Source organism: Mus caroli, unplaced genomic scaffold, assembly GCF_978045245.1.
Source record: "Mus caroli unplaced genomic scaffold, Mus_caroli_1 scaffold_6, whole genome shotgun sequence".
In the NCBI taxonomy this organism is placed as follows: Eukaryota; Metazoa; Chordata; class Mammalia; order Rodentia; family Muridae; genus Mus; species Mus caroli.
The window spans coordinates 138,506,300-138,577,641 of record NW_028227261.1 but is presented as its reverse complement, the minus strand read 5'-3'; the positions used below and the strand labels follow the sequence as shown (position 1 = coordinate 138,577,641).

Sequence of the window (71,342 nt, the reverse complement as noted above, 5' to 3'; positions counted from 1 at the left end):
CCTTTGAACACGAAATAATAAATCTATTTTAAAATTTTAAACACTTTGAAAAAATAGGAGAAAGTGTTCATTTTAGCTCACAACTCCAGGTCCGTCATGACGGGTAGTCGAGAGAGCAGGAGCTTGAAAATGTGCTCACACTGTGTTGGAAGACAGGCAGAAGCCATGAATGTATCTGCCAGTAATCAGGTCTCTTCTCCACCTTGTACAGTCCAGGATCTCCAGCCTGGGAAATAGTCCTGTCCAAAATGAAGATGGGTCTTTCTACATCAGTTAACACAATCAAGATAACTGCCAGGCCTCAAAGGCCAGTCTGTTATATGATTCTTTCAAGCTCACAGTTAAAAACAATCCGTGCAGCTCTGCTACTTATCAGCCTGACACCCAACCTCATTATTTTTAGGCAATAAATGTCCACCTTTGCCCAAAAGGCTCATAACCATGTCATAACGTGAAATGTATTCAGTCTAGCTTTGAAAGTCCCCATTGTCTTTAATGACTATAGCACTTTAAAATTCCAAAGACTTAGGTCATAAACAAGTTACATACTCCCAACACAGAATAAGAAATCCTATTCAAAAATGGAAGAACCAGGATATAATACTGAATGAAATGGAGACATGACCACTCCTGGGTGTAATTGAGAAGAAGGTTTTTATTGCAGATATGAGAAAGAGAACAACCCAGAGGCATCTGGAAGAGTCCAGACTGAACATGGCCAGCAGAATAGACAGGACCATGAAAGGAGCTGGGGTAGAGAGAGAGGGAGGAAGAGGGAGGGGCAAGAGAGAGACCAGGATGGGTAGAATTAACCCATGTTCTTGACCAAAAATACCAAATGAATGTCCCTTCTCCAGTTCCTTACAGAGTCACTGCTCACCTCTGAAGTCTCATAAGCTGGTCCCCACTAGCCACACTCCTCTCAGCGTTCTTGTCGTCCAAGATCCCATCAGAATGGTCAGCATTCAAGGCTTCTTCTAACTGCAAGGTGCAAGTTCTTTCACATTCCAGCCACAAAATATGCTAAGAGCCACATAGTCAGGTGCATCTCAATGACTCACTTCTGTTACCAATTGCTGTCTTAGCTTTTATTCCCCATTTCTGAAGAAAACACTCTCGTGGATCAAAAGATAACAATGGTAAGAAGACCACTATGCAGACATACATTTTCAGGCAGGCTATATGCTACTCTCTAAAGGCTCTAAAACAGCTTTCAGGGAGGAGAGCAGCTCTGACCAGGTAATTGACAGCCCCATTTAGAGTAATTCTTAAGAGAAAAGACACTTTTTATTTTCACAGAGTTTAACCAGAAACTCTCCGTTAGATGATAGTATCTTTATCTTCTGGGAAGTTTAGAACATTAGTCCTCACCCACCAGAATATCAGAATGTGCAGGTTTAAGATGGAGAGATAGCTCAGGAGTTAAGATCCTGTGCTACTCTTACAAAGGGCAGAGTTTGGTTCACAGTAGCCCTGCTGGCCTATAACCACCTGTACCTCCGGCTCCAAGGAGTTCACCACCCTCTGTAGTATTCATGTGTGCATACCCATACAGAAATATATGTACATACATAATTTAAAATGCTTTATCAGAAAGAAGCTGCTTTCCCCCAAGGGACTTCAACAAAACCCCCTGCCTTCACTTTCTCTCTTTCCTATCAGATTTTAAATTCTAATGAGTCAATTACGATAAAAAAGAAATTAATGTACTAGAGACCAGCAAGAAGATTGAGCAGGTAGAAGTAGTTAGCACAAAGGCATAAGAGTCCCTCAGACACATACAAAAAGTTGGATCTAAGGCATGCATCTTTATTCCAAGCATGTTTGTGGTGAGGGGAGAAACAACAAAGAAAGGACAGTCACCTGGAAGCTTAGGGACAGCTAGCCTGGAGTATGAATGGGACAGAGAAAAGAAACTCTGCCTCTGCTCCGCCTCTGCTCCAACCTCCTCATGGTTACCTTGTGAAACTTTGGTGGGTATATTAACAGACAGCCTACCTCCACCAACCTCAAAGCTAAGACTGTTATCAAATAGCATCTAACACCCACAGCAGCAGGCATCTTCCTGTTTTGCTATTACCCACGCCTGATATTTCTGCCACTGCACTTGAAAAATGCCTTGGTTTTGTACCATTCTTTTCTTCTGGGAGTATGAGAATTTCATGACATGTGACTATTGAAGGCTGGACTGATCTTAGAGACCCTGATGTATGGATAAGTAGCACAGCATTTTCAAAACCAGGAACGTGCTTGGCAGAGCCTTTGTCTGAGGCCCTGATGTATAGAGAAACAAAACAAAAACAAACAAGCAAAAACAACAAAAAATACCAGCTCCTTCTCTAAAACCAGGAATGTGCTTCACAGAGCCAGTAATAGCCTGGGACCAGGGCCCTTGGGGAATGTATGGCTTCAGATCCTGACAGCCCAACTCTTCTGTGCTAAAGGGTTGTTATCAGTAGCAAGGCCATTGTATGCTCAATCTGCACTGATCTGTGTTCCACTTGTGCAAGATTGCTTGATTAGCCTCCTGCTGATTTTGTCCCATTGTATGACAGAGTCTGCTGGCTTTGCCACATTTCTCCCCTGGAAATAGTATAAGATGCTGTACTTCTTAATAAACTTGCTTGGCATAAGATGTAGCTTCTGCAAGACCTCCAAGTCCCCCCTCCCCCTTTAAAAATCTTCTCTACTATCCTCTTTATCTTTGGATCTCCTGATCTTCCTTCTAAGGACTCTGACAATGGAAAAGGAGCTGCTGAATCAGGTCCTGTGCCCATGTTGGAACACCGCATGTTTTGGAGTAACCTGAATCTATTGTAAGATTGCTGAACCTGAATACAAAGCTTGTAGCCTACAATGTCAGACAGCTTTCCTGAGCTTGGTGCAAAATGGAGGACTCCCTTTTCTTAGTGGGACTTCCTCTTCACTCCCTGATCTGGGGAGTCTGACCCCCTCATCTTCTACCTGAGGGATGTCACATACAAAATTACAGGTTCAACTTCCTCTCTCCAGATAAGAACCTCGCCATGCAGATGAGACATTCCCAGTACTTTAAGGTCTAGCCAATGATTTACATCCACCATGAATGAATCCATCCTTCCTATTCTCCAAGCTTCACATAGCCCTTGTTTACCCTGAATAAAGTATTTGTGCACAAGCCGTTTCACCAAATATCATCTAAGAGCGCTGTAACACCGAAATCCTCAGAGAAACTGTCTCCCTTAGGACTCGCTGGTCTCTGCGGGCATGGGATCCTACTGAACCACCCATTCGGTGGCGCCTGAACATCTCCCCAAGGGACGATTCGGAAGTGGAACCTCATTGGTCACTAATATTCCCTTGGTGTCCTATTTTGTTCTCTGTTGCTGTAGTAAGCACATGCAACATGTAGAGGGAGGGGTTTATCTGGCTTACAGGTGGCCATCCATCGTGGAGGAAGCCAAGTCAGGGACTCAAGGCAGGAACACAGACCATGTAAGAACACTTCTCACTGGCTTACTTTCTGTGGCTTACTTTTCAGCCACGACCTGCCCAACTGGTACCTTACCCAGTGAGTGGGCTGTCCCACATCAGTCAGCCATAATGCCTTACAGACATGCACATAGTCCAATCTGATGGAGACAACACCTCAGTTAGATTCCTATTTCCCAGATATGTGTTAGTTTGTGTTAGGATGACAAGAACTATGATACTTTGAGATGAAAGCTGCTATTTTGAGTGAACAGACCATTGCTAATTCTCATCTGATATTATCCTGTGATAAACACTGTCTTCTACATTGTCTATTCTGTCTCCTCTGAATTGATTTGACCAAGAATCTAAGCAGTAGGGTTTAACTTCAATATCTGAGCATATATTTCTCTTGAAAGCTAACATTTATCAATGTTGTTTTGAGTGTGTGTGTGTGTGTGTGTGTGTGTGTGAGAGAGAGAGAGAGAGAGAGAGAGAGAGAGAGAGAGAGAGAGAGAGAGAGAGAGTCAGTCCAGGGTCAGCACTCTTTATATACACAACCCTAATCCTCACAAGCACCTACAAAGTATATGGGATAGCTTTGCATCACTATAAGAAAATACCTAAGCTAAACAGGTTGGGGTTGGGAAGACTTCTGCAAGTGTCAGCATGGTGACATCAGGCTGTTCTGTACTCTGTAGGCATAACGCTTTTGTGTGTTGTGTAAAGATTATCCTTGAATTATTCAAATGCTGACTTCTCTGCCCCCACGTCTCAGACATGGCATTGGAACGCTTATTCTAAGAATCTCCTGTCTCAAGTTTGTGTAAACATTGTTCCCTGTTTATTCTTATTTGGGTTTTGGTTTGTTTGTTTGTTTGTTTGTTTGAGACAGAGTTTCTCTGTGTAGCCGTGGGTGTCCTGGAACTTACTATGTAGACCAGGCTGGCCTCGAACTCAGAAATCCACCTGCCTCTGCCTCTGCCTCTGCCTCTGCCTCTGCCTCTGCCTCTGCCTCTGCCTCTGCCTCTGCCTCTGCCTCTGCCTCTGCCTCTGCCTCTGCCTCTGCCTCTGCCTCTGCCTCTGCCTCTGCCTCTGCCTCTGCCTCTGCCTCTGCCTCTGCCTCTGCCTCTGCCTCTGCCTCTGCCTCTGCCTCTGCCTCTGCCTCTGCCTCTGCCTCTGCCTCTGCCTCTGCCTCTGCCTCTGCCTCTGCCTCTGCCTCTGCCTCTGCCTCTGCCTCTGCCTCTGCCTCTGCCTCTGCCTCTGCCTCTGCCTCTGCCTCTGCCTCTGCCGGGATCAAAGGCGTGCACCACCACTGCCGGGCTATTCTTATTTGTTAATAAAAGCTCATCAGCCAATGGCTGAGCAGGGCTGGACTTACGACTTGATCGGGGTGGGGAGGGGGCAGATTCATCATGTGGGAAGGGTCCCAGGGACACCCATAGGAAAAACCTGAAGGACAAAAGTCCAGATCGATGCTAAAATTCAAGAATCTGAAAGATTTTGACTGTGAGGTAGCCAGATTAGTTTAGAGGATTAGAAAAGATTAATAACTACTCAGACATTGTCAGTAGCGCTTACCAAATAAACCCCATAGTCTCTGTCTCATTCATTTGGAAGCTAGCCAGGATGAAGAAGCAACTGGTACTTAAAAATTGAAATAACACTACTCTATTTTTCTACACTGTGTGAAAGAGTGGTTTTTCAGAATGTTCCATGTCCTGAGAGTTTCCATTTTGGGGGCAGAATTTGACCTGGTTTTGAGTGCAAACAGGGAGTAGGATGACTACATTTGTTCTGGCACTACCCCCAAGGCACATACTGAGAAGTAACTTATTCATAAAAGTAAAGAGGGTACCAACCTACAGACTTGTCAAAGTAAATTGGGACCATATGGTCACATCGGCATATTAAAATCACACTGAGGAAACCATGCCCAAGAACTTTCCAAGTCAGCAGACTCAGGAGTGTGTGCAACACCCTGGCTATAAACCCCACAGAAGAGAACACCTGACAGTTTGAAGTTGAGAGCCTCACCAAACTGTCATCGGACCACCTTGAGTATATGTCAAGGGACTGGCAGGAAAGAATTCTCAACTCTGTGTGTGTATGTGTACACATATTGTGTATATGTGCCTGTGTTGTGTGTGTGTACATATTGTACATATGTGCATGTGTTGTGTGTGTATATACTATACATATGTGCATGTGTTGTGTGTATGTGTACACGTGTTGTGTTTATGTGTGAATGTGTTGTATGGATGTGTACACGTGTAGATCGTGAATCAGGAAGAAACACGTTTAATCTGAGCCACGCCATCTTCTGGAAGCTTATATAAGGAAATGGAAGAAGGAAGCACTTGCCCTTTGCCTGCTTGCCTCACCTTCACTGGCATGAGAGCTCATTTCAAGATTCCCGCATTGACTAAAGACCATCCAACTTTGTGGGCTGAGCAACTTTTGGATTCTTGGACTTTCTGTTCATAGCCAATGTTGCATTTAGTTGGACTGCAGTCTGCGAGTGATTCTAATAAATCCCCTTCATGTATGCATATATATATATATATATATATATATATATATATATATATATTCATTCTATAAGTTCTGCTACTCGAAAGAACCATGACTAGTGCAGAGTTAGTGTGAGGTCATCACAGTTGGAAGCAGACAGGCGTGACAATAGAGCAGTAGCTGAGAGCTTTATATCCTGATCTTGTTGGGGTCTGGGAATTGCCACACAAACCACTCAGACACCGATCCCAGTCAAACAGGGATGGTTTATTGAACACCACAACCTAAGACTAATCAGGCTCAGGAGCTGAACCATGGCCCTGAGTTAAGGTCCTACCGGGCTTTTTAAGCCTGAGAGCTACAAACATCTGTCCAAAGTTACTCTACCAATTAGGATTTCGGAATAGGAAGTCTCCTTAGGAACATATGTTGTACATTTATCCTGTTACCATTGGTTGGAAAATCCAGCTGTGGCAGGGGATTTTTCCTTGTCCAACATTCATGTCTTAACTTGCCAACCAGGATGTCAGCTACCCACATACACGTCTCTTTCTGCCATGTAGGATGTCAGTTCCCAGGGAGGCCTTGGGAACTTAAACTTTACTTGACCACTACTCAAAATGAAAGTCTTATATTAAATAGTTTCTTATATTTCTTATATTGAGGTCCATCCCAGGGGCAGCTTATAAAATCAAATACCATAAAACCTTATACATGGGTGCAGGAAGAGCTGCTGGTTGGGTGATTCAGGTCCAAGTTTATTGTGGTAACTATACAAAGCAGTGCTACTGACTTCTATCATGACTAGTTTCTGATGGCACAAAACATAACAGAATATGTAGTCAGCTTGCATTAGAAAGTTTCCTAGTAACAGCAGAACATATGAGAAGGTTTCCTTATAATGGCAGGCTAGCCAAGTAATAGTTACCTAAGCCTTAACATTTTGCCTAGGCCTTAGCATTCCATCTAGGGCTTAATATTTTACCTAGGCCTTAACAATCTACAGTTGTCAAGCAGAGAGAGAGAGAGAGAGAGAGAGAGAGAGAGAGAGAGAGAGAGACTTTAAAGCCCACTGCCAGCAGCACACTTCCTCCAACAAGGACATACCAACTCTAACAAGACTACACCTCCTAATTCTTCCCCAAAGATTCATCAATTGAGGACTAAGCATGCAAATACACGAGCCTGGAGGCCATTCTCATGTAAACCACAATGGAGGGCAAAAGATATGAAGGGATACACACACACACACACACACACACACACACAAAACAAATAAATGGGAAAAGATTTTCTTTCTTTCTTTCTTTCTTTCTTTCTTTCTTTCTTTCTTTCTTTCTTTCTTTCTTTCTCTTTCTTTCTTTCTTTCTTTCTTTCTTTCTTTCTTTCTTTCTTTCTTTCTTTCTTTCTTTCTTTCTTTCTTCCTTCCTTCCTTCCTTCCTTCCTTCCTTCCTTCCTTCCTTCCTTTCTTTCTTTCTTTCTTTCTTTCTTTCTTTCTTTCTTTCTTTCTTTCTAGACAGCGTCTACAATGTAGTCCTAGTTGTCCTGGAATTCACTGTGTAGACCAGCTAGCCTTGAACTCACAGAGATCTGCTTGCCTCTGTATCCTGAGTGCTGGGATTAAAGAAGTGTACCAACACACCCAGCTGGGAAGAAAGTTTCTTAGTGGCCTTTTAGATGTAGCTGAAGATCATATACATGATACAATCATGCCATGATCACCCTAGGACACTTCAGAGGTGCAATCCTTTTCTCAGAAACGCACACCCATGCTTTTGGATATGTCCTATCCTTTCCCTGAGTACCTCTATGTTAACTCCTACATTTAAATCTGTTTAAACATTTCTCTCAAACAAACTCCAAATCTGCTTTATGAAATTCTTTTCTGCAGTGGAGTTAAGGATCCAGCTTGGTCTGAATGGCAGAACCTAAAGGATAAGGCAGCCCACAGGCTGCTGACCCCAGATCTGGGCTGCTTCATTCTGCTCCTCTGCTGACAGGGTAACTGATTAAAACTCTGTGATTTCCAAGAGTTGAAATGTTATAAATCCAAAGTCAAATTATCTTAGGCTACCTTTAATGCCCTTAATAGCCACTTAGTGCACCCACTTCTGTGTCTGACTCGACAGCTTTGTACCAGTTAAATCCTTTTAACATGTATTAACAGACAACTAGCTTCCAGCAACAGAAGAGCTACAATGTATTGCTCTGACCTGCAGGGATAATCAGAGGCAATCCAGGGCAAAGGGAGTGAGAGAGTCGGAGGGAAAGAGACAGCAGGAAGAATTAAAAGAATTAAAGCAAGTCAATCATACTGATCAAGTTCTGAAAAACTTTATTCAGGAGTGGCAATATAAGCATAAGCAAGAGGAGTCTCTAAGGGGGCTCCCTGGAGGTCAGGTGGCCATTTTCAGCTCCTGGAACCAACGGTCACAGAGTCCTCTTTACTCACAAACATTCTTACTGTTAGGACCACGACTGTTCTCTCAGGATTGTTTATGTAAGCTAGAAAATTTCCACAAGGCCAAGGCTCCTGGCAATGTATTACACCTTTCTCTCTCTCCTTTGCTGTAACCTGCTTACCTGGTATTTTCACCAAGGAATATTGATTTAGGACTCTCTTCTGTTCTGTAATTATAAAAGGTTCAGGAAACTATGTCTGTGTTGGAACGGGGTACAACCTGTGTGTATATGTTGAGGTGATGATCACTCATATTTGACTTAAGAATATAGTATCTTTTGTTCTTTGTGAAGTGAGAACATCTATGTCAGTTACCTGCCTCCTCAGAGTAGAACTCACCTCAAGTTTGCTCTACCTCCCAATAAGTTTAAAGCACTTAGAACATGCCGTGGCCTAGAAATAGACAGGAAATGCTCACCGTTATCCTGCCTGTGGAGGATGGTTGCTAGGCCAGAATGACGTGACAGGAACTGACAGTGAGGTTGTAATATCATGTCTTTTTTTTCATGGTCTCCCATGTTGTAATCCACTAGTAAGTTGAAGAGGAAAGTAAACAACCGACCTTAGGTTTTTGTTGTGTGGTTCTTTTTGTTTGCTTTGGAGCAGAGTTGAAATGGAACTTCAACTGTCCTGATTGAGTGTTGTTTAGAAGTTCCTGAAGGACTGGTTAATTCCGTGTCAGCTTTATAAAACCCATATGCAGTACCTGTGCACATTTGTGATTAGCATTAAATCAAGGCTCAAATCTTCTGGGGTGAGGAAAGCGTTTCAAAGCAGTTGTCAGTGCCTCACAGCATTGCAGTATAGGCACAATTAAGAATAAGAAGCTTAGCAACTGAGCTGGGCCTGGTGGCACACACCTTTAATCCTAGTGCTTGGGAGGCAGAGGCAGAGGCAGGCACATCTCTATTAGTTCAAGGGCAGCCTGGTCTACATAGTTCCAGGCAAACCACGGCTACATAATGAGACTCTCCCAACAAAACAAAACAAAACAAAAGAACAGCAAGCTTAATTTTCAAGCTCAGTTCTCTATGTTGCATATAAAGGAAGAGGTCCCTTAGTGTAAACGGTTGATTGTCCACTAAGTGTTAGATTCTATGGGTTTCCAGATTCTTACAAACACAGACCAAAAATACTATTTTAAAAAGTATTTCTGCAGAACATGTATAGATTATTTTTCTTTAAACAATAGAACCAGACAACTGTTTAAATATCACTTACATTTTCCTATATATCACATGTAATCTAACAGTCAATTACAACTATGTGGGAAGATTTCTGTGCTGACAATCAAAACCAATGATGCATGCATGCTCTGTAAGAGCTCATCTACTCTGCTTGTAGCTGTTTCAGCTCCATACTTTAGCTTCCCAGATCCTTTGATGTCTCTTGCTGTGTTTCTGTAACTCCATTGCAGCCATTCTTTTTTTTTTTTGGATAGGATTTCTCTGTGTAGAAAAGGGTGGCCTTGAACTCACAGAGACTCACCTGCTCTGCCTTCCGAATGCTGGAATTAAAGGTGTGCATCACCACACCCAGCAGTTGAAGTCATTCTTTAATGGACACACACCCTTAATGTATGATTTATTAATATTACAACTGGATTAAAAAACCCATTTGCCGGTGCTGGAGAGATGGCTCAGTGGTGAAAATTAACTGCTCTTCTAAAGGTCATGAGTTCAATTCCCAGCAACCACATGGTGGCTCACAACCATCTGTAATGGGATCCGATGCCCTCTTCTGGTGTGACTGAAGACAGCTACAGTGTACTCATATACATAAAATAAATACATAATTAAAAGTGGGGGGAGATGGATGGCTCAGCGGTTAAGAGCACTGACAGCTCTTCCAGAGATCATGAGATCAAATCACAGCAACCACATGGTGGCTCACAACCAACCATCTGTTATGAGATCTGATGCCCTCTTCTTAAGTGTCTGAAGACAGCTACAGTGTACTTACATGTAATAAAAAATAAATCTTAAAAAAAAAAACTGTTTGCCAGTGATCAACTATTAAGGGAAATTGGGACTACTTGGCAAAAAGCTTGTGGATTTATTGTTATTCAGTAAATTCTGACATTGTATAAAGATGTAAACATGGTTCTGGTATAATACACTCAGGACACAGTGGAGAAGATTAAACATATTTTGACATGAAATCTTCATCTTGACTGATACTACAAATGATGTAACTTTTGAAAATACAGAAAATAATACACTCAACAGCACTTTGATACATTTAATTTAAAATCCACATTACTTCCGAGATTTTTAAACATCACAGTTCGTTGATTAAAGCGTCCGAGTTCAGTCCATCACATTCCTACCAGGACGCTTTCCGCGCTGCACTGCTGCATCTTCAGCACTAGGTGGCGCCCCCATCGGCGGCGCGCTCTGGCCGGTTCCCGCCTTTCCGAAGAACTTGTCAGAGTCCTGGGAACGCGCACGTCCGGGAGCCCGCGCCGGTGCAGCCGGGTGACCGCGCAGGCTGGGCAGCTGCGGTTGGCGTCGCATGTCGCGGGGTTCTGAGACGCCGGCCCCATGTGGAAGCTGCTCCCGGCCGCCGGTGCGGCTCCAGGTAGGCGCGTTAAGGAGGCGGCGGGGAATTCTTTCGCGGGAGCGGCCGCGGGGCGGTGGGGGCAGGGAAGCAGTAGAGCGCGCCTGCGCTTCCGGTCCGTCCTTCTCGCCTTCCGGCGGACGCCTAGGCGGCCGGAGCTGACTGGACACGGAAGCTGGGTGGTGGGAACCGGGATGGCAGCCCACCGTACTTCGGACGGTGGGGTGTGCGCGCCCAGGTTAGACCGGCTCCAGCTAGGCTGCGAACCGAGGGGAAGAACCACGCGGAGTTACCCAGGCGCCCAGCCAAGGCTGGGGACACACGCAGACCAGAGCGTAGTTAGGAGAAACCACGTGACACCAGGGGATCGCTTTAAGTTTTCAGAATTTCCCCTCAGGGAAAAGTCCTCCGCCCACACATTTTTACGCAGTTAAAAAGTTATCACGTGTTAAGTGGTTGTCCCCTTAAGTCACTGGTGATGGGAGATTATGTACTTGCCTGCGACTCTATCTTGTTTGCGGGGAACTTAAAGAAGATGCAGTTTACTAACAGTATAAGGGGAAGGATAAAGTCTGAAAGATTATCTATGTGGGTTGGGGTACTGCAAGGGTAGAACGCGACTTTGTGTTAAGGAGTGTGGAGGACTCTGAATAATTAGCCTTGAGCCTAGCTAACTCTATGAGTTTCTGTAAAATAGAAAATTTCTAGAGGTGGTGGCGCAGGCATATAATCCCAGCACTTGGGAGGTGGAGGAAGGAGGGTTAAAAGTTATCAACTACCTACGTTTGAAGCCTGCGAGCTACATGAGAGCCTGTCTCTCATGTGCTTTTAGGCTGTAGTTCAGTACTCACCTGGGTAGCACTTTATTAACATGCTAGCAGAATAAATATGCTTCTAGAACCAATATCACAGATGCATTTCGGAATCAGACGCTAAGGGATTAGTTTTTAAGTAAGGTGGTTACAGTAGAAACTCACAGAATATTTATTTATCTTCCTTGAAACCGTCCAAGTTCCTCTCTGCTAAACTGAGGGTGATAGTTCCTGCCTGTAATCCCAGCTCCTGAGAAGCCGAGGCTGGTGGATGTTGAGTTTGAGGACAGCTTAGTTAGTGAGACTTCCTCTCAAAAATGAAATAAAGCAAACAGAATTCTCATTGACAGTACTTAACTCAAACGGTTCAGAAGGATGCCAGGGATCTGCTGGACTCTTCCTGTTTGTCTAATTGTGATAATTACTCTTCCAAGTGTAATAGAAGCCCATGCCTCCAAATTCCACAGGTCACCAACATGTCTGCTATTACTCTGCCGGTTGCTGATTTACAACTTATTTTAGCGTTTTATTGATCTTTGGAAATTTCATATCATGCACTTCAACAGCTCATCTCCTCATCCTTCCATATCCACCCTCCACCCTCTGCCCTTGCAACCTTCCCCTCACAAAAGAAAACAAAACAAAATCTCACCCTGAAAACTTCACTGTGTCATGTAGTATACCCTTTTGGCCAAACAGCTTTCCTTGCAAATGTTCATTGCTATGAGTTGGTCTGGTTTGAGTCCTCTGTCTCCTGCTATACTATCAATACTGGATCTTCTTGGATATCCGGTTGTTGCCCTTTGCTGTGGAGGTCCTGCATCTTTGGATCTAGAGGACCAGCCCATTCCTGAGCTCCAACAGCTCATCAATGGAGTAGATGTTGAGGTAAACCAACTCAAAGCCCTGGATCTGGGCCTGGGTTGTAGCTGAGTTGGTCAGCCTGACAGCTCCAAAGTGCGGTAGGTGCTGAGGGGTGGAGCCAGCTCTGCACAGCCCTTGGCATGGCATCAACATGGCCCTAGCTGGCAGCCCAGACCAGGGATGACCACATGACCTTTGGTGGTAACATGGTCCATGCACATCAACACAGGTCCCCACTGCTGCAGGGCCATGGACCCAGGCATGGCTTTAGGTGGTGTAGTGGGCTACTCACATCAGGCCATTCTTCACTACTTTCCAGTCTCCAGTTCCACCTTTCTTCATTGTACCACATCCTTCTGCTTCTCTTTCTCTCCATCTCTCCTCCACTTACTTGTTCATCGTACTTGCACCTGGGCCTCTGGGGTGTCTTCTTAATGGTGCCTGGGAGAGGTTATCTTCGAAGTGCTCCTTCCTACCAGTGCCTCTTTGCACTGGGTAGGAGGCTTGTAACAACTTTTTTTTTTTTAATTAGTAATTTTCTCACTGATTTAAAATGCAACTGTTAATAGTAAAACAAAAGTCTTCCTAAGGTATAGTTGCATCTAATCTGATCTTAATTGTATTAATTTAGAGTTGTTTTTTATTTCTTTTCCTGGTCCATTGAAATATCTTTTAATGACTATAGCTTTTTGGCAAATTTTGCAATCTAACAAGGCAAATTTCTTTATATGATTATAAATTTCAGCATCCTAAGAGCACTGGCTACCCTTCCTGAGGATCTGGGTTCAAGTCAGCTGTACTCTGAATCCTCTGGATTTTGAGCACTGCATGCATGTGCTGCACAGACATTACAGACATACATTCAGGCAAATGCTCATACATAGAAACTAAAAGTAAATAAAATAGTTTTTGATATTTTTTTCTTACCAGCCTTCCTTTTTTTTTTTTTTTTGAGAGGGTCTCAACCATATCAGCCTGGCTGGCCTTGAACTCACTGATCTGGCTATGCCTCCTGAGTGCTGGGGTTAAAGGCATGTGCTTTTTAAGGTCCAGCTTACTTGCTTTATTTTTAAGATATTTTCCCAATTACATTTTAAAATCATTTAATCAACTCCAAAATCTATAGTGTGATTTTGTTTTGTCATATATTAAATTTATGTTATGTTGGAGGGAGTACTGGTTCAGTATTGTTTTCCCTTTGTAAAATGATAAAAGGCTCCCAGGTATTTAGATAACCTTTCACGTTCTTCAGTGAGGCTTTATTAGGAAGAAGCACATGGAGCTAGAAAGATGGCTCAGCAGTTAAGACCATTTCTTATTCTTGTAAAGAACTCAGGTTCAGTTCCCAGCATCCACGTGGTGACTCAAAACCATCTATAACTCCACGTCCTGGGAAATCCGATGCCCTCTTATGACTTACAGGGGCAGCAGACACATTCATGATTAGAGATGGTACAGGATCCTGTGCACACAGAGAAGCACGAGGCAAACTGGGAAAGTTGGACATGAAGGCCTACCTCTTCAAAGGAAGGAGAGACTTGTCAGATTCCACTTGGAATGCTGGGGAAAGTAGTTCACTTCAAAACCTGCTGGGCTTTGCTATCTGTGGGGCCAGTCTCCCAGAGTAGAATGTTTGTTTATTCCAAACCCCTCCCTAAATCTCCAGCATTGCTTCTCAGTCCATTAAAGCCATCCATATGCGCAATGTAGCTTGTACTTTCCAACAGCCTCAGTGACGTCTGTTAGCCTGGGGCCAGGCTAATCCTGACTCCTATAGATAGTATGTTACCTCAGCCGGTCTCCCTAGATCCTTATCTTTCTTGAGCATTTTTTCTGAGTCAACAGAACCCATCTTTGCGGAAGAAGGCATGTGTACTTTGTAAGGAGTTTCACTGTAAACAGGTCTTAAGCTTTGTTGTACACATGGGGCTGGGCTTATTGTCATCAGGAAACTATTATTCAAAGTTGTGCTGAGCTTAAATATGGCTAAAATCAAGACTCTAGAGGTTTGTACCAGCACTGGCTAACTAAGTCAAGCTGAACCGAGCTTCATTTTTGCCTTTTTATGGATTGTTCTGCTTCCGGTTGTAGAACTGGCAGGGACCCCCCCCCCCCCACGATGTACATATGTACATGTAGACAAAACACATAAAATAAATCTAGCAAAATGTATTAAAAGAAACTCACATATGATGTATATAATTTATATAAATAATCGCATGCAAAATGTCAAGTTGCTTAGCATTTAAGTAGCAAGAGTTTGAGTTATTTGCAATAAATATACAGTATGTCCTGTATCATGAATGCCTGTGTGTGTGTGTGTGTACCTTACATTCATTTACTTCTGTCTTCCCTCAGGAGAACCATACCGACTTTTGGCTGGCGTGGAGTACGTTGTTGGGAGGAAAAACTGTGGCATTCTGATTGAAAATGATCAGTCAATCAGTCGAAATCATGCTGTCTTAACAGTAAACTTTCCTGTAACCAGTTTGGTATGCTGCTAACTTTATTTTACTGTTTTTGTTTGTTTTAAGATTTATTTATTTTATGCATATGAGTGTTGTATCTGCATGGACACTTACATACCAGAAGAAAACATCATGTCACATTATAGATGGTTATGAGCCATCACATGGTTGCTGGGAATTGAACTCAGGATCTCTGGAAGAACAGCCAGTGCTCTTAACAGCTGAGCCATCTCTCCAGCCCCTATTTTACTATTACTTGTTAGAGATTAGACAAAACAAAACAAGACCCAACAGAAAACCTCACACATAGTTAGGGATTCTAGTTGTCTTTATTTTGTCTTTATTTTGAAATAGGATGCATCTATTTGAATAGTTTACTTTTTTTTCTGGTGATTTTGAAATTCAGAGAGTATTTGTTAGAAAACATCCTGTCCTTCATCATAGTGATGGACTACCTAAGATAAGCAGAATAAAGAGGGGCATACAGACTTTGGCTCAAGATTTCAATCTGTGGTCTTTTTGCTCATCATTTTGGAACTGTGGTCCATGCCATACACCATGGAACACTTATAGGAGATTACTTCCATCCTTACAGCTAAGAAACAGTGCAAAGAGTGGAGGCCCCAGAACTTCTTCCAGGTTGTATGCAGCTGTACGGACACTGGCTTTCCCTGTGGAGCACATTTTCAGAGTAGGAATTGATATATGTTACAAGGGAAGATGACTTACCTGTGCCTTTTAGCTCCACTGAATGGATCTCAGTATGTTTTATCACAACCATAGGTGGTAAGGGTGATGAAGTATTTTTAGCTACCTGTGCTTATGTTAGTATTTGTGATGCAAGAAAAGCTATTATTTTGTGCACAGAGTACATATACATTCTGGATATGCTCAGAAAAATTCAGGCTTTAAATCTGTTTTTTTTTTTTAGGGATGGAGAAAATGATTATTATTGAAATTCATCTAGAAAAAAATAAAACAGTTGCATTCAGTCAGAAACTCTAGCCTTTTAACCTCGTATTCTCATTGGGTTATTTTTTAATGATATGATTTTGGTAGTGTAAAAATTGTGTAGAAGAGGATACACATGGCATGTTAAGCACAAAGCAGTCTACACCAAAGGAAAAGCATCAGCAAGAATGGGCTTGAGTGCCTCAGGACATGCAGTCTTAGCAGTGAGATCTGTTCTCTGGGTAAGGCTTGGCTTTAAGAAATGACCTTAGGGGAATGCTAGCTGAGTGACTTCCCTGAAGTCCACCTAACTGGAATCGTTGTCTGTCTACTTAGTTCCTACTTCCCCAGAAAGTTAGTAATGTTGTGAGATCTACCCCGTAACTACCAAGTAGTGAACGACTTTGAATCATTTGTTGATTTTTTTTTCAGAGTCAAACAGATGAAATTCCTACATTAACAATAAAAGATAACTCTAAGTATGGAACCTTTGTTAATGAAGAAAAAATGCAGCCTGGTCTTTCCTGCACTTTGAGGACAGGAGATAGAGTTACCTTTGGCGTGTTTGAAAGTAAATTCAGGTAAGATGTTTCAGAGTTGAACTGAAATCGACAGCTGTGTTTGAAATTCTAAGAGACTTCGGAGAATAAATTGTAATGGTGTAACTCAATGAGGTTTTGTGGGCCCTGACGATTGTAACAGGGAACTCAGCTTGTTTGGGTCCTCACTGGTTACATTGTCACCTTAATTGGTGTCATTGCTTTTTCTTCATTAGGACTCAAGACTGAAGAACTGATCATTTCTTAGGCAAATACATTAAAATTCAGATGACTGCTATTTTAAAGCCTCGTAAGTTGCTGTCACCAGCTCCACGGTCTAACGTGATGTAACTTATTTTCACTTGCAGAGTAGAATACGAGCCCTTGGTTGTTTGTTCTTCTTGTTTAGATGTCTCTGGGAAAACTGTTTTAAATCAAGCTATTTTACAGCTTGGAGGACTTATGGCAAACAACTGGACGGAAGCATGTACCCACCTGGTCATGTCGGCAGTTAAAGTCACCATTAAAGTAGGTTGGAAGTCTCTGTGTCCAGATCAAGTTCCGTCAGTTTGCCCTCAGTTACTTATAGGCACAGACTTACAGTCATTTGCTTTGAAACTGTCAGGAGGGCTGTGGATTCACGAGTGACTATCCATGTTTGTATTTGGGCTGAAATAGCTTTTCGTGGGTTATTATCTCAGAGAAGCAGAAGCTCACCAAATTACACTTCAGATTTTGATTTGACATTTTAAAAAGATTTTATGTGAAATGTATTTGATCGTATAGCTCGTTTTTCAGTCTAAGACAGGGACTACAGCTAATGGGCTTGCCACTTTTCAAGGTTAGCATCTTCTTTCTCCTATGTCAGGTTGCCTCTCCTGTCCTCATACCATCTCATGATGCCACACTCCTCTTTTGTATTGAAGATTCTGTTCATAAAGACTGTGGAGTCCTTGTAGTTTAGTATTACCTTAGTCTCACAGCATAGATATGTAGATATGTGTGTGCCTTTGCAATAGTGATTGAGGGCTTTCTAAATTTGAGTCTTTTTATAATGGTCATATAAACCTAAGCTATGACCTAAGCTGTGACCAAGTACTGACTTTTATTTTAGAATGTGTCTCCTTTGTGCATTAAGGGCTTTGAAAGGAGAAGTAGTGTAAAACTGCCTCTTTTTAGTTTATAACTTACAACTTTCTTTTAAATAAGCTGTTGTATGGATGTATGTATTTATAGTTACATTTGATTTTCCATTTTAGACTATATGTGCACTCATTTGTGGACGTCCAATTATAAAACCAGAATACTTTTCTGAATTTCTTAAAGCAGTTCAATCTAAGAAACAGCCTCCAGAAATTGAAAGGTATGTAACTTATGTTAAATATATTAAAATATAGCATAGAAATGAGAAGGTATTGGTTTTATGCATATTAATCCCATGTCAAATATTTCTTGTTACTATGGAACAAATCTTAAATAAGTGTCAATATTTAAATAACGAAATGTAAGGACAATGAATGACCCTCAGTTGTGGTCAGTAGAGCATGCATGACGCGGTACCTGGTGTCATCGGAGAGGAAGCCCCAAAGCAGAGTGCTGCAGCAAGACATTTTTTTTAAATCACAGATAAGATTTATTTTCTTTCTATTTTTCCTTCTATAATTTTTAAATTACATATTAATAATGTCAGAAATTACAATATGCATTACTGAGTTAAAAATCTCTACAAAACCGGTTTCTCGTTTCTCAGCTCTGTCTACTCCAAAGTCATTTACTGTCATTTTTGCTTTTTGTAGGACTGTTGTCATCTACTTACTTTAACTATGTAAATATTTTACCACAGAAGGTGAAATTATAATAATCTCAGTAATATGTGATTTAGATTTAGCTACATAGTTGAGAATTTGAATTTAAGTTTGAATTAAAACTTTAACTACAAATTAGAATTTATTTAATTTAAATTTTAAATTTTGTTCATTTTTAAAAATAATTTAAGAAACTTATTGCATCATTTTCTCTCTCCAGCCCTTTTAAGTTTCTGCTTTCCAGCTCCCTCCCTCCATTACCCCATTACTCTCACACTGATAGACTCTGTAGCCGTGGTTATGGGGAACTGATGACTTTTCAGGCCACAGAGGCCAGGACTCTGCTCTCTGGAGGTAGAGGGTTAGTCTACATACTCCTGCCCCAGAATTCAGCAGGGGCCTAAGCCAGAAGGAAGGCGGCGAATTCACAGCCAGCACAGACTGCATGGTGAAACCCTTTCTCAACAAAAAGACGGCACACCTGAGTGTCAGAGGTGACTAATACTCTCTAGCTGAGTTATCTTAGGTCTTAGTAATAGCATACAGTGTTTAAAATCTGAGTATGTTGTCTAATACAAGTGCTTGTGCTGTTAACTGTAAAAATATCTGAATAGGTTCATACTCATATTTGCTTTTGGTATTCTGTCAAATATTGAACAACCAACTTAGGAAATGTATATATTGTGCAGTGATACTTTGAGGTGATATAAACTGTGATTAGATAGGAAGATGTTGACCTTTTCCGTAGGTTGGTGGCTCATCTCTATGGGTTACTGTCTACTAGATGTGTAAGTGCATGCGCCACAGCAGACAACGGGAGGTTCTCTCTCTCCTACCACTGCTGGGTTCCGGAGATGGAGCTCAGAGCATCAAGCTTAGTGGCCAGTGCCTTTCCACACAAAACCATCCCTCCGGCCCTGTTGTTGCCTTTGATTTAGGGTCTCACATGTCCCAGGCTGGCCTGAAACGCATGTGGTCAAAAGATGACTTTGAACTTGTGGTCATCTTGCCTCCTCCTCCTGAGCTGCTGGGATTACAAGTGAGTTCCACAGTTCTCAGTCTCTGTGAGGCTGGAAGTGAGCCCAGAACTTCGTGTATACCCGGCAAATAGTCTACCAATTGGGCTACATCATCAGCCTTGAAGGAAAAATTTAAATTAGAATGTTTTGCAAGTTAATTTCTTTTTTTTGTTTGTTTTTTAACCAATTTTAAACTACCTAATACAAGTAAATTTATCCAATACAAATCTTTTTTTTTTTTTTTTTTTTTTTTAATAACTCTGGCTGGCCTGGAACTCAGTATGTAGACCAGGCTAGCCTTGAACTCACAAAGATCCACCTGCCTTTGCTTCCTCAGTGTTGAAATTAAAGGTATCTACTCCTGGTTCCACTGTACTTATTTTAGGGACTATTCATGCCTCTGTTGATCACAGGTGTCTCTGTTTAACTTAGCCAAAAATTAGATTCTTCTGAGTGTTTGGTTGATTTGTATTTTTATATGTACGTAATTATAATCTAGGAGGTTTATTTTATAATGTGGTTATCAGGTAACACAGTAGTTTGGATTCTGATCAATAGTAGGCTCTTCTTTACCTTGAGTCTTACAGCCTTGTGAGAACGGCTTCAGGAAGCATCTCTTATAGATTTCAAATTTGGCTGAACTTTAAACAAAATCACACTATCCTTCAGAAGCCTGTCTCTGTCTCTGCGAGTCCACTAAGTCCTGTGTATAACAGCGGCTTAGGATTTATAGTCATACGTCATAAGGCATTACTGATTTCAGGCTGCTTTAGGATGGAGAGCCTGGTAAACATTTGCTGCTGGGTGTATGTTCTGTTGTTGGGGCTTTTAGGATTAGCCATGGAACCATTCTTTTATTCAGATTTCTAGTCAATTCACACATAGGACTGCAGGGAAATAGCTTTACTCTAGGAGAACTTGGGATAACTCCGAACTCACTGCCTATTACAGTCGTCAGTGTTTTCTAGTGGCAGTTGACAGTCTGATAGTTCAGGTTAAAGCTGGCATGGTGGTACACGCTATAATCCTAGCACTCAATATAGAAAGATGATACTAGTCTATGCTCTATAGCAAGACAGTGTCTCAGAAAAACACCAAACAAAATTAAAAAGTATGTAGTCATTTTGTAGGTCCTTATATCTTGTCTGCATATTTAAGACCAAGTACTTTTTTTAAAAAAAACCAGGATCTCATTATATAGGCTGGCTACTCTTTGAGATGACCCTAGGTTTCTTTCCCAGGTCCCAGATGATAAACTCACAGTTGTCTTTTACTCTAGTTGAGGCCTACACATGGTACACCAACATGCATGCAGGTATGCACGCATAAACATAAATATAAACATAAAATTGAAAATAATATTAATAGAAACAAATATAAAAGGGATAGCAAATAAATTATAGTAACTCTTGATATCACTATACTTTTAGTTCTGAGAAAAGGGTGACTAGTTCTGAATTTAAATCAAGGGCGTGATGTGGTAGTAGTATTATGCAGCAAGAGCTATCCTGTTTAGTACAGTTATGTCTGCATTCTGCAGATCATCAAGAAAAACCAATAACACAGTCACCACTGCGTGTTGCTGATGTGATTTGTGACTCCTTGTTCAGTTCTGGGATAGATGAAGTCATCTTTCGAAGGCTCGTTGTAAAAGATTGTTTAATTGTATCATGTATATTCTAATAGCAGAGTTTACATGTGTATGTCTGATGGTAAGGAAGACAGGATGGTGTTCCCATTCAGTTAGTCCAGAACTCTCATGTTGTAACATGTTCTCTCGGTTATTTCAAATAAGCTGCTCACTGTTGGGAGTCTTCATAGATCTCTAGCATTCATATATAGCTTGCTGGCTATGTGAAGACTACAGATTCTGTCAGCCCTTTACACGGCCATTTCTGAATAATGTTTGTAGGGAGAAACCCTGGGAGATGAAGTAGTGTCTCTTCAGAAATAGAGCATGCTTGCTGACAGGTAGTTGGCATTTGAATGCAGTGCTGCTAACCTTATAGCACGGGTAAGCACTGTGCCTTCTAGACATGCACCAAGGAACTTGGTTAGGAAGAGATGTGTGCCACTAACAGCCTTTCACCTTTATTTTTCTTTAAATGTGTGTTTTGTTGCAATCGTCTTTCTTAGTGTATTCATTTTAAGAAAATACAGAGGCATTATACTATCATATATGGAACCGGTATCATATTTTAGGAAAAGCCAATTTGGTTATTTTGTTCCAGATAAAACCCTTTTGCCCAAAACAAAACCCTCAAAGTACTGACTTTTGTTTGTTTCTCCTTGTTTTTGTTTTTTTTTTATGACAGGATGTTACTGTGTTGCTCTGGCTGGTCACTCATGTTATAACATGTTCTCTCAATTACTTCATTTCATTGTGTAGGCTAGGATAACCCCAAATTAGCACTGACTCTCTGCTTCTGCCTCCTGCTGGTACAGACTTATTAGATCATTGTGCCTGGCTCAAGTAGTACTGAAATTCAGCCTTTTTGGTATCAGTCGCTTCATTTGAGAATTTAATAGTAATCATAGAGAATAGTACATAATTAGAGTATATTTTGGTTATCTTTACAGTTTTTACCCACCCATTGATGAACCAGCTATTGGAAGTAAAAGTGTTGATCTGTCAGGACGACATGAAAGAAAACAGATCTTCAAAGGAAAAACATTTGTATTTTTAAATGCCAAGCAGGTAATTCTAAAGCTAGCATACATTAATATTCCTTTTTTATCTAATCTATCTGTCTGTGTATGGGTATAGTTTTTGTTTTGTTTTTCACTTTTATTTATTTATTTTCTATTAGTTTAAATCAGAGATGGGTACAGCATCCCACTGATTCTGTGTCCAAGCGGCCTTTTCAGGAAGGTTGCTTCGGAATTTGGCAGGAACCATACCACTGTTTCCGTGGGCCCGAGTTACTTTTCCCCAGATCACTCTGGGTTTGTTTGGTTTGCCTCCGGGAGTCACTGTATTGTTTTTTTGCTTTATACACATAAGCACATCTCTTGCCTAAATAGAACACACTTTCATCCCAGGCATAAATATCTTCAGTTTTAAGAAGAGCCCTATGTTCTCTTTGGTTCTGGAAACCTTGCCTGTAGCCAGCAAAAACGGCCTTGCACCACAGCCTTCCAGACACACTTGCTTTTCAGAAGTCCTGTTCCCAGCAGGCCTGCACAGGTGACAAGATGGTGAAAAGAACTGTATGGCTGTGTTGTCTGCATGTGCATCACATGCATGCCTGGTACCCCTTGGAGGTCAGCGGAGGGTGTCAGATGTCCTGGGACTAGAATTACGGATTGTTGTGAGTTACTACCACCTGGTTATCAGAAACTGAAATCCAGGTTCTCTGGAAGACCATCCAGTGCTCTTAATCCCTGACGCATGTCTCCTCCTGATACACTAGTACTCTTATTGACAGCTGGCAGTCTTCTCACTTGGGGTTCTGTATAGGTGTGTGAAGGAAGATAAAAAGCTCCCTGTGCACCAGAACCTGCCTAGGGATTATGGATCTGATTATGGTATATCCTAACACTGGCTAATTGGCCTATTTCATTTATGTGAGCACCTTTGTGGAGAAGACGGAAAGTAATTTAAGTCCTAACCGGTTTAGCTAACAGAACATTTGCCTTTGTCTTTTGTGTTCCAAAATGTGGACTTCAGAAGTTTATGTTGTAGTGGCAAAACTATGCAGGTGACTCACTCGAGGAGCACTGCATCAGAGTGTGGTGAGAAAACGTTACAGTCGGTGGTCCACAGACGGGGCTGCTGACCTCGGGGCTTTCAAATGGAGGCTTAAGTTCCCCACTAGGAAGGGGGATGATGCTTCTGTTTTCTTTGCCAAGTTAAATTTGTACACAATGAGAATGTGCTCAGAACCCTCACTGCAGCTGGCGCTTCGCTTTTTAAAGTGCTTCTGCCCGTTTCCAGCACAAGAAACTCAGCTCGGCAGTTGCTTTCGGAGGTGGAGAAGCCAGGCTGATGGCAGAAGAAGACGAAGAGGAACAGAGCTTCTTTTCAGCTCCCGGAACCTGTGTTGTTGATGTAGGAATAACAAATACACAGCTCATAATTCCAGACTCCCAGAAAAAATGGATTCATTTGATAATGGATATACTTCAAAGGTACATAATTCTTACTTCATAAATTAAGAATGCAAGTAGCTTTTACATGCAACTCAGTTAATACCAAAGAGTGTACAAGGGCTTGTCATGCCATGTTCTTGAGAATTGTGATTTGGGATGCTAGGCAGTGGAATAGCTGTATAATTTTATCTAGTATTTTCTGTCTTTTACTCCTTTAAAAAAATTTATAGGATTTGCTTCTCCTGGTGTTGTTTTGTTTTGTTGAGATAGGTTCTCACTGTGTAGCTTTGGTTGTCCTGCAATTCACAGTGTAGATAAAACTGGTTTAAATCTGCCTGCTTCTGCCTCATCTGAGTGCTGGGATTCAAGGCATGTGCCACCACATCCAGGAGTTTCTTAAACTTAATGGACTAGTAGTTTTTGTGCAGAATATATTGTAGCTGGGATTGAAACTCAAAATATAAAATATTTCCTAAAAGTACATAGAATTGAAAAGCTTGCCCTTCATGACTGCTTGCTCTTTTATTTTATATGTATATAATAATGTATATAATTATATGTTGTATATAATATTGTATATAATTACACATATGTACATACATATATACTTATATACATATGTGTGTGTGCTCGTACACGCATGTGCTAGTTTGGGAAAATAGGGAAAGTGTCAGCTGTTTTGGCTTGGGATTTTTTTACTTTTTGAGATAGAACTGGTCTCAAACTTGCTATGTAGCCAAGGATGACCTTGTTCTTCTGTTTATACCGTAAATTTTGGTGTCTCTTTGGGAAGAATAATAGATTTATGAAGGTTGATATTGTATTACTGAAAGTTATTAGTTTTAATATACTACTATATTTAAGCTATTTTATTTTCATAGGAATGGTCTCAGACCTATTCCTGAAGCGGAGATTGGATTGGCTGTTATTTTTATGACTACAGAGAATTACTGTAATCCGCAGAGCCAGCCTTGTACAGGTAAATAAGACATTTTATTAAATTTTTACAAAATTTTTCTATGTGTGTGTGTATGTATGTATATATATATACATATATATATATATAAGCTTATTTATGTACTTTACTGTTGTACTTATGAGTGTGACCATATTCACCTTCTTTTAAAGCCCATCTATGTATACATCCATTCATTTACTCATTCAGTACATAGTTCTGCCATAATACTGCGTGCTGCTCTAGTTGCTGAAGGTTCAGTAGTGAGTGGAGTGAGGAAGACTCTGTTCAGAAGTTCAGGGTTTGCAGAGTCAACGAGCAGAGCACACATCTCAGTTCAGGAGAGCTGAGTATGAGGACGAAGCTAACAAGGCTTGTGACCCTAACTGGAAGTGTGCAGGCTCAGACTGGACTGAGACAGGGCACTTGAGTCTCCTGCAGCCTGAACTGCGTAGGCAAGGCAGCTGCGTGGGGTCTGACATAGAACTCCATGCGGAAGGATCACATGGCCCTGTGTAGCAAATAGATCTTAGGGTCCAGAATGGATGTGCAGACTGAAGTAGAAAACTACTGTGGAGCTGCTTAGAGATGGCGGCTAAGGTTTCTTTGCTACATTTGGGTCTCTGTGTCTGTGATTTCTACCAGGTTACCAATCCAGTCAAGATTACTCAAAGAAGCTTAGTATGGAGGCAGGGGAATCATAAATCTAAGGCCAGCTTTGGGGTACATGAATTCCAGACCAGGCTAGACTATACGGCAAGACTTCATTTTAAAAATATAAAAATAACGTTCAGTTTTGGAAAAGAGTTTTGCATCGATTTGTATCAACTAAATAAGTTGATATTGTTCCCCAAGCAATAGGACAACAACAAGTGATTTAGCATTTACAATGTAAGCAAGGTCTGCTATACAAATACTGTGCCATTTTTAAAAAGAATTATTTGTTTATTTTATGTATATGAGTACACTGTAGCTGTCTTCAGCCACACCAGAAGAGGGCATCAGATCCCATTACAGATGGTTGTGAGCCACCATGTGGTTGCTGGGAATTGAACTCAGGACCTCTGGAAGAGCAGTCAGTGCTCTTAACCACTGAGCCATCTCTCCAGCCCACTGTGCCTTTTTTAACACAGGGGACTTGAGCATCTTGCATTTTAATACCCGCTGTGAGGAACAGTGTCCAAAAATACTGAACAGCTGAGGTTTACTATATATTTCTATGTTTTTTCTTTTGGAAATAAGTTGGTTTATTTATAATTATTACTTTGAAAGAGTTTTTCCTGTTGTTTTGAGACTATAATTACGTCACTCCCCCTTCCCTGTCTTCCCTCTATACCCTCTCTCGCCCTCCCTTCCACTCTTTCAAATTCATGGCCTTCTTTGTCATTAATTGGTGGTGGTGGTGGTGGTGGTGGTGGTGGTGGTGGTGGTGGTGGTGGTGGTGTGTGTGTGTGTGTGTGTGTGTGTGTGTGTATTACTAAATTACCTGCTCAGTCTCGTTTTACTTGTATGTTTTCAGGAGTGACCACTTGGTACTGAATAACCAGTTGGTGTGCTCTTCTCTAGAAAAGAGAATCTGTCCAGCTCTGAGCATTCCTCAGTTGCCTGTAGTTGTTTATGTAGGGTTGAGGCCTCCTGGGCTTTCTGCTGACCACTCCGGTGTTAGGGGAAATATTAAAGAGAGTACAGCATATTTCCACACTTGAGCTGCTTACTCTCTGCCCGGCTGGTCTCTCTGCCTCTAGCTAGCCCCAGCAGCCACTGATAGCCATGGTTTGCTTGTCTATGGAGCTGCTAGTTCCTTCTCGGCCATAAACCCCCTGTGGACAGTGGTCCTACATTCCAGTAACCCAGTAAAACAAAACTCTAGAAGCTTATAATTAATCAGTCAGACTTATATATCAATAAATTCTCAATTCACAAGATGCCCACACAGTAATTTCTGGCAAATTGAGAATGGTACAAGCTGCTCACCTAGATTAGACAAGTTACCCCATTTTTTCTATCCCTATATGATATTAAATCTACCTGTGGCTGTTTAAAATCACATTCATTCTGCATCATCCAGGTCCTCACCCTCCATCTTGCTTCCTCTCCTCTTTCCAAGTCGATCTCTGTCTCTGAAATTCTTAGCTCCACCTTCCTTTTCCCTTTGGATCACAGGCCTCCTGCTACACTAATATTTAAATTAATTCAACAAGGAAAATCCTGCTAAACATCACCTTTTCTGTTCAAATAAAAAGAAACTTTTCTCTCAAATATAGATTGAGCACAACTATTACCATTTTGTAACTTACAAGGTATAAGGTAGACCTAATACCCCATCCAACATTTTTGACAATAAAATAGAACACTGTCATCTATCCTAAATTAAATGATTTATAATTCTTCACCTGACTTATGTCCTGGCTTTATAGATTGTCTGCCAGCTGAAAACAATCCTTTCAAATCTGCTCTCTCAATGTAAATAGCCTAGAATGGCTATGAGACTATAAGTAGTCTTTCAACCCCGTCAGAAATCTGAGAATGACAAATATATCTGAAAATATAGGAAGCCTAACGCAGTTTCCAGAACTGAGACAAATTGTAGATTCAGCTGCCTACGTATACAGCCCCAGTAAGTCAGGAAGTTGGAGCATCAGTCTTCAGCATTCTGGCCCAGGACCATCTGACAGACCTTTGAAAAACAGGAATTATTAAGGACTATCCTATTCTGTCTCATAAGAACTAAGCTGTCCTAACCTGTAAATTGTGTCCTTTCAAGAACACAGCTCTGTAGGAGAGATAGGCAATTTCTGCCCAGTGGCCACCTAGTCACAATGTATAGCCTTACCTGGAGGTATAGATAGATGCTCAGCTGCATCTTTGGATCCATAAATGAGGAGCTGTTACTAGCAGATTTGTCTCAACAACAAGTGAATAAATAACATTAAATATCACATTCTGTGGAAATATTTTTTTTTTCTTGGTTTTTCGAGACAGGGTTTCTCTGTGTAGCCCTGGCTGTCCTGGAACTCATTCTGTAGACCAGGCTGGCCTCGAACTCAGAAATCTGCCTGCCTCTGCCTCCCAAGTGCTGGGATTAAAGGCATGCGCCACCACTGCCCGGCTCTGTGGATTTCTGATGTTTTTGTAAACCAACTATATATGTAAAGTAATCAGGGCTGTTCTCCACTAACTACTCTTAGCTATTTATAATTAAATATCTGAAAAAACCCTAACAATAAACTCAAAGCCATGAATTTGCTATTTGGCCCTTAACTTGCAGGCTTAGTCATCTCAGATCAGTTTATAATGACAGGTATAGAAGAACTGGTTCTAAGCCCTGTACTTTTGAAATTCTTGTATCAGTAGAAGAAATTTATACCAATAAAACCCTTGATTTTACATCAAAATAAATGCAGTACCAGAATAAGAAATTATGACTTCAACATAATAATGATTATAAAGATTTCTACTAATTGAGATTATGGCTATACAGTCAATTCTAGCTATTTCCTCCCTGTACCAATTATGACCATTTCTAAATCCCCTAGAAAGACAACCTTAGAATAACCACCTCCAACACCAAAGCCCAGGAGCTGGGGCAATGACTCTTCATAATTTCTTCAAGCTGAATATGGGGATATTTTTGAAGTCAGGGGGAGGGGTAGGGAGAAGGGTTGGGAGGGCCTTAAGAAGGCCACACCAATGATTGATTTAGTCATTGATGCCTGTGTCCTGAGTGGATCTGGCTGAAAGTCCAAGACACCAGGAGTTCAATCAGGACAGCATGTCTGACGATGAGACTCACCAAGGTTATATATTCTGTAATATACAAATCTAAAAACAAAATTTTAGTATCATCAAGATAATTTTTTTTTTTTTTGATTTTCTGGAATCTGGTTCTCTGGGGGTCTCCCTCTATCAGGTCTGATCCACCTTACTCTGGAAGGTGGATAGACATAATCACCTTTTTTAAAAACGCAAAGACAAAACCTTTCTCCCAAATCAGCATATTCTTTAGCCAGTAATCAGAAAATCTTTATTTTGACCTCTCTCCCAGAGAAATAATATAACCACAAAACTCAAAATCACACCCATTTTGAAAATTAAAACAATCCCAAACAAATGAAGTAAAATAAAATACTGCATGTGCCTGTTCTTAGGCCTTATCTGTTTTGCCAAGCAGGAATATTTTATTTATTTTATTAATACCTGTTATAATATTTTTCTGTTGATCTCTCTACCTGGACCACAGACATTGTTAATTAATACCTGTCCATAGCAGGCAATGATTATCACCGCCCTCTCTACTTGGAGTCAGTGACTAATTTTCCCTATCCTAGTTCCAAACTGGGGGTGAAATTCCCCATGTGACTTCGTCAAAATCTGTATATAAATCTTTCCTAAAAGCAAATAATTCCATTCCATTCTACAACTCTGTGACTCAGAGCAGCCTGCACTGCCACAGCAGGGGACCTCAGCCTGCTAGCTGTTTCTTAGTTTGAATTCCAGAGCTTGAGTCCATGTGACTAATATTTAAATTAATTGGACAGGGAACATCCTGCTACACTCCGGCATGTCTATTGTTGTTGACCTTATTTAGGTCATGTTTCAGCAGTCATGTTGGTGAAACTTTGGGTGTTTTTCTGGCACTACTAGAAAATGTAGTATCTTGCACACCCCTGATCCTCTGACCTCTGCCTCCTCTTCTACAGTGTTCCTTGAGCCTTAGGTATGGGAATTGTTCTGTGCCTCGGGACAGGGTCCTTTAGAGAGTTTTTTGTTTATTTCTCCTGGTAGCTTTTCTTTGCCTGCTTTCATGAGCAGGTTTTGGACTTCGGCTAATAGACAAGGTGGAGAACATGCTCTCCACTTAAACTTGCGGCTGCTGTAGCGTGCTAAACAGTGCCTGTGAAATAGGCAGCAGTATACTGTATTGTGTTCTGCAACCTTGGTTTAAATAGATGAGGAATCTTTGAAATTAGAGTTTTGACTAGGAATCGGTTAGGTATAGAGAGACTATCAGGCATACTGATGAGTAATAATCACTGCTGCCTTTGCATGTATAGAAGCTATCGGAAGAATCTTCCGTGCATCATTACAACTTAGCTTGAAACAAAAGTCTTTTAAAAGATGTTTTATACATTGTATAGGCAAGGAAACTAACGTAGAGAGAAGTTAGTACATTAATATGAGTTTATAAACCAGATAATCCATTCAAGCCAGTTCTTACATCACAGCTGCTGAGACCTGCTGCTGCATGTGTATAGTCTGATGTGCTAAGTGAAGCACATTTGTTTCTCTTGCTGACCAAGCTTCACAAATATATAATTTGAAGTGCTTGGGACGTTTTAAACATGTCACATAACTTCTTTTGCTGGAGTTGTGTTATGATTAATATTTCCCAGAGTTCACGAATAGAATTCCCAGAGTTTATCTTTAGAAGCTAAAGATGAAGTCTTCACCCTTTAACAAGAAAACTAACCTACATATCACCATATTCCTGAGGAGGCCATCCCTTCAGTCTGTTACAGATCTGTCCAACTTTTTAGACGTAGCGTTTGCCTTTTGTGTTGTGGATATTATGGGGTTGGGGGCCAAATGTGTCAGTCATTTAAGGCATAAACAATAAGCATGAAAATAGCCACTGGCCCTGTGGCAGGAGCTTCTTGCATCCTAGCCTCCTTTGTGGCATCTGGCCTCTGTTTCTGTTTAATGCTCAGCTGTATTTACACACCACAGAAACAGGTTTTACTTCAAATTGGAATTCTTCAGTTCAGAATATCCTGGGAAGTCACCAAGACATCTGGGTGCTTTATTTGATTGTAAGTGCGTGTCTCACAAAGCCCTCAAGAGCCACTGGCTTTGATGTTCAGAGTGACAGGGTGAGACAGTCCCTCTGGCTTCCTATTGCAGTCCATATATCTGTTTATGTTGCCCCCCAAAACAACTTGAGGTTTTTATAATTGTTTCCATCTTATGCTTAATAGTTGTGTTTTTTGTTTTTTTTTTTTCTTGCATGATGTACAGAATTAAAGACAACGACTCCAGGACCAAGCCTTTCCCAAGTCCTGTCAGCCAATGGAAAAATAATCCCAAGTGCTCCAATGAATATGACCACATACGTAGCTGACACAGAATCAGAACCAGCAGATACATGGTAAAGCATCTCAGCATGCTGTTGCAATGATTCTATCCAGGAAGGCCATATTCAAGAAAAGTTGCTGTTTTTATCAAGACAAAGCATGGAACGGAGCGCCAGGGAAAATGATATCTCACAAGGATCATCAATTTTTTTCTCCCTCTCCTTTTCCTTTCCCTTTCCCTTTCCCTTTTTCCTTCCTTTCCCTTCCTTTTTTTTTTTTTTTTGAGATAATTACACCATTTTCTTCTTTCCTTTCCTTCCTCCAAATATTCCCTGTTACCCCCCCCCCCCCCCAATTCATAGCCTCTTTTTTTTCTTAGGTGTGTGTGTGTGTGTTTGTGTGTGCGTGCCTATTTGTATTCCTAAATGCATACCTACAATCCGCTCAGTCTGTGTAGTATCACTTGTATGAATGTTTTCAGGGCTGACCGTTTGGTATTGGGGAAGACTTTCTCCCACTCTCAGCATTCCTTTGTTGGATGTAGTTCTTTCAGCAAGGAAGTGTTACAGACCTGTGGGGTCTTGAACTTTGTTAGAGATGCTTAACTCTGTCATTGTAGGATCAGAGTAGCTGTAGACCCCAGGTAGCTAAGTGAGGGGGGTAGTGTGGCAGAGCTGAGTTAGTCTACAAGCTGTTCTGTTACTGCTGTAGGGTAATTTTTATTAGTCTTTCAAATGTGTTTTAAAGAGAAAAAGTATTAGTGACTAATGAAATAAATTTAAAATAGAGTAGCCCATACATATATGTATTTTTAATTACCCACAATACATCATTGTCTAAAAGTATTGAATGGAAAAATTGCTGAAACTAGAAATGTCTAAGTTTTAACTTACACTTCTGAAGAGCATGATGAAATATCGTAGCACAGCAGTTCTCAACCTTCCTAACGCTGTGACCCTTTACTGCAGTTCCTTATACTGTGGCCAACCCCAACTATAAAATTCTTTTGTTGGCACTTCATAACTGTGACTTTGCTACTATTATGAATCTTAGTGTAAATATCTGTATTTTCTGATAGTCCTAGGTTACCCTAGTAAAAGGGTCATTCAACCCCCAAAGGGACCACGACCCACAGATTGAGAGCCACTGTCACGTTATCTTACCTGCATGTACAGTATTTCTTTGTTCAGTGGGTTCCTGCTGTCTATGCTACCTACCTGTTGGTCACTAATAGCTGTTGTGGTTTGGAGTGACTGGCTTAGTGCTTCAGTGCTTACATTCATGTGCTTTTACATAGTAGCCGGATGCTGCCTCACAGTGCCTAAATCATGCATCTCTTTAATCACGTAGTGATTATTTTATGTCTTATCATAAGAAGGGTGGGTATAGTGCAATATGATAGTTTGGGAGACACCACGTTCATGTAACTTTTATTATAGTACATGGTAATTACTGATGTTTTAGTTTCTACTGTTAACCGCTAATTTAAGCCTACTTTATAAATTAGTGATATGTATACATAAAAATATGTATTTACATAATTTGGCACTATCATTGCATTCAGGCCTCAAGTGCCTGGTGGTCTTAGAATATATTCCTCTTGAATTTGAATATATTATTATAAATGTGTTAGTTTGTATAATTGTTACAGATAGCCATCCAGCGATGACCACACAGACACAGCTTGTCGCCAATTAAAAGGTTTTTTTCCAGGCCCCTGGACTACATTTAAGTATTTGGACCTAAGTGTAGCCCTAAGCATTTAGACCAGGAGGCTTTGAAAGGCAAAAACCATATCCTCAGCAGCTATGGAGCAGGGAGTGTTACACAAACGGACAGTGTAACAGACACTAAAATAAATTAGCTGGGGCATCTTGGCCTTGAGTCCTAGAGTAGAGCTGGGTAATTTGCCATTGATTCTCTATCAAGAGGTCAAATTCTAGTTAAACCTGAAATGGCCTCAGTAAGAATACAGGATGGAGGAACTTCTGGACTGTTTTGCCATTTTACATAATACCTATAATTAAATATTTCTTATAATTCGGGAGATAATGTATTAAGTCATCTTGGATATCTAGATAGTTAATATTCATCCATACATGTCATTTTTCTATGGTTTTTCTTATTTGAAAAATTCTGTTTGGCTTTTGTTATCTCTGTGATAGTTTTCATTTATGTCTTATTTTTAATATTACACAAAAACATGTTCTATTAAGATAGTTAATACACTATGTTAGGTTGTATATAAATTTATACTATTATATTGTGAACAGAACTTGTAAAAGAAATAGTTAATTTTTAGTAGTTGTTGCTTAAAAGTGGTTTTTTTTTTTTTTTTTTTTTTTTTTTTGGTTTTTCAAGACAGGGTTACTCTGTGTCACCCGGCATTATTTTTGTTTTTTGGTCCATTCAATCATATTGCACAAAACAATGTATGTCTATAAAATATTTCTCTAGTAGTCTGGAGTTCTACAGTAAAGACTACCATCTGGTTAGGTAGTCAGATATCAGTTTGTCCAGGGTGATTTAAATGCACACACAGCAATCTATGTGTGATGCTGGAGTAATATAGTTTTCTTGATTTCCTGTATTTTATTATAACACTTTCTTTCATGAAGATAATTTTAAAATGTTTAAATAAAAATTACCCAGGCCTACCACCTTGTTGAGTATACAGTGGGATGCTAGGTTAGGGTCGTGAGTGTATCTGGCAGTGTTTCTGGGAGAGTATCTGAAGGTGTGTGCTGTGGGGAGCCTGCTGGGCTGTGTGCCAAGAGTATGATGTCACCCTTCAGGCACTAGACAGCCAGGGTGCTTCTCTCTTGGAATGGGAAAATATGCTAGCTGAATTATTTTCTACACTTCTGAATTTGTTTCTATCAGAACATTTAGAGAGCTTTATTTGTGAGTACACGTTGTTGTACTAGTTGTTTGCCTCTCTGTCCTTCCCTATAGTATGCCTTTGAGTGAAAGACCAGAAGAAGTAAAGATCCCTGGACTGGAACAAAGCTCTAGGAAGCTTTCAGAAGAAACATTCAATATAAAGGAGGCCCCTAAACCAAGCTCCAAAGCTAATAACCTAGCATCAAATACGCTGGTTAGGGGAAAGTCCCCGAGCTATCAGCTTTCTCCAATGAAATTTCCTGTTGCAAGTAAAAATAAGGATTGGACTTCTCAGCAGCAGCAGAACTCCATCAAAAACTACTTCCAGCCATGCGCCAGAAAAAGGTATGTTGTCAATAATTCCTCTACTGTGTCTCTGAAACACATAGTTCAATAGACAGATAACTATAGAGCAGTATTGTATTTAGCCTGTTTTGTTGGAAAATAAACAGAATGTTATCTATAGAAAGTATGTATTTGGGTTTTTAGAAATGTGTGTGTGTGTGTGTGTGTGTGTGTGACGTTTTTGGAGGTCAGAAGATAGCTAGTAGGTGTCAGTTCTCTCTCTTCACCATGTGGATCCTTGGAGCCACTGCAGATTATCAGTGTCTTAGTAAGGTTTCTATCACTTCGATGAATCACCATGACCACAAAAGCCAAGTTGAGAAGGAAAAGTTTTGTTTGGCTTACACTTCCAAGTAATAATCCATCCTGGAGAGAAGTCAGAGCAGGAACTCAAGCAGGGCTGGAACCTGAGGCAGGAGCTGACGCAGAGGCCATGGAGGGGTGCTGCTTACTGGCTTGCTTCCCACTGCTTGCTCAGCCTGCTGTCTTATAGAACCCAGGACCTTCGGCCCAGGGTGGCACCACCCACAATAGACTGGGCCTTCACCTTAGCCCATTATTAATTGAGAATAGCCCTACAGCTGGATCTCATGGAGGTATTTCCTCAGGTGAGGCTCCTTTCTCTATGATAACCTAACTTGTGTCAAGGTGACATACAAACCCATCCAGTACAGTCAGGATTAGTGGCCCTCATCAGCTGAGCCATCTTGCTGGCCTACTGGTTTTATTTCTTAGCTTATTCCATCTCAGGTTTGTTTGGTTTTTTGTTTTTTGTTTTTTGTTTTTTTCTGAGACAGGGTTTCTCTGTGTAGCCCTGGCTGTCCTGGAACTTACTCTGTAGACCAGGCTGGCCTTGAACTCAGAAATCTGCCTGCCTCTGCCTCCCAAGTGCTGGGATTAGAGGCATGTGCCACCACGCCCGGCTCCATCTCAGTTTTGTCCTTAAAACCCACTAGGCCCATTATACAGACTGCACTTCGTGTTTCTTCACCTTCCTAAGACTTTAGCTTTGTTTTTGTGTGCTGCCTGTCTTTAAGAAAGATTAATCAAACCAAAGTTCCAGAGTCATCTTTCTCGTCTTTTTCTATAATAACCTATCTTGGAAGGTAGGGGGGAAAAAAGGGTAGTTTACTTTGGTGTAATCCTTAATTGTTTCCTCTCTGCCTCCCTGAAGTCACCTCTCCTCTACTGGACATTTGCAGCCAGCTTTGTACTCAGATCTCTGACAACCATGAAAGCAGAGAGCAAGTGTCACTCCTCTGCACTGTTGTAAAATGTGTGTTAGCAAACTGTTTAGTACTTCTTGAGTGAATGATGTACTGTTGTATAGAGGACTGTTAGAGACATGATCACATACTAATTCCAGTATTCAGTTGATGTGTGTTCTAAGTTTAGCCTGTTTGGCTTGATTTCTTGATTTCTAGACTCCAGCTCTCTTTAACTCATCAGGTAGAAAGGTTTTCATTGCCCATGAATTCCCTACACTGCTGAATAAGGTGCTGCCTTTTGCCAGCGGGCCCTGTGTATTTTTATATATTTCTCTTTTCCCTCACATTAGTTTATTGGATGAGTCTACATTAGCAGAGGGGACAGGGCTCTTCAAATGCTTTAAACACAGGATCCGTCTGTCCTGTCAACACAGTAGAAAGAATACGAAGCACACACCACTGGGAAGGTTGACTTTCAGTAATATTGCTAATAAAGTCAGGGGAAGGTTATGAGTTTCCTGGCCTGAGTAGTAAATAATGACAGATTAAACAAAATCCCTCATTCCAACTTTGTTTTCCTTTTCAAACAGAAGGGAAAGGGATGAAGACAATCCAGAACTGTCCTCATGCAAATCATCCAGGATGGAGCTGTCCTGTTCTCTTTTAGAACAAACACAACCTGCCGGACCCTCACTGTGGAAAAGCAAGGAGCATCAGTCTCAGAATGAGACCCTGGACAGGGAAGCCGACACCTCATCTGTGGGTGGGATGGACATAAAACTCAACAGGAAGAGTCCTGACAGGAAACCATTTCCCACAGAAACTCTTAGACCAAGAAAAAGAAAAGATGTTGATTTAGCTACAGAAGAGGAAGTATTGGAAGAGTTACTGAGGAGTACAAAGCCAGAGTTGGCAGTTCAAGTGAAGGTTGAAAAGCAGGAGGCAGATGTCACCATCAGAAAAAAGCCAAGGATGGATGCAGAGAGGAATCGGCCCCTGAATGGTGGATCAGAGCCGGAAAGCAACAGCGCTCCTGTACGTAACTGTTTACTGTATTGTGAGACAAGATCTCAGGTACCCAAGGCTGGTCTCAAATGAGATGCATAGGGACAGATCATCTTAAAGTTTGGTCCCTCTGCCTTCATGTCCTGAGTGCTGTGATTGCAGTTGAGATCTTTAGATGGCCTTGGCTTCTTTTCCTTAAACTCTGTCCCAGGTGACCCACTGCATACAGTGAGCACAGACCTGCAGAAGAGTGGTTGTAGTTTGAGTCTCAGAAGCCCTTGCTCTGCCTCTGCCTCTGCCTCTGCCTCACAGTTAGAATCCAGATAGGAAGAGACAAAAATTGAGTACCATGTACCCATGGACACCATTAAAATAGCATTCTGTGAAACAACAAAAGGCTTTTATTTAATATGTAAGGATTCGTGATAATGTAATTAGAAAATAAAATTATGTTATTGTATGTCTTAGTTAGGGTTTTACCACTGTGAACAGACACCATGACCAAGGCAACTCTTAAAAGGACACCATTTAATTGGGGCTGGCTTAGAGGTTCAGTCCATTATCATCAAGGCAGGATTATGGCAACGTCCACATAGGCATGGCGCAGGCAGAGCTGAGAGTTCTACATCTTCATCTGAAGGCTGCTGGCAGAATACTGACTTCCAGGCAGCTAGGATGAGAATCTTAAGGCTCACGCCTACAGTGACACACCTACTCCATCAGGGCCACACCTTCTAATTGTGCCGCTCCCTAGGCCAAGCATATTCAAACCATGACACTGTGGTATATGGTCTCATTGTATAATTTTATTCGTATTTTACTATCTTGAAACTTACAGTAAACTGATGTAAGCAAGGGGGCAGCAAACCACCCGTCAGAGCACTCCATATGTCAGGAAAGGTTCTTACTATAGATACAACAGAGAGAATAACCACAGGTATTTGGGGAGGTCTGAAGCAGCATGGCTACCTCTCTGGGGCAGAGAGGAACCTAGCAGACAGAGATATCTCTCTGGTGCACAGAGAAATTGGGGAGCGGCGCTCACTCATTATAAAGAAAAGGTATCTGTAGGGTCAGGGGAGGGAAGCCTGTAAACCGGAGCATCATGGGAGTGTAGGGGGCTTTGGTACACATAACAACAGATACAAATTAATAGGGACCAGAGGACCCTCAAGGTTACCGTGGCACTTTACTATGTAACTAGATGCCCCATTTGCCTGTCTCCAGGAGGAGCAGATGAGTAAGTGGCTCTTTCTGTGGCAGACAGCAATCCGTTTCACAAGCTCCTGAGGAGTGCTGCCTTGGAGCTTTATCTGTCCACCTATGCTGTAGTGCAGCCTAAGCTGAGCCCAGATTCTCCTCTTGAGACGTCACGCTTTGGTTTGGGGGAGGGGCTAGTATTGGTGGTTCCCTTTGGATTTAAGGATGACGTCATAAATAAAATGTAGGAGTTAAGAGAGAATAAACAAGTTAGGATCTATTTAAAAATAGATCACTATATTCTAGAACTAACTTGTTTTTAGTAAGAATCTTTTCAGAAAGGTTTCAAAAAGTATTAAGGATATTTTATTTTTCTGGTACTCAGGAGGCAGAGGCAGGCATATCTCGTGAATCTGAGATCAGCCCGGTGTCCTTAGTAAGTTCCCAGCCAGGCAGGCCTGCATAGTAAGACCCTGTAACCAAAAACAAATGAACAAAAACAAAGCACAAAAACCCCCACCTTGTAATTTTCAGGTAATTGCTGATTCTCTTGTATATGAGAGAAGTGGTATATATAGAGAGGATCTGCGAGCCCTTCAATCGACGTTTCTAGTTACTTGGACAGCATGATACAGCAAGCATCACATAGAGGAATGGTATAGTTAACCAACCTTACTCAGTTAGAGTATTCTTCATTTGATTTTCTTAACCCATTTGGAGGATCTGTCTTTGTAAATGTGTATACAGGAAGGTTGGTCAGCGCTTATTGATAGTCTACCATCCCAGCCAGATAGAGCATCTTCTTTACCATTTTTTACAATATAGGTTAACTGGTAATGTAATTTTCTGGCTATGATTTTATGACTTTATGTTGTGTTTACATTTTGTTGGATATAATTTACTTTTATTTCCAGGTTCATAGCATGATCGTTTTTGAGGTTTTTAAAGAGATTATTTACAACTCCTATGAACAGTGATTTTTATTTTTTAGCAAGAAGATGAAAGAGAAAAGAAAGATGAACTTCAGACAGAGTCGTGGTCAACAAAACAGGAAATAGCTGTAAGGAAATTGCTGTATTCTTGCATACATTTGACTTAAAATGACTACCATCATAGACATTTCTGACAGTTTACATTTCTTTTTATAATTCTGGTCCATTTAGGGATTTGCCTATTCTGTAAAGAGATTATGCTGTAGCCATGAGACATTAAAGAGTATAGAGAATCTTAGGTTTAACCGCTTTCTCTGTACTGCATGGATACAGTCTTGAGCAAATGGTTTTCTTAAGGAAACTTGTTTATAAAACAGCTGACAGCTGAAACTTTTCCAGCAGGGTTGTTGTTTATATCAAAATATGGTAATGTAGATGTGGTGCCTGTAAGTTCCAAAAGAGCTAGGCCAGTTTTACTTAAGTAAGGTTCTGATTACATTCATTAGCATCAGAGGAGCTTCTATGGGGGCATTGTTTGTTGTTGTTATTTCTATCTGCACTCATCTTGCATATAAATTATATAGTTCATCAATTAAAAGGATTAATAGCTGGGTGTGGCCTATGCCTTTATTCCTAGTAAGGCAGAAGCGGGTGGAGCTCCGTAAGTTCTAAGCAAGCCTGGGCTACATAGCAAATTTCAGGTTAGCCATGATTTCATAGTGAGACCCTTTCTCCGGAAAAGACAAAAAGAATTAGGATGGTCAGCCTTGATGTGTAAGTATCAGGATGAATTAGATTAGATAAGGATTAACTTAGAAATAAAGAGAATTGCAGATCCAGGCTATGAATTTTAAATCACTACAGTCATAACTAAGCTCAAACACATTGTTGTTAATCAGAATAGGAACTATTATAATCAATACATTTTTGCCACTGAGAAATGAATTTTTTTCCGGTAGCATAAAAACCCAGATTCAAGGAACTCTTAAAAAGCATATCTGCTTATGGTAGTGTTTCCCTGTAAAACAGTGGCAAGATGCCTGAAGCAGTGGTAGTCAGCTGGCAAGAACGTGGTGGATGGGGCAAGGCTTCCCATCCCGATTCATTTCAACTTTGGAAGTATTGATTGTGTGGTGTGCAGTTAGATGTTGTCAAGGAAAATTGGGGCCTTTCTGACAATCAGTGCAAGCCGTAACCATTGTAGCTTTGGGCACATCTCATTGGTTTGTTGTGCATCTTTTCTTATGCAGTGGTTTTACTAGGAAGTAACTGAAAAGCTGCACTGGGTCAGGCCAGCAGCATCCAGCCAGTGACATGGTTTTGGGGTGCAGGTTTGGTTTTGGTGAATGCCCTGGAGCTTCTCGTCCATCCAGTAAAGTAGCCATCACTGATTTGTGTTGCACATCACAGTCTGATTGAGACATGGTGTGTTGTATAGATAAGAGAAGATAGATGATACTCAAGCTGATGTGTTACTTACTTCTTATCATCATCATCATTATTGCTCAGCTCACAGGCACCCCTTTCACCTTTCCAGTTTACTCCAGATGCTGAGCAATAGTTGACCGGTCCCCATGGTCCCAGTTCAGCAACTTCTCTTGTAGCTGTAAGATCTTCTTCTTACGACTGCTCACTTCTTGGCCATGCTTTCTGATGGCTGCCACCACATTCCTCATTTTCAAAGCTCCTGCCTCTTTTGCCAGACCTCTTGAACAATCACTGCATTATATGTTCATTATATGTTCATATGTTCTTGGGTCAAGTGCTTCGCATGTAGTTTCTGCTGACTTATGAGCCATTTTGAACTCAACAAACCCACTCAGATTTCCTTTTGTCTAACATCATTTTTTATAATATAAAATAAGCAGAAAATAAAGGCTTTATAAAAATATAAAGCAGGAAATATACATTGCAATTCTATATTCTGAAATCACATTTGTTAAGAATGTGTTTCAGTAGCCGGGCAGTGGTGGCACACGCCTTTGATCCCAGCACTCGGGAGGCAGAGGCAGGCAGATTTCTGAGTTCGAGGCCAGCCTGGTCTACAAAGTGAGTTCCAGGGGAGCCAGGGCTATACAGAGAAATCCTGTCTTGAAAAACCAAAAAAAAAAAAAAAAAGAAAGAAAGAAAGAAAAAAAAAAGAATGTGTTTCAGTATCATAGAGCAGATTTTAACAGTGTAAAACCTACTGCCAATTCGATAGTAGTAAATTACATAAGCACAGAACCTCACTGAACAGATTATCAGTTAAGGACCAAGTGTGATCAGAATTCTAGATAATAGTCATGGCACCCAGTATTAATGGAAGAGGCAGACTGTGGTGACATATGTCAGGAGAATGTCTATAAGAAGGAAGCTTGCTGAGGTAGCCTCTAGGTGAAAAATACTGTACACATTATAGTCTTCTAGGTGGACATGCTAGAGATGTTTTCAGAACTGTAGAGTTCCTGAGTCATTTTCTGGTTTTGAAATAGATATGATTGATCCCAAACACAAAGTTCAGGTGCCAGAAACAACTCTGTTTTCCCTTGGGTATTTGGACTTTTTTTCTGTAGATCTCTAAATGACAAATAGATTTCCCTTGCCTTCTGATCTTATCTACCCATTTAATGTCCACTTAAGAATCGTGATGATCTTCAGGACAGCAGTGAGGAGCTGCCACGGAAACTGCTGCTGACTGAATTTAGGTCATTGGTCGTCAGTAACCACACCTCGAGAAATCTGTGCATAAATGATTGTGGTCCACTGAAGAATTTCAAGAAATTCAAGAAGGTAGGTGTCTTTATTAACCGTGTCGCCAGAGGGCAGTGTTTGCATTGTTGTTAGAAACAACACTGGCACTAAATACAAATAAAAGGAGTAGTTAATGGGATTTTTTTTGTATTTTGTTTTGCATTTTAAACTAATTTGTTTTCTGTTGTGTGTTATGTGGAGGTTAGAAGACAGCTTGCAGGAGTCAGTTCTTTTCTTCCACAGTGTAGGTTCTAGAGTATGAAGTCTTGATTGTCAAGATTGATAGCTTGTGCCTTTATCTAATGAACCACTTGGCCAGCCTCTAAAAGCAGTATTTTGAAAACCTGTTCTATTTCTTCTGCACCAAACAGAAGGAAAAAAAATTACTAAAAGACAACACAAACTATTAATAAACCTAGGACACTTAGAAAGAAATGTACTGAATGATTGCTTCGTTCTGAGGCTGCTGTTTTCCCCAACTGAAGAATGAAGGAGGCTTTATTACTAAGGACAGAGTCACACTGGTTCTAATGTTGCTCTGTGACGACCTGAAATCGTTCTTCACCTCAGCACTTTATGAAGATAAGAGAGTTAAAGAAATAGAGTCAGTAGTGAAATTTCATGGTTGGGATAGTATAAGTGAAACTGTGTACTCTGTCACTGTCAGACCTGATGTGTGCACTGTATTTATGTCACTTACCCCTTCCTTTTACTCCCCCAAGTCCTTCCACTTTTTCCCACTCCTCGTCAAAGCCTCTTTTCCTTTCGATATTATTGTTATCCACACAGAAATTAATAAATAAGTAGAACCTACTGAGTCTGTTCAGTGGCACTCCTACTTGGGACTGTGATGGCTAGTTTTCAGAAAGGAGGCTTCCAGGCCAAATCCAGCTCGATTCTTCCAACTCTTGTGTTTTCAGCAATAAGGACTTGCTTCAGCTTCTGGGAGGCAAGCGAGGGCTATGGCAACAGTCCATATTATTTTGGGAATTGCTTGGATTCCTCTGACCAACCACTCAAAAGGAGATTTCTCATGTCTGTACTGGGGTTTTTGTAACTGTATGGCTCTTGGGGGGAACATTTTTACCCTAAGTAAAGTAATTTCATTAAAATAATAATACATGAGCATGTGCACATGTGTGCACACATGCTCAGACACATTTACACACTTATACCTGGAACTTTCTCCACCCAATCCTGAGTATTGGGGCTCCAGGAATGCACCATCCCATGCTGGGATCTAACTCATGCCTTCACGCATGCTAAGCAGACACTGTGCCAGCTGAGCAGTAGTTCTGACACTGTTTCTCATTTTATTTAAAAACATTTATGTAGGATTATTTGTTTGTTTGCTTGCTTACTTATTTTCTATGTAAGGGTATGCACATGCCACAGCATATGTGTCTGGAGGTCACAGGACAACATGTGAGAGGTATGTCTCTTCTTCCACTGTATGAGTCATGAGAATTGAACTCGGGTTGACAGACTTGATGGCAGGCACCTTTACTCCCAGAACCAGCCCTATTTTTTCTTTTTATGATAGTCTTGCATGAAGTGTGAGCTTGCCTGGAACGTGATATGTACCCAGGCTTGCTTTGAACTGTGTTATCTTCTTGCCCCAGCCTTTCAAGTGCTGGGATTATAGGTTAAACTTTGAAAAACTTAGAATAAGATACAGTGTTTTAAACTATAGTTTGTTTTCTTTGGGTTGCTTTGATTGCTAGGTAATGAATTAAAGCAATTTAAAAATAAAACCTACAGGCAGTGGTGGCACACACCTTTAATCCCAGCACTTGGGAGGCAGAGTCAGGCGGATTTCTGAGTTCGAGGCCAGCCTGGTCTACAAAGTGAGTTCCAGGAAAAGCCAGGGCTACACAGAGAAACTCTGTCTCAAACAAAACAAAACAAAACAAACAAACCAAAACAAAACAAAACAAAAATTAAAAAAAAAACAACCTACAATTAAAACTTCTAAGTGTTTTTCATTCATGTGAAAGTCCTAATGGCATATCTAGTAGTAGATACAGTAATAGCAGAAAAGGGTGGGAATGCATGGGTGTGGCGCAGGTGTCTGTGTCTCCTTTTCGGTAATAGAATATACACACCTTAGACGTTTATGCACAACTTCCACTGTTTGTATCTTATTTCTTTTTTAAAAAAATAGTTATCTTTTTTGTGACTATGCTTACCTCACTGCTTCCTCTTTGGCAGGCTACATTTCCTGGAGCAGGAAAGCTTCCACACATCATCGGAGGATCAGACTTAGTCGGTCACCATGCTCGAAGGAATACCGAATTAGAAGAATGGTTGAAACACGAAATGGAGGTAAGTAGAAAGGGAGGCCCCCACACGTGGGATTGCACTTCAGCCTTGTGACTCGTCAGTGTGGGTGATACATATGCATGTGTGAGAGTGAGTGTGGGGGGTGCCTGTGCACAGAGCTTGATTTCAAGAGTCTTTTTTATTATTACCCTTTTTTGTATGCATTTGTTTATTTCTGAGACAGGGTCTCTCACTGAATCTGGAGTGCCAGCTGCTCATCTGTCCCCTACCTATCTTTCCCCTAGTGCAAAGATGACTGTGTGTACCCAGCTCTTACGTGGGTGCCAGGGCTCACACGCTAGCATACTTGCACAGCATGCCCTTCATCCACAGAGCCATCTCCCTGGTCAATTCATCTTAAAAGGAAACTTAAGTGACTTTAGTGACCTGAGGCAGGAGCTGATGCAGAGGCCATGGAGGGATGTTACTTTACTGGCTTGTTTCCCTTGGCTTGCTCAGCTTGCTTTCTTATAGAACCTAGGACTACCAGCCCAGGAATGTCACCACTCACAGTGGGCCCTCCCCGTTTGATCACCAACAGACAATACCCCACAGCTGCTCATGGAGGCACTTCCCCAACTGAAGCTCCTTTCTCTGTGATAACTCCAGCCTGTGTCAAGTTGACACATAAAACCAGCCAGTACACCAAGGAGAAGGGAGCGGCACCAAACACACAGCAATGCTCCTTGAATGCTTGGGAGGAGTTAAATGACAGTGCAGCTGTTGGCCTTTTCCATCTTCTGTTGCTTTCCCTGGGAGTTAGAGAGGTGCTTCGTGAGTGCTGGGTGCATGCCGCCAAACGCTTGGTTTGTTGCCACAGTGGTCGGCGTGTATACAGCTGATGCACACACACCTGAGCACACCACACAGTGACATCTTGCCCTAGGCTTATCCCCACTACCTCCTGTCTGTCATCTGGACTTTTGTTCTTTGTCTGACCTTCTACTCATGCTGCAAACCCTTAATTTTCCCAATCACTGGGCCAGTTCTTAAAGTTTCCTTGAATTGGTGGTGATGTCACTTCTGAGAGTCAGACATAATCTAACTCTGTGCTCCCTGACTGGAATATGGTCCTCATTGTGTAGTAGGCACTAAGTAAGTACTCAATAAGTTGGCCTTGAAAGTGACTAAATGTGGAAAAACAAATGGAGGGTGTCTTTCTGGGCAGAGGGAGAAATAGGAACAATACCACTCAGATTTTCATATTTAGGAGAAGAGTCTGTTTGTCCTTCTGTTCTGACTAAGAAAGCAAGCACACAGGGTCTATGAGGGGGCACGAGGTGGTTAAGCGGCCAGCACACCAAGAGCCAGATTTAAGGTTTGCACATTTGAGGGTCAGACTGGGGAGTCATTTGAGAAAGGAGCCTGCAGCAGGGGCTTTTCCCTGATCTAACTCTGTTGCGTTAGGAGCTTGGTGAGGTCTTTTGAAAATTATTGTGGCCAAAAACTTCTCTGTCCTGATTTAGCAAGAGGAAGGGAGATTGTTCGCCTGTCAGGCTGCTTTGACTGCAGATGACGTGATTCTTGCACTTTCAAGTCATGGTCACTGGAATGACTATGACTCAGAGCAAGCTAGACAAGTCTCTCTTTAAATCCGTAATTAAAAGGTTTAATTTTGTGGTTTTGCATGTTTCTGTGTGTGTATGCATGCACTTCCGTACTATTTTATGTGCCTGGAGGCCAGAGGTCAGACTTTTGGAGTCTGCCCTCTCCCTCTGTCATACAGACGTGGGTATTGAACTCAGCACATCACGCTTATCAGCATGCAGCCTCACTCACTGAACCAGTTTCAATGAAGCCCATATTCCATCATCTTCCTTGAGCCCAGAGCACTGAACTTTCTGCCAGAAAGACTGTTTAGAAACTCAGTAACCTAGCTCTCTGTGTTGATTGTCTTTGAAATTGTCTAGACAGTTACTTAACTACAATCGTGCAGTGATTTTAGCATGAAATGAAAATAGAGGGGTTGGCTGAATGGGAAGACTACAGAAGAACACTTGCTGACGAGTGACAAGCTTGTGTATGGAAATCTGGAGGTATTTACTGCTGAGTAAATGAGCCACATTATGTTAACTTTGACAGGTACAGAAACAACAAGCAAAGGAGGAATCTCTTGCTGATGATCTGTTTAGGTAAGATTTTACTTTTCTCCCAAGGCCATTTGAGAAATGTAGATATAATTCAGTTATGTTCATGACAGTCAAATATTTGTTTCTTCTGTCCACATAGGAGAGACACACAGTACTTTCACATAAAGAAAGTTTGACTTTTAACTCATGTATTTTTATTACTTGAACACATTGATGAAATTTCCTGGCTATAGATTTACGATTGATTCAGTCTTATCATGACATGTTTAAATTTTGCATGATATCCTTCAGGCAAGGGAAGGTCCCAAAAGTATTTCGATTATCAATCTGTGAGGTTTTTGTTATAGGAGAATTAAAGGAAAGGATTTCAGAATCAGACAATTAAAGAGTCCAGACCATTTGTCTAGTTTTAATTTGACAAATGGATAAAATGAAAGATTGGATGAGAGATCCAAAACTGGTTTTGCTTCCTTTATGGCAGGCTTTAGAAAGTTGCTAAGAATTTATAATTTAATATATTTTGAGACTTCTAGAAACCCAATAAACTTTGGAATGGTTACCTCTCAAATACTAATGAACTACCAAGTCAGGTAGACACTGGCTGAAACAGAGCACCCTTCTTTCTCAACCTAAAATACAGGATGCCTTAATCTTTTTTCTAAACACATTTATTGTGTGTATGCACACATATTTATCTATACCTGCATTTGGGCATGTGTGTGTTGAAGTATGCTTGGCATAGTGAGTGTGTGGAATTGAGAAGACAACTTTCAGGAGTTCGTTTTCTCCTGCCATGTGGGTCATGGGGACTGACCTCAGGTCATCAGGCTCAGCAGCAAGGGCTTTTACCTGCTCAGCCATCTTGCCGCCCCCCCCCCCCCCCCAGTATGTTTGCAGCCAGTTTGACAATTGTATTGACAGTAGATAGTGTAAAGTAACTGGTAAGAATGGTGACGATACTGAATTTTTATGAGTACAAGAAAAATCAATGAGACATCTGGCTGCCGAAGTTATATAGGAGAAAATCTTATAAAGCAGTAATTATATTTTGGAGCCACTAAGCTTTTTGTGCAAAGCATATACTTCATTTTGGGGAAATGTTTAGATGGGATCTATTCAAATCCACACTAAGTTCTTATATTATTGTTTTAGTTTTAATGTGGTCTGCTAAAGTGAAGACTGCAGGTTGACAGCCCATTAATGGAATCTCTACTGAAATGTCCTTTAACGATTTTTTTCTTTGCAGATATAATCCTAATGTAAGAAGAAGATAATTGAACCTTATAAAGGAAGCTGTAGAAACACATTTCTACTTCAGACCAACTGAGATACGTTAATATAGTACATAGAAATTATAAATGCTTTAAGGTTTCAGTTTATTAAATAAAGGAAACAAACTCCATTCCTTTTGTGTGGTAACGTTGTCTCTGGGGTGAATATATACATTATAATTATCCCCTCTTTTTAAATGTGTTTCTTACTTACTAAGTAATTATTAGAATCATAGTATTCAAAATCCTGAAACTCCATTACGGGTAAAGACCAAAGTCTCCCATCCACTAGCTGATTGATTCCTGCTGTGTTATGGATAGATAGATAGATAGATAGATAGATAGATAGATAGATAGATAGATAGATAGATAGAGATATACATATATTTATATCTATATATAAACACAGATATAGATGTACTAGATACATTTTTTAAGAGTTATTTCTTTATTAACATATATACAGTTCTCTGTGCATGCATGCTTACACACCAGAAGAGGGCGCCAGCTCAAATAGGTGGTTGTGAGCCACCATGTGGTTGCTGGGAATTGAACTCAGGCCCTCTAGAAGAACAGCTAGTGCTTTTACCCTCTGAGCCATCTCTCCAGCCCTCATTCAAATTCCTGTGCATAACACTTTTCAGGAATTACATTTGTAATTACTCTGTGCCTTGGTCATTTTCACTGTAGATTGGATGGTAGGCACATCAATGTACGTTTTCTCTTCCATTATTCTTTAGCCTCCCTAAGCTGATGTGATCCCAGTGCAGTGGTGTCCGTGAGCATATGTCCCCCATCTTAGTATAAGAGATTGAGGTAGTATGCAGCCTCCACAATGACTAGATCATACCAAAGAGAAAGATGGACCCCTTTTTGGTGGTTTTACTGAGCACAGTGACTCTGTCTTGGCTTCTTAAATGTCCCAAGTATTTCTGTCTATAAAGTAGAGGTAGTAGGTTGCCTCTACCTAAAAAGGAAAATGGTAACTGGAAATAGATTCTTTTTCAGATACTTTAATATAGAGACGTAGATCTCAACTCCAGCTGTATATTATATCTTATATTCTAGAAAGTATATATATAAACCTTTTATTATGAACTGAAAGCTTTCTGGTCAATGTAAATTCTGCCTCACCTCTTTTAGTTAGAACATACCTAGAAACAAGGTAACTATTTGCTGGGTCTTTATGGGACACTGTGTATGTCCCTTTACAATTATATGTAAGTGTCTGGATCAGCTACTCTCTACCTTTGACCAGACCTCAGAACATACTACTTCACTTTATAGAGTCATAAATATTTTATTTTATTCTCAACCTTCATTACACTTTCAAATTCCTCATTTGTGAAACAGTGAGCATATGTCTAAAGCATTGCTCTTCCTTGACACATTGAAGGAATAGGCACTAAAGGTCTCTAGTTTCAGTTCCAGTGCTTTTGTTACAATTCCATGTATGGGCCTGAGAGATGGCCCAGAGATGAAGAGCATTTACTGTGGTGCTGGAAAGAATCTAAGACTCTGCACATTAGGCAACCACTCTACCAACTGAACTACATCCCCAGCCCAAACTTTGAAATTTGGATAAAGTCGCATTTACCTATTTCCTTTGGTATTTTTCCTGTAGCATACATACACAAAAATAGTATTTAACTCCAAGACTTGGGGTTATTCCATAAGGTTACATTTTAATATTTCCATAAATACTAATATAAGTCCCTTAACTTTGAGTATGATGTAATGTATGGGTCAGGGGTAGGTAGGTTTTTCTCATATGAACCTCAAACATTGTTTATTTGAAGAAGTCTTTTCTACATTAAATTATCTTGGCAACTTCATCACACATGAATTATGTTTACCCATCCTGTCACTAGACTACTCTTTCTTGGATTACTGTAATAGCATGTAAGCTTTAGAACAAATATTCTTGTTTAAGTGCATTGGAGGCTCAAAGCTGATGTTGAATATCATGGTCCACCTTATTCACTGAGGTAGGGGCTGTCTCACGTCATAGCTCAGATATGGCCAGCCTCTGTGTTTTAGGGATCCCCTATCTGCCTTCTGGGGGCCTGAATTTCAGTGCTGTTTGTGATGAGCCATCTCCTCAGTCCCTGAGGCCCAATACTTCAGTCCTCCTAGCAAACCAGGTTGTATGTGTTACGATTTTAATTGAAATTGTACTAGAAATTAGTTAAGAGAACTGATATCCTTTGGTGGGGGTTGGGGGGGGGAGTTCAAGACAAGGTTCTTCTGTGTACTCCCTGGCTGTCCTAGAACTATTAGTAGACCAGGCTTGCTGGCCTGAGTAGGATTCCTGCCTCAGCCTCCCGAATGGTGGAATGAAAGAGTGTGCCAGCACACTGGGCATGATAAGAACTGATATCTTTAAAATAGCCAATCTATATATTCTGTCAATTAAATCTCCCATTTCTTTGAACATTTTTGTCCTTTCATTGTAAGGCTTGCATGCTTTAAATTGAACCCTAGCATACTTAGTAGTTTGACATTGTAAGTGGCCTTTCAAAAAGTTTATCTTAAAACGATCTATTGCTTGTATATGGAATTTTTTGTATAATGAATGTGGAACACTGTAAGTAGCTAATTTCACCTTAATACAAATTCAAGGGTTTCTTGGTAGACTTTTTTGGATTTTTACACATACATTATTTGTGAATAGATTTTGTATTCTAGTTGGTTTGCCTTTTCTCTCACCTTATTAAATTGACCATTAAAATAATGTTGAGGACTCAGAGCAGGGTCGTGCTGACTGCATATCCTTTTATGTTCTGTATGAGGTTTGTTAAGTCTTCAGAAATTCCACTACCATAAGCGTCACTTAAAGGTCAATATGAACTGTTGTGTCTAAAATAACTTGAGTCACAGCTGACCACCAGACAGTGATTCCAGCCCCTTCATATGAGCTCATTGTGGGTGTTGTCTAGCCCTGAGAAATGTTCAGGGTTGTACCTTCAATTCTCAAAGTCTGAGCTATGTCCCTAATCAATCAGCCTTGGGGGTGTGCATTCAATACACTATCCCTGTCTAAGACAGTTGTTCATGTGGTTTGTGGGGCAACTCCTGAACCCAAACATGTTATGTCTGAACATGGCTATTCAGACTTTCCATTTCTTGTAGCAGTTTTGTTAGTTTGTCTCTTTCAAGGATTTTATCCATCTCTTGTGCTTTCATATTAAGTTCTGCATTTTTGTTATACTGCTATCTCCTTTTCCATTCTCATTATTAGCGCTTTGTTCTTGTCTGTCTGTCTGGGAACATGTCTAGCCTTCAGATTTTGAAGGCCACTTCATTTGCTATTAATTTTCACTATTTGCTTTTTTTATACTCAGGGACTAATTTGGTCTAGCCCCTATAGATCATTTAAGACCAATATTAATACCTGAAACTGTCAGTCTGTATCGCTGTTGACAGCTGTGTGGTATTCAGTTTTTCCTCAGCTTTTCAGCCTTTTCTTATTCATTTTAGCTCCTGAATTGGTTTTGTAGCTTTATCAGTTTTTAGCTAATGTTAAAATATGTAACAACCCACTTTAATAGCAACACTTAATGTATACTGTTTTTAATGCCTTATAAAAGTATACCAACTATCTTATTATTTGTGCTTTAATTCATATTTTGATTTTAAGTGTTTTCTTCTTAACAGTCAGATTTTAAATACTTTTTGTAAAACTTTTCCACTTCAGCCTTCGTTTTCATGTAAACACATCTCACTAGGTTTACGCCCCTTCAATGTGAAGGTTAAGTGCAGTCTCATGTTTTCAATCTGAGTCTAGTTCACAATAAGGAGTTACCAGAACTTCCTTTTTGAAAATAAATTTAGAAGATTCCATCATTTCCTATTAACTGCTCCATCATGGTGGTTTGAATGAGATTCTTCCCCACATGACCCAAGTCTTAGATATTGAATATTTGGTCCCCAATTGGAGGCTGTTTGGGAGAATTAGGTGTGGTTCTACCATATGACTGATGTTTTGAGAGTATGCATCACTTTAGAGTTCTCTCTGCTTCCTGTTTGTGGATCAAGATGTGCACCCTCAGCTGCTGTGCCAGTGCCACGCCTGCTTGCCTGCCTGCTGTCATGTTCCCCCGATGATAGTGATGGGCTCATTCCTCCCAAATACATTCTTGCTTCTGTAAATTTCCTTGGTCACAATGTTTTCTTATAGCAATAGTAATATAACTAAGACATTCATACCTTAAATCTTTTTGACAATACTAATATTCTCATGTTCATTCATACTAAAGTACTACCTGTGTACGTATTAGGGGTTCCAAGGCATTCCTCCTGGCTGTGGTGACCTTGTGTATTTATTCTATTGTTTGTTTTTAATCCCCATCACAAATTTTGAGGATTCTTTCAACAATTTTAAGTATGGTCTTTTCTCACATGATATATGGAGGTGCTCACATGCTAGAGGATGTACTTAGTTCATGAAAAAGAAGTCTAATACTAAAATGTAAATGGAATTTTGGCCCAGAATTAATTGACAAGAGTACAGAGGATAGTACATGAGAGCTAATGCTTGAATGGGATACTCTACTGGACAGCCAGTACTGAAGGAGCTGGGAGAAGCTAGAGTTTGAGAGGGGTTCGAGTACCAGGTTTATTTAAGGACTATGGCATCTTATTCTTAAAATGTGTTAAATTCATCCCCTTCCCAACAACTGCAATGAAATATAAAACAATCTCCTTAAATATAAAGGAATGCCAGCCAGCATTATTTTACCCCAGAAATTACATTAATGATACTGTTATTTCCAGTTTATAAGAGACATTAAAGAAAAGCATCAATCCAACCCAGAGCTCAAGCGCGGGCAAGGAGGAGACTACTGAAGTATGGTCAGACATGTATCATTTTAAAAGGGTGTGAAGTTGCTCTGAGAGTAGTTAAATTTTTATAAAGAGCTAGAAGTAGATGTGACAGTTATAGAATGGTTAATGGTTGTCAGGAGTAACCGGGAGGTGTGTTAGCTATCAGCAGACTAAACAGCACTGGCAGTGAGCCATGAGCACTTAGAATCTAAGTGACGACACGCCACAGCAGGTTGTCCACTTAAGGAACTGCAAACGGAAGTTCAGTGAGCACATTCTAGATAAAATTATACACCCCCCACCACCACCAAGGGGGAAAAAAACTTTGAAAAGTTCAATTTCCCAAGAACCCTGGAAGACTTTGTTTAGCAGTAACACATTTCACAGTTTCTAGGGAAATGCAATTGAGACTATTAGAGGAGATAAATCTAATAACCACTGTGGGCTGTGGTATCATTTCCTATGAATGAACACTGTTACAGATCTCAAAATAATCACTTTGAGAATGGGAAAGGGCACAATCTGATTTTCCACATTAACCTTTAATAATTCTGCCAATACCCAAACAGTAACCGTGCCCCAAATCATGTGTCATTAATAGAAATTAACTCAGTGTTCACACAAGGGTAAGTAGTTCCATCCACAATTTATTGAATTACAAATCAGATTCATTAGCTGTTATGATGGCTAAACAGAATAAATCTCTAAAAAGTATCTTAGTGGGTTCTTGGATGTCAGCATTGTTGAAATATTAAATTATGAGATGTTAAAGATATCAAGTACCTATCTGTCAAAATTTCAACTTGTAAAAATATTTTTAAAGACCATCATATTTGATAATAAATTAGGTTTATATAACTGATAGTTTCAAAATAAATAAAACCTGAGTTGCAAATGCTTCCTCCGATCCTACCCAAACGTATTTATAGCCCATTTTCATTCAGACCAGTGGACTTCAAACGTCAATGACTACACATATAACCCTTGGAGATCTGTGTAAGAGCAGTTAAGTCTAAATGCCTAATGAGCTACAGAGGAAGCTTATGCTGTTGTCCCTTGGACCATCTCAAGCAGTAAGGTGACCCAGTATGAATTAAGTATGATTTCTGTCTGAATAACTAGCTTTATAAATGCCAAGTTAGAAAAGAATGTTCTAGTTAAATGAAAGCATTGATTATACCAAGTTGGCAGTGTTTGGGTTTATCTGAGAGTGACACCTTCGACACACTTGAATACAACTTGGGATACCAAGCTTTGCTAACTTTTGAAGAGTGACAGCTGGAGGCTCTCCCAGTTAATTCAAGCCAATACACTGCAAACCACTGTTAAAAAAATCTTTAATAGTAAAGTGTCCATTTAAATTCCTTGTGAACTTTAAGCTACCCCATCTCCTCCTCCTCTTTGAACAAACAAATGCTGCTTTTTCTTCTGTCTTGTAGCCAAACAGCGAGTAACACCCAATGCCCCTCCCTTTAAGAATCGAACGAAATTATCTCCAACCAAAGGGCCCAAAGCAAAAAGGTTGGCTTCTTTAACACATTCATAGGTGTATGCATCAACCTCCACTGGGTTACCCTTGCATGTAATTGGCTGGCTTGAGTTACGGCCTAGGTAACACCCTTGTTCCTTCAGAAAAGATAGGTTAGGATGAGAACCTATCAAGATTACAGCTGCAGACAGCTTAAATATTTTCTTCAATCCAGAGACACTTTGAAGAATGCATTTCATGTCTGCCTTAAAGGAAAGCACACGGTGCTCAGGAAAGCTGGTATAATCAGACAGAGGACCTGAGTCTGCAGAGTAGGACTGACTGCACATCATATGGTAGACTTTGTGGTACTCAGGATACAGCTTTTTGGGAAGCTGTTTGAAAATTAAACTTGGATCAGTTACTCGTCTGCGAAACACGTGGATCACAGGGATATTATTGTTATAGGCACAGAGCACTGCATCAGCGGCAGTAAGGCCGGAACCTACAATCAGCACTGGGTCCACTCTGCCACACAGCTTCCCTTTGTTTATAGCAGCTCCAAACTCAGGCATCGAATGAAAGACAAAAGGAAACTCTTCCCCTTCAACTTCCAGATGGGCAGGAGAATCCAAAGTCCCAGTTGCAAGAGCTACATTCTCAGCAAAGAGGCAAAAGGGAACATGAGAACCACCTGCTATTCGCTGATAGCCTCGGATTTCCCAGTTCCTCTTGATAAATTTTGACTTCTGGTTCTGTAAATGCTTTGTGGAAATATCTCTGTCTTGACTACCATTATCACCTTGGTCTCTATAGAGTCTTGATACAGAGGTTATGTAAGTATTCTCTCGGAAATTCTTCTGAAGGCCCATGACCTTTACGTAGTGCTTGTAGTAGCGAGCAATTTCCTCCGGCATGACACGGTCCCCCTTTAAGTTCCTGTAATACGAAAAGGGAAATACCCTATGAGAAGCACTTGATTACTTTCTCATCTGCTAAGCTTCTATATCTTAGTTTTTCCCACAATTGTGTTAGTTATAAATTGTCCTCATGTTTTATAAAAATTATTTTTATGCTTTCTTATCCTAGTCAGACTGGCAGTCATTAGCAAAGCACAAAACAAATGCTACTAAGGATGTGGGTAAAGGGGAGCGTTGCTGTAAAGAATTCAAACTGGTCTTGTCACATCGCAGATCTGTGTGGAGAGTCCTCAAAACCTGAACACCAGCTCTTCTATGATACTGTTTTACTATGCATGGGTATTTACCCAAAGGGTTTCAAGTCAACATATCACAGATACTGGCACATCAATACTTACTACAGCACTAATCAACAGCCAAGCTCTGGAACCAAGTTCAGTGTCCAGGTAAAGAAAACACAGCATAGAAAAACACTGGCTCTCCCTCCCCAGACATGAGTAAAAAGTCATGCAACAGGAAAACGGATGTGCCAGAGAGAACCATATTAAGTGAATTTGGCCAATCTGAAAAAACAAATGTTTTCTCTCATTTATAGCTGCTAGATTTTAAATGAGTACATAAATTCATAAAATCATGTATGAATGTATAAATGAGAAGAAACAAAACTCTTTACAGGATCAAAAACCATGTGACTGGGGGCTGCTTGATAAACTGTCAATTAGTAAATGGGTTAAAATGTAGACATTTGAAAATCAGACTATTTTATCTTACAACTAATTACGTAAATGACATCATTAACAAATTACTATTTGTTAATGGGCTGGACATGTGACTCAACAATCAACAGTTAAGGCACATATCTTTAATTCTCTGATTAAAAAGATCTATGCTTCTTTTTAGAAAAAAAAAAAAAAAACAAGGAAAACCTTTCCCTTTAACAAATCCAAGAATATGCTGAACTATTTATTTTGCTTGCTTACCAAATGAACTCAAACAATGTGACGGATTGTGCAACTTTAATTTTCAACCTCTTCATGTTTCAAGATTTAGCTTTTGGTTCCACTTACTTATTATGCATGTATGAGTCTTTCTCCTGGTGGACCTATGTGTAGCACATACAGGTCTGATGCAAATGAACATCCCAGAAGGGTTTTGCATTCCCTGTTACTGGAATAATGGGTGGTCGTGAGCCACCACCATGTGTTGGGAACTGAACCTGGGTCCTCTGTAAAAGCGGCAAGTGCACAGTGGTGCTAGTGTACGCCTTAATCCTAGCACTCAGGAGGCAGAGGCAGGCAGAGCTCTGTGAGTTCAAGGCCAGCCTGGTGTACAGAGTAAGTTCCAAGTCAGCTAGGACTACAGAGAAACTCTGTCTCAAAAACAAACAAACAAACAAAATACAAGAAAGAAAGAAAGAAAGAAAGAAAGAAAGAAAGAAAGAAAGAAAGAAAGAAAGAAAGAAAGAAAGAAAGAAAGGAAGGGAGGGAGAGAAGGAAGAGAAGAGAAGAGAAGAGAAGAGAAGAGAAGAGAAGAGAAGAGAAGAGAAGAGAAGAGAAGAGAAGAGAAGAGAAGAGAAGAGAAAAAAGGACCGAGAATAAGAAAGAGTAAGACAGAAGGAAGGAAGATCTGGGGCTGAAGAAATGGCTTAGCAGTGGAGTACTGATGCTCAGAGTCCAGAAGACTCTGCATTACATGACAGTTCACAACTGTCCATAACTCTAGTTCCAGGAGGACACCCTCACACCAACATATGTAGATAAAACACCAATGCACATAAAATACAAATAAATGAATCATCAGAGATCCACCTGCCTGCCTCAATCTCCTAAATGCTGGGATTAACTGTGCGCACCACCAGGATGATCTAGATCTAAGACTGATGTTCTTAAATCTTTTAAAATTAAGGAAAATTTCTATGGATTAAACATGGTTGCTACCTAGCATGATGTCAATTACACAAACTTCATCTCTATTCAAAGATTAAGTTCCTGCTTTGACATACTGCCATTAGTGGTAAAATTAGATTCTCTGTAATTAGTTATTCAAATCTGGTTTGTACATGAACCTGAAAATGATAGGGATTTTTACATTTCTCCTTTTGAATTTTATATACCTTCCCCCAAAATAAGACCTGTATTCTTCCAATGAGAAATTACTCAGTCCTACTTAAGGTACTAATAATTAAATATTGACCTTCATGTCCATGTTTTAGTTTATCATTTTAAGTGACAAATCATAGTAAGTGTATTATTACCCTTCAAAAATAAACACTGTGCTGGGTGTGGTGGTATGCACCTTTAATTCCAGCAGATTTAATAATCCTGGCAGAGGCAGACAGATCTCTGTGAGTTCAAGGCCAGCCTGATCTTCACAGTGAGTTCTAGAGCTGCCAAGGCTATGTAAAGAGTCTCTGTCAAAAAAAAAAAAAAAAAAAAAAAGCCAAAACTAAACCAAACCAAATCAAACAATACAAACCAACCAACCAACCAACCATCTTAGGCATATAGACACTTAGTATACATAGTATAAGTAAATAAAGCCACATCCTCATTGAAAAACTGACACATTTGGGAAATAATGCATAGGTAGATGAGAAAGTAACTAATTGAATATGAAATATAAATCCTGTTTAATAAGGTTAATATAAACAGGAAGGCCCTGCAAACAGTCCTTTATGTACACACAGCTTTATAGCATCCTAAATGGAAACTAGCTCATAATCACTGCTTCACACGAGTTTTATTTAGCAAGTGTATTTCTATTTGTGTAACACAGGATTCGCAGGTACTGTGAACATTTCTCAACAGTCCCTTTTTCATACGTCCAAAAACTTTAATATAGATAGATCTTTACCTTCGTTTGCTAGATATCCAGTCTTTAAATTGAAGTCCAGGAAGCTCCATCCAATTTCCAAAGCTGATTGTCAACATAGAACCTTCCATATTCTAGTTTAAAACAGTTGAAAAAAGCACAATGAAGCAGTATTACCTTTTGAAAGCAAGCACATCTTACTTATATACAGATTTGGATTATATAAAACATGTTCACAAGAGTCCAAGAGAAACAGTGGTATATAAACTATGGATTTTAGTTTCAGGCATGAAGAATAACAATCACACAATAGGAAAATACATGCACCCAGAGGTAATCCTACTAAGTGAGTTACCCCATCTTCAGAAATACAAGCATCTTCCGTTCTCTCATTTGTAGTGTATTTCCTCGGAAATTCCATTCTAATAAAACTTTCATGTATTTCACCGTTTGAAATGACTTACAGTCATACATTTTTGAGACAAATCACAGCACTAGTTTTGGCCTGTGATCTATAATTAAGATCTACATGTTAACGAACATATCAGCATTTTTATTTCTTAAAGAAAAGAAAAATGTTCACTAATTTCCAAAATTTTGGTTTTTTTCAATATGGTGTTTTTTTTGTTGTTTCGTTTTTTTTTTTTTCCTTACAGATTTTTTAAAAATTGGAAAACAGCTTTTCTCTATCAATTATAATTCTGAAATCTGGACTAGGCTAAATACAACATAATCACTTTCTAAAAATAGAAAATAAGCAGTGGTTGCCTGAGAAACAGACTCAGCATTGGGGTTAATGTTACCATCAAAGAAATAAGCCTCTCAAGCTACTTGTGCTCCCCTCAAAACAGAGAAAAGAGCTAAGTGCCAAGGGCCTACGTCATCCCCACCAATCTCAGCAGCACTCTAGACAATGCCTCTGTTCTCACAGCCCAGCACTGAGAATGGACATATTATAGTGGTTTTTATTCACTCACTGACAAAACTTTTCAGGCGGGGTCCCATGCATCTCTGCGTAAGAGTTGAGTACATTTACTCATGTCATTTTTTAACACATGGTGTCATATATGCCAGTCTTGACTTGACCATCTGATCTATTAAGCATGCTGTCACTGGGACAGCAGTATTCAGAAAGGGGTCGATGTGACACAAGTATTGTCCAAGTGTCTGTGAAATGGTACTTCTTCAAAGATGCAAGTGGGTTTTGAGGAGTGTGTCATTAGGAAGGGAAACTATTCCAGGCAAAATAAAAACCGATGTGACAGATGAATAACGAACAACATCATCAGTTTCATTCAGGAATTCAAAGAAACTAAACCCTGGGTAAGAAATGACGTATTCTGTAAGTCTGGGCTACTCCAAGGTTGCACATTTCTAAACATGTCAAGTCTCCCACAGCTTCTTAGACTATCTCCGAGCCTTTAGAATCTTCTACTGAATCAGATTGTGTCTGCACACCCAAGCCTTACGCAATTCTGTGCTTCTGTGATTATGACAGTTTTATCCTAAGGATGTGATACACGGTGAATAAGCGTGAACTTGAGACACAGATGCTTACTCTTACACACACACACACACACATCACACACACACACACACATCACACACACACATCACACATCACACACACAACACTTGCTTGTATACACGCACAGACACACAATCTCTGAAGGGATTGGGGCTTTAGTCTGGTTGACAGAATACTTGCTTAGCATGCAGAGCTTTGTCCCTAGGGCCTCATGAATTAGGCATAGTGGGACACATCTGAAATTCCAACATCTGGGAGGTAAAGGTAGGAAGAGCAGAAGTTCAAAGTCATATTTGTTACACTTGGAGTTTAGGGCCAGCCTAGGAGATTAAAAATATATCTATCAATGCCTATCTATCTAGCCTGGTCTACAGAGGGAGTTCCAGAACAGCCAGGACTTTAAAAAACTAGTGTGTGTGTGTGTGTGTGTGTGTGTGTGTGTGTGTGTACTAAGCATAAATAAGTTTCCCTGCTAGGCAGCTCTACAAGCAGATTTTCATATACTGTTCACTGCTGGAAGATTTCATCGCATCTTCAGCAAACAGCAAGGTTTGCAGGGCAAGCGAAGCAGCACAGGGCAAACGGTTACATGTAGGAAAGAAAACCTCTGTGAGTTTGAGTGAGAATGGCCCCATAGGCTCATATACATCCTTAGTCAGCAGTGGTTTTAACTATTTGGAAGGATTGGGATATGTGGCCTTGGAGGAGGTATGTAGCTGAGAGTGGGCTGGAGGTTTTAAAGCCCTGGCTGGGCCACTGTCACTCACTCACTCTCTCTTCCTGCCTCCTGGGCATGAATGTAGATCTCAGCCTTTTCTTCTGCACTCTGCCTCCACGCCACCACGCTCCTCACCACAATAATAATGTAGGAAACCGCCGAAACTGTAAGCAAGCCTCAATTAAATGCTTTCTTTTATAGAATTGCCTTGGTCATGTGTCTCTTTGCTGCTACAGACACTAAACAGTCATTAAATGAAGTTCAAACGTAGACTTTACAGGCTCTGAATCAGGGAGAAATGTCTTTTGTTCAAATTAAACCTTTCATTTACAATATTTTTTTCTTTAAAATCTTAAAACAATACATGGAAATACGGGCTAGAGACATGGCTCAGTGGTTCAGAGCACAAACTCGTCTAGAGGAGCAGGGTTTGATTCCCAGCACCTACATGGCAGCTCACAACAATCAGTAATACCAGTTCAGAGCATCTGAAGTAGCCCTCTTCTAATTTCTGTAGGCACCAAGCATCCATACAGTGCACTGACATACATGCAGACAGAACACTTATACACAGAAAAAAGATATAAATATATCTATTACAAAAAGAGAAAGAAAATACATGGAAATAAGATACTGATTTTTAAATTACCCTGCGAGACTTCTCTAAGCTTTAAATTATTGAAATTTTATTTACTATGAAAAGTGTTCTCTTTTTTTCTATACAATTTGTATAGGTTAGTATAGATATGCTTATTCAAAGACTACAACATTAATAAAAATCTGGCTTAACTACCTATAGCTAATGTATGCTTAACAAAACACAGAAATAAAATGTTCATGTTGGTGCACACCTTTAGTACCAGCACTTAAGGCAAGGCAGATGGAACTCTGAAATCAAGGCCAGACTGGTCTACAAAATGAGTTTCTAGTACAGTCAGATATACAGAGAAGCACTGCCTTGAAAACCAAACAAACAAAACAACCCCTTACGCCCGCCCCCCCCCCCCCCCAAAAAAAGTAGAATCAAGCTGGAAGCCCATATGGTGGCATATGCCTTTAATCTCAAACCTAGGACCAGAGGCAGGTGGAACTCTGAGTTTGAGGCCAGCCTGATCTATAAAGTGAAATCTAGGACAGCAAGGGCTATGCAGAGAAATCCTATCTTGAAAACAAAATAAAACAAAAATCAAGTTGGTTTTATTAGAGCAATATATAATAAATCCCTTAATATACACTAAAATGCAAATATATACTTACATGCCATGCCCCACCAGGCGGGCCCTTACCAAGAACTAAGTGAGGGATATAATGATGTTGTTCCAATTTCCAGTGCAGAATGGATGGGGACTCATATCCGAAGTCAGCATCTGGGTGAAGAAGGGTGTCAAAAAGGACTGCCACTGGATTGGACGATCGCCCCTCAAGACCCTCAGACAGGTATTCTAAGTCCTGAACCAAAGGAAAAAAAAATGTGAGTTTGAAAAAAAACAAGACAACTACGTTGATGAAGGACATGCCAACTCAGCAGCCTCTAAGAGCGAGTTAGAGAACATGTATTTTCCTTGAGTTCATTCATACTAGATTCCTCAGCAAAATAAATGTAGGCAAGGTTTAGATCTAAAAAAAAAGGCTTTTTGCTTTTTAATTAAAAATCCTTATGGGTGTTGAAGATGCCTTTGGCATACAGATGTCAACTGGGATGTAAAAAGTAGCTCTTCCCAAATGGATTTCAGCATAGAGCACACACTAAGCCCTCACCAGTAGGGCAGCAAAGACGGCTCAGTCAAGAGCATGCTTTCCTCACAAGCATGACGACCCGAGTCTCATCACTAGAACCACATTTTAAAAGCCAGGCATGGTGGCCCATGCCTATAATCACAGCAACGTGGAGGTGAAGATGGGAGACTTCTCCAGATCACTGGCTAGGCAGCCTAGCTGAGGGGAGATTAAGGCCTACCTACCAGAAACCTCATTTCAAAAACCATTATAGACAGTTCCTGAGAAACAACACCCAAGTTAACGTGCAGCCTACACACATGCACACACTCATGTTCTCATATCAACATGCACTCAAAGCCATATAAAATTTTTTAAAGCTCTACTAGGAAACTAGAAATTTTTGCTCAAAACTTCAGTATAGTTTAATACAACATCAGAATGTATTTATAAAACTAAATGCATTATTTAGAATGAAGGATTTACAACAAAGAAATACATAAATAAAGTTAATCATTTCAGCATTAAAATGTTTTATAAAACATGTAACAAAGAATACCTGATCCACAATGGAGAGATGTCTTGCTTCTTCTAGTTTACTATGTAAGATTGTATTTGGATGTATTGCTTCCGATGATAAATACGGTCTGTAGCCTGACAGCATATACGAAAGGCATATTCCTGAAGGTCCATTTCCTATTTTTTTTAAAAAGCAAAGTGATGTAAGTTGGTCTGCTTATTGGCTGGCTTCCCCTTTCTGCTCCTCCTCCCATCAACTAAAACCTGGCACTCATAGCTGACCTCTGCCTTCTCTTTTTCAGAATCTTATCTACTTAAAGCTTCCACTCTATGCTACTGATTTCCAAACTAGCTGTCTAGGATGACCTGTTCTTGAGAAATACATATTTTCGTAAGCTACTTCTTTATTATAATTGATGTGGAATCAAAAATTAGCCAATAGCAGGATAGACAGCTCAGCAGGTAAATACACTTGCCACCGTTCTTAGCAATCTGAGTAAAATGTCTGGAACTGACACTGGAAGGAGAAGCAATTTTTGCAAATTGTCCTCTGACCTCCACACATGTACTGTGGCATACACACACACATACTCATACGCATTAAGTCAGTATACAAACAAAATAAATGTGTAAAAAAAGAACCTTAAAGATATTTTAAAACCAATTCATACGGTTATATCCATAAAGAAGAGCAATTCTGGCTAAAGAAATAAATGTTAAAAAGCCCACATAGATAGGAGGATACTCCGTCTTCAGAGATAGGAAGACGAAACATTATTGCTAGTTGTTCTTAACCTGATTTGTAAACTTAATGCAATTCCAATAAACAATTCAAGAAAGGCAATTAGAAAGGCAAATAGCCACCACAATGCAGTCTTAAAACATGTCTTGCCTGTCTTCCTCAAGCTTGAGTATTAGATGGAAAATATAAATGGCAGGTAGTTAAATAAATCTAATTATCCACAGTTTTAAAAATCTCAATTGTTGAATTTTAGTAGCTGTATAACCTATCTGTTGAGGTGATACAAAGGATACAAATGGTTATTATAATTTAGGGAATTATAAATCTTACTGCAAAACACTATAATAAATGGCTCAAGTTACTAACTTACAGTTGTCATTTAGTTTTAAGTCTGTCTACACGTGCCTAGTCAATACAACAGAGCTATAGGGTTCAAATACAATAATAATATACACAGAGTAACCTGCACAGAACTCTAATAACAATGGTCATCTTAATATCTATCATCAGTAATTCAGTGAAAAGCTATTACATCCCAAATTGACTCTGTAATCATATAAGCCAATCTTTCTCCAAAGACCTGAATGGTTACTTCAACATATCTAACACCTTAAAACTTCATTATAATTCTGTCCTTTATTACCTGCCTCCATTCACAGAAGCGTCTCCTTTTATTTTTGTCCTTTAAAGATACTTACTAATTAGCACATAGTAGTTGTACATATTTGTGAGGCAAAGTGTGGCATTTTAATGCACATATACAATAATGATCAGATCAAGGTAACATATACATCACCTTAGATACATACCAATCGTTTGAGCTGGGAGCATTCAAACTGCTACTATTTTAATAAGTGGAGCCTTTTCAATAGAATGGAAGAACCTTAGAATTACAGAAGCAATAAGAGCAGTAACTAGCTTTAAGAAACAAAATATAGGGGCTGGAGAGTTGGCTCAGTGGTTGAGAGTACTAACTGCTCTTCCAAAGGTCCTGAGTTCAAATCCCAGCAACCACATGGTAACTCACAACCATCTGTAATGAGATCGGATGCCCTCTTCTGGTGTGTCTGAAAACAGCTATAGCATAGTTACATATAATAAATAAGTAAATCTTTAAAAAGAAAAAAGAAAAAGAAACAAAGTATAATAACTTACCAATTATTACCATAGGCAAAGTCACTGATGAATCTTCAAGTAAAGACGTTTCTTCAACTAATGGCATCCCTTTAACTTTTGGCCCCAAATTGTCACCAAAATATTGCACAAAAGAATTAAAAATCTCTCCTTCAGTTTCAGAGTCACTATAGTCTCTTTAAAAAAAAAAAGGTGAAAGTATAGTTAATATAGGTTTTATAAAATCCAATTCATTCTTATATTGTATGTAGGCAATAAAATATTCATGAGTTGCATAATGCTTTCAATTGTATATCATGTAAGTCCACGAGTCTGAAGTAGCTATTTATCTTATATTAATATCTTAAAAGCACATTAACTACTGAGTAAACTGTTTTCAGGGCTAGGGAAGTAGCTCAGTTGGTAGAGTACCTGCCTGCATCAGGACCTGAGTTCAGTCACCAGAAACCACACAAAAAGACTAATCACTATGTCCACTCCCTGGAGCTCAATAGCCAGCCCGTCCAGTCTTCTTAGCAAGCTTAAGGTCAGTGAGAGAAATCTTGTCTCGGGAAAATAAAAAAGAGTGACTTCATCTAGAAAATATAGTGGATAGTTTCTAAGTGCATTGTGCGTCCCCGCGCACACGCACACAAACACATAGCTTCTTCAAAGACAATGACAGATGAGATTTTGTAGTTCTTTTGGGGTGCCTAAGAAGAACTTGTTTCCTCTCTACTTTTTTTTTTTTTCCTCAGCCAGGAGCTGATGATGCACATCTTTAATCCCAGCAGTCAGGAGGCAGAGACAGATGGATCTCTGAGTTTGAAGTGAGCCTGGTGTACCACAGAGTGAGTTCTAGGACAGCCTGGGCTACACAGAGAAACTCTCTTCAGGAAAAAAAATTTTTTTACACACAGATCTAGTCATAAATAGTGTCAGACATTTTAAGGACACAAAAAGCACAAACACTGGTCCTTTTGCATAAAAGAAATAAGACCTTAATGTTGACTTCCAATCCTTATTTACCAACTGCATCTCTAGAAACTAGTTTCAGTATTCTGTCATTCAGTCAAAAACTGTAGTATCCTCTGAACTCAATTAATACTGTTATTTTTAGATTACTTCAAAACAGAATCCTCAAATTACCTTTCATCTCTCATCAACAATTTCAATGTCTGGAAGGGTTAATACCGTACATATTAGCTGTGTTTATTAGGACTTTCTAAATGACAGATGTTATTTCACAGGACTAAGGCGAAATTGTTTATCCCAGAGGGCTGATAAATGGAACCTTGAGAGAGAGGCTCCATCCTGCCTTTGATAGCTCATTTCTATTGTCAATGTGACTTAGTCTGAGGAATTTTCTAGATCAGATTATTTGAAGCATGAAAACGTATCTTAATTGTAGGCCACACCTTCTACTAGAAGACCTGATAAAAGAACATGGAAGGAAATTTGCTTTCTACCCTGTTTGTCTTCATTTTGCTGGCAAGTTCCTCTACTATCCTGTTGCTGAAACATTCCTTCACTGATCTTAGAACCAGCTTCTTCGGGCTGGAGAGATGCTCAGTGGTTAAGAGCACTGACTGCTCTTCCAAAGGTCCTGAGTTCAAATCCCAGAAACCACATAATGGCTCACAATCATCCGTAATGAGATCGGATGCCCTCTTCTGGGGTGTCTGAAGACAGCTACAGTGTACTTAAATATAATAAATAAATGAATCTTAAAAAAAAATAAAATGAAATAAAAGAACCAGCCCCTTCAGGGTGTTCACCATAGACACCAGCAGTGGCGGTTCTCCAGAATCTTCCAGGACTCCAGTCCCAGCCTGGGAGTGCTGAGATATCCAGCTCCATGGACTGAGCAGTTATCAGATCCTCCACTTATCCAGCCTGAAACAGCCTTTGTTGAACTAGCTGGACCATGTAAGCCAATCTACTACATTCCTTTAATAACCATTCCATCAGTTCTGTTCATTTAGAGAACTTAATAGGCTACCCCAGGTAGTACAAAGTTACATTGACCATACAATACACTACCCAGGATAGTACAACGCTACACTATCTAATGCTCTACCCTAGGACAGTACAAAGTTACATTAAGTATACAATACACTACCACAGAGTAATACAAAGTTGTTAAGAGACACCAACCTTTCCTGGCTCTTAAAACAAAACAAAACAAAAAATCTGCCTTAATAGCAACTAGTATTATTAGATTTCTATTTGTTTTGTTTTGCTTTGTTTTTAAGATGGAATATTTTATTTAAAACCCATCAGTGAAATGGACAGCTTGTATTATTCATGTTTAAAGTCAGTAACTGTAAGCCCAGACCACAACATTCTCAGTTGAAACAGAATAAACCTCCTTGTAAAAGTTGCATCTTTGTGAAATTTAATTTAGTATTCAGCTTCTTCCTCACCCTCTCTCCTCAACAGAATCCACACCAATTTCCTCATAATCCTTCTCTAGGGCAGCCATATCCTCATGGGCCTCCGAGAACTCCCCCTCCTCCATGCCCTCACCAACATAACACTACATGAAGGCATGCTCTGCATTTGTAAGATCAAACTTGTGATCTAGGCAAGCCCAGGCCTCAGCAATGGCTGTGGTGTTGCTAAGCATAAACACAGCTCTGTTGGCCAGATACACTGTGGGGGGCTGGTAACTAATGCCAATCTTAAAAGTGAGTGGGGCACGAGTCCACAAACTGGATGGTACACTTGGTCTTAATGGTAATGGCAGCACTGACATCTTTGGGGACCACATCTCTGCCGTACAATAGGCCATGTATTTACGATGCCAACGAATCACTATCTAGTTGGCTGACTAAAAGCAGACATTGGTCATCTCTGCTATAAAAAAATTCTTGTAGTAGGCTTTCTAAGCAAAAATGGTAGGAGCATAGTGGTCAGAGGATGTAGATTCCAGGACAGGGCACAAGATTGGTCTGGAATTCTGTCAGGTCAACATTCAAGGTCCCATCAAATCTGAGGGAAGCAGTGACAGAAGACAGTCTGACCTATCATCCTATTTAAGTTAGTGTAAATTGGGTGTTCAATGTTGAGATTTCTATAACAGATGTCACAGATGGCCCCATTATCTACCATGAAGGTACAATCAGTGTGCTCCATCCAGGGTGGTGTGGGTGGTGAGGATGGAATTGTAGGGCTCAACTACAGCAGTGAAAACTTTGGGGGGTTGAGTAATGTAGAACTCCAGCTTCAACTTCTTTTCATAACCAATAGAGAGCCACTCCATCAGCAGGGAGATGAACTCACAGCCTGATCCCCTGCCAAAGCCATGGAAAACGGAGAAACCCTGAAGATCTGTACACTGGTCAGCCAGTTTGAGAGTTCTGTCAAGACAAGATTAATGATATCCTTGCCAATGGTGTAGTTGCCAGAGGCACAGTTATAGGCAGCATCTTCCTTGCCTGTGATGAGCTGAGCTGCTCAGGGTAGAAAAGCTGGCAGTAGGTACCAGTGTGCAATTCATCGATAGCTATGCATTCCAGGTCTATGATCACTGCCCAAGGCACATGCTTGCTAGTGCCTGTCTCACTGAAGGAGGTCCTCAAAGAGTCATCTCTTCCCCAATGATCATGTCACTTGGCATATGGCCATCAGGTTAGATGCCATTTTCCTGGCAGTAGAGCTGCCAGTAGGCATTTCCCATCTGGACATCAGCCTGGCCAACATTTATGGAGATGCACTCACACATGAATGCTACTTGAGGCTGCTGAATGAATGATGGAAGACAAGGAAGCAGTATATGACTCTTAAGTAGTCTTCTAATGATGATACATTTAACTATAATAATGTAGCAAACAGGGTTTCTTCTCTCCCAACACTAAACTGTAGCAAATACTTTTCACTCCCTCCCCTAAATGACTTTGCACAGAGATAAGAGGATGGATGGTATTTACCACATAGGCTCAGAGTTAGAATTCCAAGCTCTCCCCTTACCACTCAACAGTACCCCAAAGGTGTCAGGAGACTTTCAGAGGGTTATTTTCTAAAAGAAATAGCTTCCCAAGAGGCTTCAAATTTTCACTCCAACCTGCTTTTTATAATACTCAAAGTGGATAGTGTGTAAGTACACACAATCTGTCTAGAACATAGTATCCAGCAGTCTTTGGCATAAAACTTTTTTAGATCTAGAATTTAAAGTCTCCTTACAAACTCAAAAGGTTGGGCAGACCTAGGTCGTTGCTATTACAGCAGGAGTCTGCTTTCTCTGCATCTCACATTCTTTTTCAACCTCTTCTGTGAAGGTTACTAAATACACACAACATTTATCTATATCACATAAAATAAGCTCTGTGATTTGTATTGATGACAGTCACAAATACTGTGACGTGGCTCACATTAGTAAAGAAAGCAATGTTAGTATTTTTAGAAATGATATTAATATCCTTTCCACCCAAGTTAATGGTTCACCTAAATTCTATGAGCCTCTATTAAACAAGTCTTTATCAGTTTATTCTGTAACATTCATACATGAAAAGCCAGGTCCTGGAGTCCTTACTAAACGTAACATTTCATCCCATCCAGTTTCTTGTACTTTTGATCTTTTTCTGTAATTCCCCGAAGTGTTGGTCAATTGTTCTGGATCTAGAACATACGTTCATTCATCTTTAAAACTATTGTTTTTCTCACCGAAAGAAACTTTCATCATAATTTGAGTATAAAACTGCCACTTTCCAAATTTCTCCATTCTAACGTGGCTTTACATCACTCATACCTTAGTAAGTCACGACCCACTGTCACTACATGACACATTCTTCTCCACTTCCCTTCAAGCCAGTAACTTATGTTATTAGATTTTTAAAAGATCAAAAATTCAAAGGAGGCTCTTCACAGATTTTCAAATTTACCATTTACATGTAACCGACTCACCGCCGGCCTAGCCACTCTCGCCGTCCTGTGACCCGCGCGGTCCAGGAACAAGAAGAGGGGACAAGAAAAGAGCGGGGTCCACGGAGCTCCGAGCAGCGCCGGCCCAGCGGGCGGCGGCCGAGGAGCACACGCTGCAGAGCCAGCTCCGACCCATCCCGGGGGGAAAGTCACCTGAAATGACCGGCCAGGGAGCAGCGGCAGCACCACACAGGCATGGAGAGCGGCTGCCGTCCTCCCGGAGGGCCGACCGCGGGCTGGTCCCGGCGCGCGCTCTGCCTGCACCGGGGCTCACAGGCGCGGGAGTCTGTCCCCGGCCAGCGGCTTCCGCTCCTCCCGCCGGCGGCAGGGCGGCGCAGCGAGTGATGAGCGCCGCGCTGGGGGCGGGACCGGGCGCTGCGACGGCGACGCGCGGCTCCGCCCACCAGGTGCGGCGCGTGGACGAGGCCGTCGATTGGTGGAGTCGCGGCGAGGGGCGGGTCCACGGAAAGGGATGCGCACAGCCACGGCGCTGCGGTCCGGGTCCTCACGAGGCCTAGGCTCGGGGCTTGGGTTGCGTTCTCGGTGCCCGCTCTTGGGATTGCGGAGCCGAAGAGGGGAGGCTTCTACCTCGGACCCTGCGGGTCTCAGGGAAGTCCGGCCGCGAGAACCTACCTGAGCTCACGTCCTCGCACTGTCTCGGATGCGTCTGGCCTCGGCCCCCGCATCGCGGCCACCCAGAGACTCCCATAAACCTTAGGTGCTCCGACCGCTCGCCTGGCGCTCCCCCTGGCCGGGTTCAGCCGCCCTTCTTAAAGAGCGCGGCTCCACCATTCCCCGGACTCTGCAAGGCCTCACTCAGCCATGCAGAGACATGTGGGGAAAGGGACAGGGCCAGAAAAGATGTTTTGAGTCTCTCCAGGTGTCTTTGAGTCCATTGGCAGTCAGGACAATTCAGCATAGGGAGTGCATCCTACTTGGTATTTATCCAAAGTTAAAAGGTGAGGGTGGACACTGTCCAGTGATTGATCACCTGCTGTTCTGCTTCTACAACGCCTCCACCCATCTCCGTTAAGCCGTGATTATCGGTGGGCAGAGGGGAGCAGTTACACCTGTATGTTTATGTCTTTAAAAGAAATTCTCTTTAAGAATGTTGGTTGGAGTCTGCATTTTTTAAAAGAACTCATCCTAGCAGAACATTGGCCCATGCCTTAATTTCAGCACTGGGAAAGCAGAGGAAGGTGGATCTCCATGAGTTCAAGTCCAGTTTGATCTACGTAGGACAGCCAGGACTTTGTAGAGAGACCCGGTCTTAAAAAGAAAGAACTCAGCGTGCCTTCAGAATTCCATATCTAAAGGTGTATTCACCGTTTTTTTTAAATTGTTTTTCTTCTCTTTGAAAATAATAGCAGTATAACAGTTCATTTTATGTTTAATGTGTTAACAGTTGTGAAGGAGAAAGGAAAGAAGCTGCGTCTCCTGAGACATTGACTAGAACTGCATTATAGTGGGAAGCTTAGATTGGTGCCGGTCCAGAGGCTAATTACCTTATCTAGGCTAGATCTAGCACTGCAGAACACTAGCTATTTGCCCAACTCTTTGTGTGAACTAACATCTTGTGACTAGAAGATAAAAACTTTTTGGAATCTATTGACTAAACAGACCACTAGCTTCCACCATCCAAAAGCTAAGAATGCAATAAGATAACACCCTGCGACTATAGTAGCACTTCGCTAATCTTGCTGTACCTATCTCTCTGGCGTGCTTTAATAAACTATAACAATGGATTTTACACTTACCTTGATTTCTTGATCTGTGAAACTTCACAGAACTGCTTCCAGTTGGAACATGGAATTTGGGGTAGTTAAAACTGTTCCTGGCCTATAGTCACTCAAAATGGCTCCAGAATAATTTCTTCTTATTCTGTTTAAGAGGAAAGCTGTGGTTTTTTGCAATGTGACATATAAGACTATGCTTTTTCTAATATTTATACCACTATCCTTTTAAACATCTTTTCCCATTAGGTCTTTGTTTTAATTTGTAGGGATTTTTTTTTCATTTATATTGTTTTTTCAATGGTTGCAGAACAAAAACATCAGATTTCAAATTTACATTGGTTTATATTTAATGTATTTTGAGCAATTATTTTTGGTCTCTTGTGTACCAGGTGTGAGGGGCAGAAATGAGTACGTGAGTGCAGATACATACAGAAACCACAGAGGTTATGGGCCAGAAATGAGTATGTGAGTGCAGATACATACAGAAACCACAGAGGTTATAGAAGAATCCTGGAACAGAAGTTAGAGGCAGTTGGGAGCTCCCCAATCTCTGTTCCTGGAACCCAACTCTGGTTTTCTGCAAAGCAATTACGTTCTTAATAGTGAGCTATCTCTCCAGCCCCTAATGGTTTGAGTGTGTCAGAGCTGTAAGAAAACAGATTCCTAGTGTTTAAGCTTTCTGATCTGTAGTATGGCAGTACAGCAGCCTGAGCCAAGATAGTGTGTTTTTCCATTTTCTACAAGTTTTTTAATCATTCAAAACAAACAGTTGCATTTTATATCATCTGGGCAAACCTAGTAATGATCATGCTAAAAAGCCAATAATTTGGTCATATAATACTCAGAACATTCCAGGGGAGAGTCTAGGAATGGTATTATTTTATTAGTTTGAAGGTAGAAACCCTTTCAGATTTTTTAATCATCAAGATCATTGCTCTTTTGGTTCCATAAGCAGCTGTGCCTATCTCTGATGAAGATAAAATTCTCTTCAGTTTTGGCCCTAGACAGGAAGTACTGTGTGGTCACTTCAATGATCACATACAAAGCTGGGGGTAGAAGCTCTATTAAAGACTTCAGGTGAATATGAACTAGCCAGTACCCCCGGAGCTCGTGACTCTAGCTGCATATGTAGCAGAAGATGGCCTAGTCGGCCATCACTGGGAAGAGAGGCCCCTAGGTCTGGCAAACTTTATATGTCTCCGTACAGGGGAACGCCAGGGCCAAGAAGTGGGAGTGGGCGGGTAGGGGAGCAGGGCGGGGGGAGGGTATAGGGAACTTTCAGGATAGCATTTGAAATGTAAATGAAGAAAATATCTAATAAAATTTTGAAAAAAAAAAGACTTCAGGTGAACAAAACTTCAGGTTTGTTTAAGGGACAGAAATCTAACAAAGAGGCTTCCCTCTTAAATAAACCTTTTTAAAGTTTTTGTTAATAGTACAACAATCCAATTCAGCTGCAGAGAATTTATAGAAAAAGATCAAAATAACTTCATACATCATATTTTATAAGGGTTACTTTGTAGAATAAGAGAGCAAAAGAAGCCTAATGAGGGGTGAGATTCAGAAAATCTACCAAGCCACACAGTAAAATCCATTGCTGTCTGAACAGAAAGCTATGTGCCTACTTAGAAAGCTGCACCTGCACTCAGGCTACGGCTATGTCTGACATGCAGGATTTTAATGTATTGTATTTTTGTTTTCTCTGCTACAAAGTTGGTTTAGGAGGTCAGAACTTTGTTTCTTTGTTCAGTGTTATATAGCAGAATTTGGCT

The 71,342-nt window shown here is 40.5% G+C and overlaps 2 protein-coding genes and 1 pseudogene across 8 annotated transcripts; 1 reads left to right on the top strand and 2 right to left on the bottom strand.

Moving 5' to 3' along the window:
- Positions 1-10,837: 10,837 nt before the first annotated feature.
- On the top strand, positions 10,838-47,591 carry Nbn (nibrin). 3 transcript variants are annotated; one of them, XM_021160786.3, is made up of 16 exons: positions 10,838-11,005; positions 15,019-15,152; positions 16,512-16,660; positions 16,987-17,146; positions 17,878-17,981; positions 22,023-22,140; positions 23,380-23,573; positions 24,416-24,513; positions 30,505-30,634; positions 33,516-33,788; positions 35,587-36,031; positions 38,193-38,261; positions 40,756-40,905; positions 43,078-43,191; positions 45,271-45,320; positions 46,525-47,589. In XM_021160786.3, exons 1-16 carry the CDS (start codon positions 10,969-10,971, stop codon positions 46,550-46,552), a joined length of 2,253 nt encoding a protein of 750 aa, XP_021016445.1. In that variant the 5' UTR covers positions 10,838-10,968; the 3' UTR covers positions 46,553-47,589. The 3 variants fall into 3 exon arrangements, with proteins under 3 accessions (XP_021016445.1, XP_021016448.1, XP_021016446.1); XM_021160789.3 differs by lacking the exon at positions 10,838-11,005 and adding an exon at positions 11,107-11,222; XM_021160787.3 differs by lacking the exons at positions 10,838-11,005; positions 15,019-15,152 and adding an exon at positions 16,855-16,928 and having other exon boundaries at positions 17,028-17,146; positions 46,525-47,591.
- Positions 22,254-23,168, bottom strand: LOC110293795 (large ribosomal subunit protein eL33 pseudogene; annotated as a pseudogene).
- Positions 47,592-52,003: 4,412 nt separating the features above from the next.
- Osgin2 (oxidative stress induced growth inhibitor family member 2) lies at positions 52,004-68,520 on the bottom strand. 5 transcript variants are annotated; one of them, XM_085839463.1, is made up of 6 exons: positions 68,468-68,520; positions 62,954-63,108; positions 61,097-61,233; positions 60,079-60,270; positions 56,618-56,709; positions 52,004-53,783 (listed from the first exon to the last, which is right to left on the bottom strand). In XM_085839463.1, exons 1-6 carry the CDS (start codon positions 68,518-68,520, stop codon positions 52,751-52,753), a joined length of 1,662 nt encoding a protein of 553 aa, XP_085695589.1. In that variant the 3' UTR covers positions 52,004-52,750. The 5 variants fall into 5 exon arrangements, with proteins under 5 accessions (XP_085695589.1, XP_085695588.1, XP_021015919.1 ...); XM_021160260.3 differs by lacking the exon at positions 68,468-68,520 and adding an exon at positions 67,988-68,149 and having other exon boundaries at positions 52,697-53,783; XM_085839461.1 differs by lacking the exon at positions 68,468-68,520 and adding an exon at positions 67,817-67,969 and having other exon boundaries at positions 52,697-53,783.
- Positions 68,521-71,342: the final 2,822 nt, after the last annotated feature.

Bases quoted from the DNA above. Each gene is read 5' to 3' on its own strand.
- Nbn (XM_021160786.3), top strand. From the start codon at position 10,969: ATGTGGAAGCTGCTCCCGGCCGCCGGTGCGGCTCCAG. The intron at 17,982-22,022 runs GTATGTAACTTA...TTATCTTTACAG, and splicing joins CAGCCTCCAGAAATTGAAAG to TTTTTACCCACCCATTGATG. The intron at 33,789-35,586 runs GTATGTTGTCAA...CTTTTCAAACAG, and splicing joins CAGCCATGCGCCAGAAAAAG to AAGGGAAAGGGATGAAGACA.
- Osgin2 (XM_085839463.1), bottom strand. From the start codon at position 68,520: ATGCGGGGGCCGAGGCCAGACGCATCCGAGACAGTGCGAGGACGTGAG. The intron at 63,109-68,467 runs GTAGGTTCTCGC...TTTTTTTTAAAG, and splicing joins GTGCGAGGACGTGAGCTCAG to AGACTATAGTGACTCTGAAA. The intron at 60,271-61,096 runs GTATTCTTTGTT...CCTTTGGTTCAG, and splicing joins ATCTCTCCATTGTGGATCAG to GACTTAGAATACCTGTCTGA.